This window comes from Phocoena phocoena, chromosome 18 (assembly GCF_963924675.1).
Source record: "Phocoena phocoena chromosome 18, mPhoPho1.1, whole genome shotgun sequence".
In the NCBI taxonomy this organism is placed as follows: domain Eukaryota; kingdom Metazoa; phylum Chordata; class Mammalia; order Artiodactyla; family Phocoenidae; genus Phocoena; species Phocoena phocoena.
In genome coordinates this window covers 51,657,399-51,729,487 of record NC_089236.1, presented here as the reverse complement: position 1 = coordinate 51,729,487, position 72,089 = coordinate 51,657,399, and positions in this window count along the sequence as shown.

Here is a 72,089-nt window from a genome sequence, read left to right as displayed (position 1 = left end):
GAAAGTTATGGGAATTTGGAATTATAAGAACTAGGTTGGAATCTGTTTCTTCCACTTCTTAGCTGTGTGTGACCTTAGGAAAATTGTTTAATTTTTCTTGGTCATCATCTTTCTCATCATTTTCACAGCCACCTTATGATTTTAGATACTATTAAGCCCATTTGACACTTGAAAAGCCAGAAGTTCGGCAAGGTAAGGTAATTTTCTCAAGAACTAGGGTTCAAATACAGGGAGCTTGACTTTAGTGTCCATACTTAAGGACTCATTTATGTCGATTATTAAGAGCTGAACACAGTATTTGGTTCATAGAGAATCCACAATAAAGTACAATAACTATGATTACGGTTGTTGTGACTCAGAACCAGGATAATGGGAGTATTTACCAAGGTGGAAGCAAAATCTCAATGGCAGACCTGTGCTAGAGTTATTTTGGAGTAGAGAATGATTCTCATTCAACCTCTGACCCCAACCACATGTAAGGCTAACCTTGATTAGAGTGGTAAATGTCATCTGTAACGGAAAGATGTAATTTTTATAATTCTACTTCTGCTGTAAAGAAAAATTACACTTTTGACATTTTAAATTAATGCTTTAGATAGCCCTGGATTGACATATGTGGTACGAGGGGCCTTAAACCAAGATCTAAAATATAGAGATGAATCCTTAATTAATGAGTTATGGGTCCTGAGAAGAGGTTAAAGTTAAATAAAATATCTGAAACTAGTGCTGTTTTGAGGTGTTTTAAAATGTTCCTATTTCACATCCATTTTTAAAAATAGGGCAAAATGTATGTAGATTTTCATATATGGCAACACATATAAAAGTTTTGGCTAATGGTACACTGTTACCTCTTTGGCTCAGTATGGAGAAATGCAGTCTAATTTTCTTATCATTTCCTCCCTATCTTATTAGCATTTCAGAGGTTAATCCTCTGTTAACACATCTTCTCAGAGTGCTCTTGTTTTACACTCACAGGTTTTATTTTTTATCCACCGTAGAGAGCTATTGTCCTCATCTTTTGTTGCATTTAGGTAGGGGGATTGATGTTGTTCAAGCATCATGTTTAAGGATGTCCTTCCCGTTCTTTCCCATTCCATTCTTTTTTTCAAGTTTTCTGTTGCATCTGAAATAGTCTCTTAAGTTTCTGGAGAGGATTAAAAAAGCATTTTATAGCAAAATTTAGAGCAAAAACTATTGCAATTATTTTTCCTTCTTTGAAACAGTATCAAGTCTCATTTTTCTGCGTAATGGTGACCCAGATTATCTGGTTTGGGTAGACAAACAGGGCAATGACTTGACCATGAACATGTCCGCCCTCACAAGTCCTTGGGGAGGGTGAAGAGCTTGTGATATGGCCACCAAAACATGTGTGCTGCTTGATTTTCCACAGAACTATGAAAGTTCAATTCAAATAATATTCATTAATGGACCAATTTTTTTTAAACCTACACCAAGTAAAAATGAACTTATTCAGAAGCTGCTGGCAACACCTGACTGTGGCTTTGAAGATCTGCACCAGCAAATCTAACCCAAAATATTCCTGTTTTTGAAGGAAGTGAAAAAGAAAACTCATTGCTTCACACTTACATAAACACTTATAAACATGCAAGAAAACCAGTTTTGTTTCTAGAGTGTATGTCAGTTCTTTTGAGAGGGAAAAATTCAGACTTCAGGCCTGGGACCTAACTGGAATTATTTATTGTTAATGATTTAGTGTTTTATTTTTTTCAGAGTTCATTACTCTTCAAGGTCCAATAACAATAATAAATGAAACGAACACAATATTGTAAATCAACTATATTTCAATTAAAAAAATAACAATAATAAGAACTTTTTCTTTAATTTTACTTCACTGCCAATGAGACTGTACTGTGGATTTTGTCAAAAAAGAAGTAAGTAAATTTGAAAACTCAAGACATCCTACTCATCTGGAAGGGTCCATTCCATCATCATCCTTTAAATATTTTGTTCTAAATAAATTTAGACAAATGAACATATCTGAAATATTTTGTTTGGGAACTCATCAAGAAACCCCAAAGTTGTGAGTCTTAGTGTGTATTTACTGAAAATTGTTAAGAGCGAAGAAAGGGAGAGTCAATTTTAGGATCCTAAGAATATATAATTAAATCACCCTGCTTTGTTCCATAAAAGTGACTGAAGATTAATGAAATCCATTTTCATCTCTAGTGTGATGCTGTTCGTGACAGGGACAATTTGTATGAAATAGAAGCTAACCTGCCTCGTGAAAAAACTGTAACAAAGGTTTCTGTTTCTGTCACTGAATCACAATCCTTTCAAACTCTTCTCCTCAGTGCATTTATCCCTCCTAGAGAACTCTGTCGGAACCCCCTATAATGTTTGTGTGTAGAAAGGCGTAAAAGTCCAGTGGAGTTACTAATGACAGGGGAGATGGAAGATTAACTTCTTTCTTAAAAACTGAAAGTATCTCAGAACATATCCTTTTATTCTACACTGGTATGAGGGTCTGGAAAATGTCTTCTTTAAATATACAGGTATTTTTATGGGGCTCTTAAATCTTTGTCTGATACTGTAGTTTCCTCCCATATGTTTACTGTCAACTAACAGCTGAGAACTGATGAGCTGGGTGGAAATGTTTCGGAAAGCAGCAGTTCTTCCTTTCTGACAACTGCTTCTTTTGTTTAACTCAAACTTCTTCTGAAAAAAAGAATAAGATTTATTTGCATATTTTTTGTCGATAGAACATGGCCAATAAGGGTAGTTTTTGCATGATGTGAAAGGGGGTTTTGTTAGATACAGTTTCTTTTATTGTGATTAGAATGGATGTGACACAAACATGCTGTGTTTTGGGAAGATCACTCTGGCCATAGTGAGGGAAATAAGGTGAGACTGGAACCAAGGAGACCAGATTGAAGGGTAGTAGGAGAGGTATGGAGAAGAGGGAACAGAATTCAAGGATTTTCTAGGAAGTAGAGTTACTGGAAGGGAAATTTATTGAGGGGGGAAAGAGGATTTATTATGACACAAAATGTCTTCCTTGGGTGATGGTAAATAGCATTGATCGAGATTGGGAATGCAGAGGAAAGACGCTGCTGTGACATTTTGCGATTGAGATGCCTTTGGTGCCTGTATATGGTTCAGGTAGGAGTTGAGCTCAAAAGAGAAATCTGTATTGGAGATTCAGAATTGGTTATCTTCATCCATATGACAGTTGGGAGTGTGTAGTTTGAGAAGACAAGGGGAAGGAAAATGAGAAAACCGAAACATGAAAGGGTGGGTAGAGAAGACGAGATTGTGAAGGAGTGTCAGAGAAAGGAGGCAAGGATGCTTGAGTCTCCTCACCATCACATGAGGAATGCTTGAATGAACAGCCATGTTTGGCTCTCGGGAGAGCAGATCCTTCCAAGGGTGGACTGGTGTGCCTTTTGGTCTTTTAAAGAGGGACTAGATTTAGTCTGTGTTGCTCCTCCTGAGGGTACTGAAGAACTTTATGGAAGTAAATTCTGCTTTTGTTTATGGAAGCACTTTCAAAGCATGGAAACACACAACAGGGGATGTAACTACCCCAAAGCATCCTTAGCTGCCTCCCCATTAAAGAGAGCCTTACTGCCAATCAATGAAGAAGTAAGTCCTGATTGGAGGGGCTGGTGGGGACACTAGATGACTTCTAAGATTCTCTGAAGTCTAGGAGTCGATACAAAGACTAAAAAAAGTCATACTTTTTTATGAAAGTGCTTTGCAAAATTTAAGCTCAGCTTCAAGGGGACGGTGCAATGCTATAGTGACAAACGCACACTCACACAGTGAAGAGAAATGACATTTCCCCTTCATGTTGGCATTCCCCCAAATTGTGATACCTTAGTCCCCCTTATCCTACGGTGTAATATTCAGGCTTAGAAATTATATAAATTAACCCTTTTGAGGAAAGATCAGACAGCTTTTCTTGCCTTGTTGTCTATTTGTATTTGAAAATAAGGAGGTACCTTTATAGAGGTTTGTAGTCTGATAGCCAAATGATCAATATTGTTTCTCCTGCAAAGATATGATCTTTCATAATACAGATTTGTCACTGTGCTAATTCCACGTCAGAACCTGAACATGTCTTAGGTTCACTCTTATTGTGGCACCATAATGCTGTAACTGCTGTACCAAAGAAGACTCGGAAACATATATTGTTCATGGGGAACCCTTGAGAATACATTAAATGAAAATAGCCCATAATAACCAATAATTTGATCCTATTAAGCCAGGCAGATGTGTCAGGGTTAGGAAGGCTATTATTTATTTTACAGAAACACATTTCTGATGGAACATGTAGATTGAAGTTAGCATGTTGGGATTAGAAGTAGGAGAGGACTTGAATGGAATTCTGGTTGTTCATATAATTTCCCCTGCTCAGTCACATAGACTTTATTATACCAAATTACAATTTGCATCATTCAAATGCAAATGAATGTTCAAAGCCCTGTGTGGGCTTCATGTAATTCTTTTTGGGCAAGAGCTGCTCAACGCTTCACTTATTTGAAAGAATTCAGTGATGCAACTAATTCCAAGAGAAAAAAAAGATGTGAATTTGGAAGTGTTCTTCTTATTGGAAGGGATGATATAATCATATCAAATTCGCATCTGGTTTTATTTTGCTGTCTCTCCTCTTGGTTTCTCTAAGTGTATGTGACTTACGGGATACATTATATCCCTTTACCCGACTTTCCTTTGTTTCCCAGTCTGAATCTTCCCAGAATCATGATCCCACTTAAGTATTGACTATAAAAGTAAGGAACAGAGAGGAAAGTTTTGAAAAGCATAGCAAGCTAACAATGTTATTATGGAAATGTGGAAATGCATTCAATGGTAACACTTCATTTTTGGCCTTTATGAACCAATCTCGCAGTCAGCCAGACTGCTCATAACGCGGGACACTTCATAAGTCACCAAACCTGCCTTGCCAGTTTATTTTAGCATCTCCTGTTCTCAAATGTAAGAAAATATTCACACAGCTTTTAATACTCTCCAGCTGTTCATTGGTACAGACCCCAACATGAAGCTTGTAGGGAGAAAATTGTGCTTGATTTAAGTTCTAAAAGCGACTCTACAAAAAGCCTGACTCCCTTTAGCCTCTTCTCTCAGAAAATACATCTTCTCTCATCAGCCCCCTGACACTTGTCGTGCTTCTCAAGGCTTTTCAGTGGTGATTCTGTGGTCACCAGTTCAGGTTACTCAGTGAACAACTAACTGGTGTGAGCTTCTCTTCAGATCTTTCTCTGACCAGGTCCTGCCAGGTGCAGAACATGGTTTGGTTCCAAAGAGGTCCTGTGGAGATCTGATCATGCAGGATGCTTCATGGTGAAAAGGATGCATGGCACAAATCAGTTTGGGAAATGAGTTTAGAGCTTATAAATAGAAGTAGTATATTAAAGGGTCTAAGAAATTCTGCAGTAAAGAATTTCTACTTAACTGTTTAACCCAGTAGTAGATCACAATTTTGAGAGCACTGATTTGAACACAGATAGACTTGTACTGAAATCCCAGGCTCACTGTTAGCCATGAAACTTGGGCAAGTTACTTCCCTGTACAATGGGAAAAACGAGTCCCAACTCAGGCTGTTGTGGAAAGGAAAAATATAATGTATATAAAACATTCCGCAGAGTGCAGGATCATAGTCTACACTCAGTTACTCATTTGTAGTATAATGTTATTATCTTATGTGGTTGTATGACTCTGTTCCAGGCAACATACAAGGAACTACTCTTCTAAGGAAAAGTGATGGGAAATGCTGATCTGACAGATTGTGATGTGTATCAATACTTTTAAAGAACTGAGAGGGTTAGTACCCTTTATATCATGAGAATTCTCTGTTAAGTTGGCAGATACCTCTGTCCCAGTGTTGTATCATAGACAAAACATATAGACTTTGGGGTGAATAATGCGAAATTGACTTTGAAATATAATACACAAAGGTTGTTGTAAATGAGGCCTATTTTCTGTCTTGAATATCAAAAGCTAAATTCCAAGACCTAAAAGTCCAGAAAGAAGCCCCAAGTGGTGAGGAAAAAAAGAAGGGAAATTTGTTTCCTTGTGCAAAGAAGTTAATGGAAAATTTGAACACCTGTGGGAACAGGAGTAGAGCCAAGTCATCTTTTAGAACAGAGATGAGGGTGTAACAAGGCTGATTATTAATTAGGTTCTAGTAGGTAATTGGTTTTTAAGCCCAAGTGAAATGTAGGGAGAGGTTTGTGTTCAACTCTGGTAACTGCCCTTTTTAGTTTTCTTCTTTCCCTCTGAGGTCTCTGCTGCCTTTTTCTTAATTCCTCCTCACCCAAGGCACTTTTCTCGATGAGATATAACTGTACAGAAACCTGCTGTTAGTTAGCTAAATTTATGAAAGGATCTGATCATTAATTCATGTGAAGGTATAAAGCGGAGTTTCTCAATCCCCTCACTCTTGACATTTGGACTGGATAATTCTCTATTGTAGGGGGCTGTCCTCCACAATAGAGGACCTTTAACCAAATCTCTGGCCTCTACCCACCATATGCCAATAGCCCCCTTCACCTTAGTTGTGACACCAACAGTGTCTCCAGACATTGCCAGATGATTGCTGGAAGGTAATATCCCTCTCTCCCCTCACTGAAAACCCCTGAGTACAAAGGTTTTACAGCAGATAAATCTGTACCATTTTCTGAGTTAGATTCCCTTTTTATCGTGTGTAATTTCTTAATTTCCCAAGACAGAACTTGGAAAATAAAATTCATTTATAAGCCACAGGTCAGGGAAGAGTGGTTTTGTACCATCACATCGAAGAGGTGGATGCCTCATTTATTTAAACCAAATAGTCCAAATCTGTTACAGCAAGTAAACTCTCCTCCTCAGCGGATGGTTTGGGATAGGTTTGAGGCTTCATCCACATCTGTATTAAATTTGAAACCTACTTCCCACCCTTCACTAGAAATATTTTTAATGGTTGAGCATTAAGCAAGTAAAAGGATCTCCGATAGTCTGTCTGACTTGCTAATAAATAAAGCAAGATAGCAAAATAGATTGACTGATAGTTTTTTGTCCTTTGGTGACTGAATTAGGTTTACTGTTCAACCAACCCTATGGCAGAACAGCACTTCCAACAAAGGCAAAAAGTAAATTCTAAACGGGGTATTACTTTAAATACGCATTTGGCAACAAATGCAAAAGAATATGGGCCGAAGTCCAAAGACTGCTGTTTTTTTCCTTAATTTGCATTTGGCTTTTTGAGTCTGATCTTTCAGGTGCCTGTTTCCCTTTCTCCCTCCTCAATTGCCATTCTTCTCTGTGAACTTTTTGTTTAGCAAAGAGGAACACTTACTGTGCAATGAAAACATCGGCTGTAAATCATCTCAGCTATAAAATGTAGCCGTTTGGAGCCCAGTAATTGGGACTGTGTTTCTGAAAACAAGAAGGACAGCCAGCATCTGAGTGTGTCAGTTAATTGATCCACAGGGAGAGACTCTGGGAGTGTCCAAAAGACTGTTTTTTTCTACACTTTTTATTGTTCTAATTTTTCCATGGGACCCACAGTTTTCCCTTGCTAATCATTTACCACAGCTAACTTTATTTTGTGTGTCGAAATTCCATTGATACTACAGAATTCAGAGCTCTGACACAGAGTGAGCCTTTCAAAAGCCTGAATACTTGGCAGGCATAAATATGTGTGCTCTATAGATTTGGTGCAAAGTGAGTGGCAACATTTCTTCATGGCCACAGTGCAGTTTGGGACACCAGCTACAGTGTTATCTGTGAAACCCAGGTTGGGAGCAAAGCACAATCCTTGCTTTGGTCACAGAGCAAATAATTAACTAATTTATGTTAGATATATTAAATGTGCTCAGAATTCTTATTGCTTCATGAAATCCATAGTTTAAGAATATGGATATATGCTATATAAATGTGAAGATTTGGAGTAAAAATAGTCAACGCATGGAGTGAGCTGATATGTGTGTCAATGATTTGTTCTCTGAAAGTCAGGTATCAAGGAGATAATCTATTTTGTGAAGTTTGAGAATATGCGTTCCCTGCACTGAAGTAAGAAGAGGGTTTAGTCTTCTCTCCTTTTTTGCCAAACCTGAGAGAACGTATTTAATTATATATAATTACACTTCTCTCTTTTAATCAGTAAATGTTAATCCTGAGACCCAGAAGGGTGGTTCCAGGAATGTTGGGAGCTTACATTCTAGAAACGAAAGGAGATTCTGGGGAAGGTCAAAGTTGAGGTGATCTGAGCGAATGGCTGAATGTCAACTCCTTCTTTAGAGTGTGGTCTAATGTTTCTTTCCTCTCCTGGGCTTTAGGGTCTGATATCTCTAGCACCCAGCATCACATGGTCACAGGGCACGCAGTAAATGAGAACTGAACTAGTTAATAGTAGTCATCCCTGTCATAGCATGCGCTTTTTTTTTTTTTTTTTCTGGTACGCGGGCCTCTCCCGTTGCGGAGCACAGGCTCCGGACGCGCAGGCTCAGCGGCCATGGCTCACGGGCCCAGCCGCTCCACAGCATGTGGGATCTTCCCGGACCGGGGCACGAACCCGTGTCCCCTGCATCGGCAGGCGGACTCTCAACCACTGCGCCACCAGGGAAGCCCAGCATGCTTTCTTGACTGGCAGGCGAGAGAGGACTCAGGAAGGTGGACAGGGGTGAGCAGGGTCAGCTTCATGGAGAATGGATCATAAAGAAGATTGATTCTTTGCATGAAAGTAAAAGAAACTCCATTTAAAGTAGCAAAACTGAAAGGGAAGAATTTGTTAAATACTGAGGGGTCTCACTAACCCAAGAAAAGGGATTCAGTCAAGACTCAGGAACTAGCCAGAAACATGCACTCAACCACTACCAGAACTTTCTCTCCAGTCCTTGATTCTGCTTGTTTCTGTTCAACTGCTCCTTCTTTTCTCTATTGGAACATTAGCCCTCTCTGCCTCTCTTTTACCCATAGCAGAACACATGGCAGATATTAAGACATCGGCATCCAACTGTTACCTTTTGCTGCTTCAAATCTTTGGGCACTGAGTAAAAATCCTGGGGAAGGACCTCCTTGGCCTGGTTTGGATTAGAGAGTCATTCCTATTCCATTGACTCGGATCAGTGGTGGGATGTCATTCTGTCAGCAGCGTGGCCCAGGCATTAGCTGGGGAACAAAAGGAGATAGACATTTCCTAGAAGGAATCGCCAAAGTGATGGTACTGTTAGTGTCCACTGGTTTCAGTGTAATCCAAATCATAAGTGGATGAAGAGGAAGAAAAAAAAAGTAGCCACACAGAGGTCCACTATGAGTAAAGAGAAATGAGGAAATGTGTCTGTCGCTTCACAGGAATCCATTGCGGGCTACTATGTGCTGGTAAAGTCAGAAATGGCTTATATGAGCAGGACAGCTTTGATTCTGGCCTGGGGCTGGCCTGGATCTGGGGCTGGATCTGGAGAGACAGAGGAGAGGGAAGAAGCTTTTCCAGACAAGGACTGCACAGAAACTAGGCTGGGGGCTCTAATGAGCTCCACATTTGGTGGCAGCGAGAGGCAGCCTGATTGTATTGACATATGCCTGTGGAGAATGTGCAAGATAAATCTGCACAATTAGGGTGGCACTGGATTGTAGAGGGCCTTGAAAGGTGGGCAGGGGATTTAGATTTGGCCAGCAAAAGTGAACCAGTAAAGATTCCTGAAGGAAGAGTAATATGGAAACAGAAAAGTTTCAGAGAGTGAATGTGGTAGCAACGTATAGGACGCAGTCAGTCACCAAGACACTGAAGTCAAACTTCCTAGGAGCTGCTTTGGAGTTCAACATAAAATATAGATTCTCAGATCTTATTGCCGCTGTAGAATCAGAATCTCTGGGGTTAGGGCTGGGAACTATGTTTGGAAAATTCCTTAGGTAGCAAATGCTGAGGATACACCTAAATGATTCTTTTTTTTTTTTTTTTTTGTGGTACGTGGGCCTCTCACTGCTGTGGCCTCTCCCGTTGCGGAGCAACAGGCTCCAGACGCGCAGGCTCAGTGGCCATGGCTCACGGGCCCAGCCGCTCAGGGGCACGTGGGATCTTCCCGGACCGGGGCACGAACCCGTGTCCCCTGTATCGGCAGGCAGACTCTCAACCACTGCACCTCCAGGGAAGCCCACCTAAATAATTCTTGATCTGCTATTTTTCAGCTTGGGTGGTGACAAACTAAAATGTTTAGGTAGGAAAACCTTTAAAATATACAGTTCATTCTTCATTAACTGGAGGAGTGGGAGAGGAGAGGAAAGTAATAAGTAACCCTGACTCTTAGCTAATTAAGACTGAGGTCAACTCTTAACAACCTAGTTTCCCGCCACTTTTGTTTATTTAATTGACTGTTCTGTTATTTTAAATAATGTAATGATCTCCTTTGATCCACCATCCAAAACAAAAGCTGGGACCCTGGCTGTTACTAAATCTAACCTGTTCCATGCCTCCATCCCCACCTCATTGTATGGATGTTTACTGCCAGAGGTAACCACCATCCTGGATCCTATATTCATCATTTTCTTGCTTTTCTTTTTATATAGTTTGTTGTATTTATCACTGTTAATTATATGTGTCATTGTAGTGTTCTTACAAAGTATATGCAGTTTTGTTTTAATTGTTCTCACTTTATAAAAAGGGTAACACGTTGTAAGCAGTGTTTTGAAACTTACTTTTAAATTTTAATATTAAATTGCTAAGATTCTTCCATGTCATTGGGTGTCGCTGTAGTTCAGGTGACCGAGCTTTTGGAAGAACAGTGGAAATGGGCACTAGGACCTGGACTGAGCTTGCAAATTACCCCAACAAGCAGTTAAGAGACATTGACTGTCTCTAGCAGCTTCCCCTTCCCAGGTCAGGAGGCGAGAAGCCATGCCCTGGTGTCTTTTCAGGAAAAGGGGAGGATGAGACCATGGATTTCCTATTCCTCAACCAGAGTGGCTCAGAGGGGGCAATAGCTTCTTCCTCTGCATACCTTTGGCAGTTATAATCCACGCCTGCCGTGATATTAAGAACATCCAGAGAAGCAAGAACTACAGTCCTGCAGCCTGTGGAACAAAAACCACATTCACAGAAAGATAGACAAGATGAAATGGCAGAGGGCTATGTACCGGATGAAGGAACAAGATAAAACCCCAGAAAAACAACTAAATGAAGTGGAGATAGGCAACCTTCCAGAAAAAGAATTCAGAATAATGATAATGAAGATGATCCAGGACCTCAGAAAAAGAATGGAGGCAAAGATCAAGAAGATGCAAGAAATGTTTAACAAAGACCAAGGAGAATTAAAGAACAAACAAACAGAGAAGAACAATACAATAACTGAAATGAAAACTACACTAGAAGGAATCAATAGGAGAATAACTGAGGCAGAAGAACGGATAAGTGACCTGGAAGACAGAATGGTGGAATTCACTGCTGCGGAACAGAATAAAGAAAAAAGAAGGAAAAGAAATGAAGACAGCCTAAGAGACCTCTGGGACAACATTAAACGCAACAGCATTTGCATTCTAGAGGTCCCAGAAGAAGAAGAGAGAGAGAAGGGACCCGAGAAAATATTTGAAGAGATTGTAGTCGAAAACTTCCCTAAAATGGGAAAGGAAATAGCCATCCAAGTCCAGGAAGCACAGAGAGTCCTACACAGGGTAAACACAAATAGAAACATGATGAGACACACAGTAATCAAACTGGCAAAAATTAAAGACAAAGAAAAATTATTGAAAGCAGCAAGGGAAAAACGACAAATAACATACAAGGGAACTCCCATAAGGTTAACAGCTGATTTCTCAGCAGAAACTCTACAAGCCAGAAGGGAGTGGCATGATATACTTAAAGTGATGAAAGGGAAGGACCTACAACCAAGATTACTCTACCCGGCAAAGATCTCATTCAGATTCAATGGAGAAATCAAAAGCTTTACAGACAAGCAAAAGGTAAGAGAATTCAGCACCACCAAACCAGCTCTACAACAAATGCTAAAGGAACTTCTCTAAGTGGGAAACACAAGAGAAGAAAAGGACCTACAAAAACAAACGCAAAAAAATTAAGAAAATGGGAATAGGAGCATACAATCAATAATTACCTTAAACGTGAATGGATTAAATGCTCCAACCAAAAGACACAGGCTTGCTGAATGGATACAAAAACAAGACCCATATATATGCTGTCTACAAGAGACCCACTTCAGACCTAGAGACACATACAGAATGAAAGTGAGGAGATGGAAAAAGATATTCCATGCAAATGGAAATCAAAAGAAAGCTGGAGTAGCAATACTCATATCAGATAAAATAGACTTTAAAATGAAGAATGTTACAAGAGACAAGGAAAGACACTACATAATGATCAAGGGATCAATCCAAGAAGAAGATATAACAATTATAAATATATATGCACCCAACATAGGAGCACCTCAATACATAAGGCAACTGCTAACAGCTATAAAAGAGGAAATGGACAGTAACAAAATAATAGTGGGGGGCTTTAATACCTCACTTACACCAATGGACAGATCATCCAAAATGAAAATAAATAAGGAAACAGAAGCTTTAAATGACACAATAGGCCAGATTTAATTGATATTTATAGGACATTCCATCCTAAAACAGCCGATTACACTTTCTTCTCAAATGTGCATGGAAAAAAAATTTTTTTAAATTGTGCATGGAACATTCTCCAGGATAGATCACATCTTGGGTCACAAATGAAGCCGCAGTAATTTTAAGAATATTGAAATCGTATCAAGCATCTTTTCTGACCACAATGCTATGAGACTAGAAATGAATTACAGGGAAGAAAATGTAAAAAACACGAACACATGGAGGCTAAACAATGCGTTACTAAATAACCAAGAGATCACTGAAGATATCAAAGTGGAAATCAAAAAATAACTAGAGAAAAATGACAATGAAAACACGATGATCCAAAACCTATGGGACGCAGCAAAAGCAGTTCTAAGAGAGAAGTTTATAGCTATACAAGCCTACCTCAAGAAACAAGAAAAATCTCAAATAAACAATCTAACCTTACACCTAAAGGAACTAGAGAAAGAAGCACAAAGAAAACCCAAAGTTAGCAGAAGGAAAGAAATCATAAAGATCAGAGCAGAAATAAATGGAATAGAAACAAAGAAAACAATAGCAAGGATCAATAAAACTAATCTCTGGTTCTTTGAGAAGATAAACAAAATTGATAAACCATTAGCCAGACTCATCAAGAAAAAGAGGGAGTGGACTCTAATCAATAAAATCAGAAATGAAAAAATAGAAGTTACAACAGACACCGTAGAAATACAAAGCATCCTAAGAGACTACTACAAGCAGCTCTATGCCAATGAAATGGACAACCTGGAAGAAATGGACAAATTCTTAGAAAGGTATAACCTTCCAAGACTGAACCAGGAAGAAATAAAAAATACACACAGACCAATCACAAGTAATGAAATTGCAACTGTGATTAAAAATCTTCCAACAGGGCTTACCTGGTGGCGCAGTGGTTGGGAGTCTGCCTGCCGATGCAGGGGACATGGGTTCGTGCCCCAGTCATGGAAGATCCCACATGCCACGGAGCAGCTGGGCCCATGAGCCATGGCCACTGAGCCTGCGCGTCCGGAGCCTGTGCTCCGCAATGGGAGAGGCCGCAACAGTGAGAGGCGCATGTACAGCAAAAAAAAAAAAAAAAATCTTCCAACAAACAGAAGTCCAGGACCAGATGGCTTCACAGGTGAATTCTATCAAACATTTAGAGAAGAGCTAACACCCATCCTTCTCAAACGCTTCCAAAAAATTGCAGAGGAAGGAACACTCCCAAACTCATTCTATGAGGCCACCATCACCCTGATACCACAACCAGACAAAGATACTACAAAAAAAGAAAACTACAGACCAATATCACTGATGAATATAGATGCAAATATCCTCAACAAAATACTAGCAAACAGAATCCAACAACACATTAAAAGGATCATAAACCATGATCAAGTGAGATTTATCCCAGGGATGCAAGGATTCTTCAATATATGCAAATCAATCAATGTGATGCACCATATTAACAAATTGAAGAATAAAAACTATATGATCATCTCAATAGATGCAGGAAAAGCTTTTGACAAAATTCAACACTCATTTATGATAAAAACTCTTAAGAAAGTGGGCATAGAGGGAACCTACCTCGACATAATAAAGGCCATATATGACAAAGCCACAGCAAACATCATTCTCAATGGTGAAAAACTGAAAACATTTCCTCTAAGATCAGGAAAAAGACAAGGATGTCCACTCTTGCCACTATTATTCAACATAGTTTTGGAAGTCCTAGCCACGGCAATCAGAGAAGAAAAAGAAATAAAAGGAATCCGGATTGGAAAAGCAGAAGTAAAACTGTCACTGCAGATGACATGATACTATACATAGAGAATCCTAAAAATGCCACCAGAAAACTATTAGAGCTAATCAATGAATTTGGTAAACTTGCCGGATACAAAATTAACGTACAGAAATCTCTTGCATTCCTATACACCAATGATGAAAAATCTGAAAGAGAAATTATGGAAACACTCCCATTTACCATTGCAACAAAAAGAATAAAATACCTAGGAATAAATCTACCAAGGGAGACAAAAGACCTGTATGCAGAAAACTATAAGACACTGATGAAAGAAATTAAAGATGATACCAACAGATGGAGAGATATACCATGTTCTTGGATTGGAAGAATCAATATTGTGAAAATGACTATACTACCCAAAGCAATCTATAGATTCAATGCAATCCCTATCAAATTACCAATGGCATTTTTTATGGAACTAGAACAAAAAATATTAAAATTTGTATGGAGATACAAAATACCCCGTATAGCCAAAGCAGTATCAAGGGAAAAAAACGGAGCTGGAGGAATCAGACTCCCTGACTGCAGACTATACTACAAAGCTACAGTTATCAAGACAATATGGTACTGGCACAAAAACAGAAACATAAATCAATGGAATAAGATAGAAAGCCCAGAGATAAACCCATGCACCTATGGTCAACTAATCTATGACAAAGGAGGCAAGGATATACAATGGAGAAAAGATAGTCTCTTCAATAAGTGGTGCTGGGAAAACTGGACAGCTATATGTGAAAGAATGAAATTAGAACACTCCCTACCACCATACACAATAATAAACTCAAAATGGATTCGAGACCTAAATTTAAGATCAGACACTATAAAACTCTTAGAGGAAAACATAGGAAGAACACTCTTTGCCATAAATCACAGCAAGATCTTTTTTGATCCACCTCCTAGAGTAATGGAAATAAAAATAAAAATAAACAAATGGGACCTAATGAAACTTAAAAGCTTTTGCACAGCAAAGGAAACCATAAACGGGACGGAAAGATAACCCTCAGAATGGGAGAAAATATTTGCAAACGAATCAACAGACAAAGGATTAGTCTCCAAAATATATCAACAGCTCATGCAGCTCAATATTAAAGAAGCAAACGACCCAATCCAAAAATGGGCAGAAGACCTAATTAGACATTTCTCCAAAGAAGACATACAGATGGCCAAGAGGCACATGAAAAGCTGCTCAACATCGCTAATTATTAGAGAAATGCAAATCAAAACTACCATGAGGTATCACCTCACACCAGTTAGAATGGGCATCATCAGAAAATCTACAAACAACAAAATTGGTGAGGGTGTGGAGAAGAGGGAATCCTCTTGCACTATTGGTGGGAATGTAAATTGAAACAGCCACTATGGAGAACAGTATGGAGGTTCCTTACAAAACTAAAAACAGAATTACCATATGATCCACCAATCCCACTACTGGGCATATACCCAGAGAAAACCATAATTCAAAAAGACACATGCACCCCAATGTTCATTGCAGCACTATTTACAATAGCTAGGTCATGGAAGCAACCTAAATGCCCATCGACAGATGAATGGATAAAGAAGATGTGGTACATATATACAATGGAATATTACTCAGCCATAGAAAGGAACGAAATTGGGTCATTTGTTGAGACGTGGATGGATCTAGAGATTGTGATACAGAATGAAGTAAGTCAGAAAGAGAAAAACAAATATTGTATATTAACACATGTATGTGGAACCTAGAAAAATGGTGCATATGAACCGGTTTGCAGCACAGAAATAGAGACACAGATGTAGAGAACAAACGTATGGACACCAAGGGGGGGAAAGCGGCTGGGGGGTGGGGTGGTGGTGTGATGAATTGGGCAATTGGGATTGACATGTATACACTGATGTGTATAAAATTGATGACTAATGAGAACCTGCTGTATAAAAAAATAAGTAAAATAAAATTCAAAAAAAAAAAAGAACATCCAATGTGCGAATTGTGCAAATTGGTCAATTCACCCTGATGCCAAGAGCCAACTGTATATTCAGGCTATTTTTCTCATATTATGTATAACATACATTTATTATATCTTACCTTTATGTAATATACTCGTTTATATACTATATTATTATTTGATACATTGTTATGGGCTAAGTTGTGTCTCCTGCCCCAAATTCATATGCTAAAGTCCCAACCCCCAGTACCTCAGCATGCAACTGTATTTGGAGATGGGGTCTTAAAGAGGTAGTTAAGATGAGGTTTAGGTTCTTGATAGGGGCCCTAATCCAACGTGACTAGCCTTATAAAAAGAGAACATTTGGACACAGACACATCCAGAAGGAAGTCCATGTGAAGACACGTGATAAGGCAGCTATCTGTAAGACAAGCAGAGAGGCCTCAAAAGAAACCTACCCTGCTGACACCTTGATCGTGGACTTCTAGGCTCCAGAATTGTGAGCAAATAAATGTCTGTCACTTAAGGCACCCAGTCTATGGTATTTTCTTATGGCAGCCCTAGCAAACTCATACACATATAAATTTTATTATGAGTAGTGCTAGCTTGACAATTAAAATAATAGTTTCTGTGACTAGACCTCCTGGGTTCAAATTCTGGCCTTACTATTTCTGAGTTTATAAAACCTTGAATAGTTCTTATTTCACTGAGATGGAGTAGCCCCATTTCTCCCAGGTTCCCCCCTTTACAACTGATCATCTCTGGACATGATACAACAAAAAAGCATAGGAAGTCGCTGAGAGGTGAAAGAAGAATGGGCTGCCTGGAACCTTGGGACCTTGAGGAATGACACGGTGGTGCATCCCTGAGTTACCTTATTGTCATCTGTATATTCTGTACAGGCACTGCAGAAGCCTCCAAGCCAGAGCCACCAACGGGCACAGACTAAAAAGCTCCAAGGAAAGCCTGTTCTCCCTGAGCAAAGGATCAGGAACATTTGAAAACACTCTAGCCAAGTGACAGACACCAGTGGAAAGATGCCCGCTCTATCTTTTACCCCCTGGCTGGGTGGAAGCAGGCAGGCAGCCTTCTCCCTTAACCCCACAGGGTGGTGTCAGCAGAGCTGAGCAGGAAGCTAACCTTCTCTCCTGTGCACGGCAGAAGCGGGCTTCACTTCTTCCACCTGATGGTGTTGGCAGGACCAAGTGGGATGCCCTGCCCAGTGGAACCAATTCTGCTGGCGTAGTGTCAGCAGGGCCCAGTGTTGACCTGAGTCTTCGTCTTCACCCGGCAGCAATGAACCTTAAGGAGGTGGTACAGGCCAGAACTAGTCGGCCCTCCACTTTCCCCTGGGCTCAGTGGGACCCAGTGGGGAGCTGAGCCTCCACCGGATCCGATTTGGTAGCAACAAGACAGAATTAGGAGGTTTGAGGCAGGGCTTGCTGGCACTACGCCCCACTCCCTCCCCTCCCCTGGTGGCAGCAGAGCCCAGCAAGGTGGGAGCTGGTGCCCCACTTTCACCAGGAAGACATCAATAGGGCAGAAGGGGGAGCTGACTAGGAACCCCACCTGCAGTGAGGCAGGGTGAGTCAGTGCCCTGCTCTTGCCAAGTTGGTGTTGGCAGGGCCCAGAGGGAACTTGAACATATACGCTCTTGCAGTACACCTCACTAGGGGGGCTGTCTGCTAAAAATAAGATAAAATAAGATCAAGAGTCTCCTACTACTATATCCAAAATGCTCAGAGAGCAATAGAAGTCACTGATACCAAGAACCAGAAAGATCAGAACATGAATTTGAAAAGGCAGTCAACAAATGCCAATACCAAGATTAATCAGATTTTGAAATGATCTGACAGCAATTTTAAAGCAGCCTTCTAAAAGTGCTTCCCAAGGAATTGCAAATACTCTTGAAACAAATGGAAAATTATGAAATTTCAGGAAATAAAATAGAAATTATTAAAAAGGAACTGAAAGGAAATTATAGAACCCAAAAAAATACAATAACCAATGTAAAAACTCATTGGGTGGGCTCAATAGTAGAGTGGAAAAGACAGGATAAAATCTGTGAATTTGAGAACAGATCAATAGAACGTAATCGGTATGAACAGCAGAGAACGTAGACAGAAAAAAAAGACTTTGGACAAGTTACTTAAACCGTCTGGATTTCACTTTCCTCATTTTTAAAATGGAAGTCATGTTTGTAGCTATGTCAAATGCATGTTGTGACAATTAATTGAGATGTATATAAAAGGCTTATTTGTCAGAATGCCAGGCACATAGTAAGTTCTCAATAAAAGTTAACTATTATAATTATTATAATCACCCTGGGAAGATAGCCATGTGATTTCATCTCTTTGTACAGTTAATTCAATTTAATCTGTAATTCAAAATGATAAATGCTATTCTTAAGGGCTGAGGGAGAGCTCAGTGTGAGGGAGCGCTGGACAGGGAGGCTTTCTTGAATGAAAGTGTTTTTAATCAGGGCTTGGAAGGCATCATGGGCAGGGATGAACAGGTGGAGCCTGGCACCTTCCTCGCATAGGAGGCCTAGAAGTGAGAAGGACCTGGTTAGCAGCGAATAAGGGCTACTGCTGGAGTTTGTTTGCCTCTCAAGCTAATGAGGATAAAAAGAGCAGTGAATGGGGCAGTGAGGAAAGCAGGCCTCAGCCTCTAGGGGACCATTTAGGAAATGACTCAGCACTGATGTGGTTCTGGTCTAAGGGATCTCATAAGAAGCAAGTTGCTATGCTACTTAGCCCCTAAATATCTCTACTCTTTTTCTCCTTCTAAGCCATGGAAGCATCTTGGGGTTATTAGAAGTGATCTACTGTTAGTAACAGCTCTTCCTTATGCTTACATGTGCCCATGTGCACACACGCACACTCACATATACACTCATACATGCATACTTACATACGTACAGACACATACACCCGTATACATCCACATTCACACAGAGTTGCGTATATTCACAATTACACCTCCCACAGACACTCATGCATAGAGTCACCTACACTCATATACCCTGTCACACATTCACACACACAGGCCACACACTTACACAGCCATTCATATGCACAACCACACACCACGCACAACCACATACGGGCACACTCAAGTCACGCAGACATAAGTAAATGTACCATACACATACAAGCAGTCACCCACCTGTACTCACACCTCCCGCAGAACATACACACATAAACACAGATGCGCAAGCACCTTTTTTTTTTTTTTTTTTCCTGGTACGCAGGCCTCTCACTGTTGTGGCTCTCCCGTTGCGGAGCACAAGCTCCGGACGCGCAGGCTCAGCAGCCATGGCTCACGGGCCCAGCCGCTCTGCGGCATGTGGGATCCTCCCGGACTGGGGCATGAACCCGTGTCCCCTGCATCGGCAGGCGGACTCTCAACCACTGTGCCACCAGGGAAGCCCCGCAAGCACCTTTTGAAACATCCCAATGTATTTATTTTCTTAATATGATGTAATATTAATGCATAGACAATTTTCATAAAACAAGCTAAAAAAGGACACTCGACTACTTAGTTAAGAATGAATCTCTACAAGGTCATATAGTGAATCACTTTCCTTTGCGTGATTTCTCAAAGTTTATTTTTGAGGGAAAGCCCCCAAGATTCTATCACTTCTCTTAATAGGCAACAGAAATGTAGTGTTACTGGGGTATTTTATTTGCTTTGGGTCACCATAGTATTTAATAATAACATACATTTCTGGCTATCAACCTTCTTAAATAAATAAGTGCTGTTTTGTCTACCATATCCTTTCTACCTTCTCAGCATTTCCAATTTTATTCTATTTTCTGAAACAGCCATCTATTTTTCAACTGGTCTTGTAGGTTGTTTCTCTCAGAATCATCTTTTTGTAGTGGTTAAATTAATCTCCCAAGCATTTGGATTTTTTTTTTTTTAATCTTTGATTTTTGGAATCTCTGAGACTCTTTTCTTACAGTCAATTACTTTCCTTTCATTCTCTTTCACCTTTTTTAATAGAAATATTTATAGAAATATCCTTTTTATAGAAATATCCTTTATCTGCTTTTGGTATTGCCTTTAATGTTACAGCACACTGCTTTCTTCACTCTAGCTGTGACTAGCCTGCGCGAGCAAATAGGGGACTAAAACCCATGATGAAGAAGATATACATTTGTCATGCTGTGTACCTAATTGTCGAATCTATCACCAAAGCAATAAAGGGAGCATATTTAGCAGACATATTGGTGCTGAGGATGGTTGCTTAAGAGAGTATAAATAAGCACAATATTTTTCAAATAGATAAATACCACCTGAGTTTCCATCTTAGCAAAGACAACTGGGAGCCATAATGATAACCAGAAATTGCTTCTTTATTGGTTTCTTGGTTTTTAGTTAGGTAAAGAAGGGTCTGTAATTTAGATCAGGACCATTGGCTCTATAATGGTCAAATAGGGAATAATAATGCCAGTTAAACAAGTAATATACCTCATCTCTGACCCAGGATTATATGATTCAGGATGAGAAAGTACTTAGGCAACGAGGTATATTTAACCTTCTTAAAAAAACCCCAAAACACTGGGTCTCTTAACAATTAGACAGTTTTAGACTAGCGCAGTAAGAAAATTAGGTAAATGTGCAGTGACCCAGAAACCAAATTGTGCTTTCCAGGAGGTTAGCGGAGAGGGCCAGGGTCTGTACTGGTTTTCTTCAGTGCTGTTTTCACTCCCCTACTCTATCTGAAAATGACATGATTTAGGATACTGTCAATTCTTAGGTGCCAGGCTGGCTGGCCTGTTCCATCAACAGAAAGTAGTCCAGGCCTATCATTCTTCAACTCAGTTTTTATTCTTCCCCTTGGTGTTGCTGTCATTGGTGATTGTGGTAGACAGAGCAGTAACAGCCTTTTCTATGGCTCCTTGTGGTGTATAAGTTCTTCACATTAATTCACTAGCCTTGTGAGATAGCGTGAATCACCTTTTCCACTTGATCAATGAGAAAATGGTCTCAGAAAAAGTTGGATAACTTGTTCAATAACCATGCTTTTCCCACTCATAGCAGAACTATTTACTGAATAGTCATGTTCTCCCTGACATTTGCTAGTGCCCTTGTGGGCAGATGGAGCATTTAAGAACCAGTGCATGACTCTGCGATCCCTTGCTCTGAGGGTCTTTGTTGCCACCATGATCTAGAAGCCACATCTTGCGATGTTGGAGCCCCAGGATGCAAGTGGACTGGATTCCTGATTCTCTGCTTGAAGGGAACTGCCCTGGAGAGCTTTCAGACTTGCCAGCGATTTTGCCCGAGTAAGAAATAAACCTTTTATGTATTTAGTTACTGAGATTTTATTTACTACTTATTATTGCAACATAGTCTATCCACTATAGTAAAATGATCCATATTTTTATCTAAGTATGTATCGTTTAAAAATATGTTTTTATATATATCAAACTTAATCTCCACAAGAATTCTGAAAATTAAATATTATATTTATTTCCGCTTGATCAGTATAATCACAATACTGATATGTTCTGATTATTTTCTGCTCTTTTAGGACTAGAAGCCTTTCACACATAGTATTTATCACAGATGGGAGTTTATATGTATTTATATAATTCTTTGATCAATGGCTGTCTGGAATTCAAGCCTGAATTAGGTGGTTAATGCTTATTTGTTGAATTTAGTTAATATATGAGTGCTGGTATCAGCAGATGAGTGCATCTTATCCCTATGGACAAGCCACAGATATTCTATTTAGAACCAGGAGAGTTAGTTGTGTGATTTGACTAATCCATGGCATTTGGCAAAAGGAGCTCTATTAATTCGTCTTCATTGATGGGGATATATCTACGCTTGAGACACAGCGAGCCCTGCCCTTGGGCCAGAACATTCACTCTTCTGGCTGTTTTGATGTGGGAAATACCGACTTCCGGCTCTTTATGTTTTTTGTTAAAAATGGTCTATATTGGTGATCAGCCTTCATGCTCAGTTTACTGATGTAATACATTCTGATGGCATTCTAAACTTTGCCACAATTACTCTGGAGGCAAAGCCAGTTTCATTGCATTTTATGCTTTTAGACCATAGAGAAAATCCATGAAGGCTTTGGTTGTGGTGATGTCCTTAATTGTGTGAACCTTAGACTCTCATCTTTTGACACTGTAGATATTAATTACAGACATTAGGTATTAATACAGGTGCTGGCTTGGAGTTGTGTACATAAACACTGGGTGAATGGCACTCTTAATGGAGCACTTCTATATTCAGTGCAACTGTTTTCACAGGGCAATGACCCATTTCTTTTTGGTGGGATAGATGCTTGAATTGTTTCATCTCTTAGGATGGTGGATTTGTGCTGATCTGGCCACATTTTCATAAGTGGGTCTTCTTGGTAACCTACCACCATTTCTGAGTCAATCGACTAGGACTAGTATAGTCTGTGACATGGAATTGAGTGACAATAACTGACAAATGAATAGATTGATGGCTCTGACCTTATTAAAGTCACGTGCTAATCATCTGAACTGAAGAGCACTGACTTCAAAGAGAATTCTTGGGGCTTCCCTGGTGGCGCAGTGGTTGAGAGTCCGCCTGCCGATGCAGGGGACGCGGGTTCGTGCCCCGGTCCGGGAAGATCCCACATGCCGCGGAGCGGCTGGGCCCGTGAGCCATGGCCGCTGAGCCTGCGCGCCCGGAGCCTGTGCTCCGCAACGGGAGAGGCCACAACAGTGAGAGGCCCGCGTACCGCCAAAAAAAAACAAAAACAAAGAGAATTCCTGGAACCAAGCAAAGCTACAGGGATAAAATGCACAACGAGTGTATGTTTTCCCAGCAACACAAATCCTACTCAACTGTATAAACCTGGCCACCATGGACTTAAGGACACCCATGATTAGGTAACTGAATCCTTCAATCTAATGAAGAAAATACAACAGCACTCTGCTTATTCGGACACAGCTCTTACCTGTGCCCGTGAACAGGCTGTGTGGTAACCAGAAGTCAAAGCAGTGGTTGCACTGTTTGCAGACAGAGGTTACAGTCAAAGGCATGTGTGAGAGCCATTGACAGTGGGGGAGATGTGGCTGCAGACCGACCCCACTGAGTTGTCATTCTAGATGAGGCCCTCAGCCAGGCATGTCTTACCCATGGGGCAGAATCACAGGGCTCCCACCTGTGAATAGCCCAATGTCTTTTATGCCAGACATAAAAATACAGGCCAGACATCTGGAAAGGAAAGCCATGTGGGTACAAAAGCTGATCTTTTAATCAGATTGGTAAAAGAGGGGAGTCACTGTTGGCTAGACATAGATGGTTTGCCTCGGAGGACGGGAGCTCTTGTCCTCAGGCTCACAGGAAGCAGAGTGCCTTATGATAGCCTACTTGGGAAAACACCTTCGTCTCTGACCATGTAGGTGCTTAACCATTTATCTGATTTCTTTCATAATTTCCTGAGCAAATCCTTTCACTTGAAGTTGCAATGTTGCGAGTTACTGCGGTGAATTATTATGGAAGTGTGCATTCAGATGTTTCTGAAGTTGTAGGAAGCAGAATGCATTTCCTGTCTGTGTTTCAGGACTTAGTGCACAAAGTAAGGAAAGAGTTAAGTGTGACTAATTTAAAATTCAGGGATTGGGAAATAATAGATTCTGAATGAGGAAGATGAACAGTACACTGAAGAAGAGGGAGGAAGCGTAGAAGTTTCCATCAGAGGAGGTGAAAATTGTCAGTGGATTGTGCAAAGAAATGGGATAACATTGCTTAGCAGTCTGATTCTGCTAAATGTCCACTGAGGGAGTTAGATAAGGAAAGGATGCTTTTTTTTTATTGTGCTGTTCTCTTTTCTTTTCCTTCTCTTAAATTTCTTTTAAAAGAAGCCTAAGAAGCAGCATGCAAAGCGTTCAGAATAATGCAAATTTACTCTCAAATGCCGATAAATGTAAAAGAGTTTTTTTTTTTTTTTTGCATTTGAACAAAGGGCATTTTCTTGTAACCTGCAAGTTCTTGTTTTGTGGTAGTTTGTGTCATGTTTCTCACAGTAAGCAGACTTTGACCAGCTCAGCCATTTCTGAAAAGGAGGCCCACGACATTTCTTTCACAAATTTCCCATTAAAGAATCTTTCTTTGTTCAGGGTCATGGAAAGAACTGTTGGTTGCGCAGAGGTCTTTCAAGGAAGAAGAACGCTATATAAATAGCAAGTATTATTAAATCAGCCCAAATTCTCCACTTCATGAGGCAGAAAGCAAGTTTTACTTGAAAACCCGTGGCAGAAAGTATTTCTAGATTGAGAGGACTTTGGGAATGAAGAGATAGGGAGCCCATCTCCTCACTCCGTGCCAGGGCAGTGAGCCAGGCATTTAATAATCGTGGTAACAATAGCAAACACTTACACAGCACTTACCTTGTGCCAGGAACTTTTCTAAGCACTGCTATTCTAAGCACTGTATATAGCTCAAGGAATCCTCTCACACCCCACGAGGTAGGTATATTTTTGCACATGGGAAACTGAGGCACAGAGATGATATGACTTGTCAGAGATCACACAACCAGTAGGTGGCCTCCTGTGGTTTGGCCAGCTTTCCTTATAGATCAAGATGACTGCTCAGGGGATATGATTTATGGCCTATCAGGAAGAAACCTTCTTGGTCAAAAATATGTCCATAATGCTCTCTGAGATTCTTACCTTAGTGTCTGAAGCCAGTCCGATAAAAACTTCATTTGAGTTAAGTAGCAGACTTCATTCAAAGGAAAGCCTCAGTGAGACACGAGTCACATTTCCTTTCCTACAGAACTGAGGGAAATGTGTAGGAAGGAGAGGTTAATTTGTGTGTGTGGAGGCTTGCAGTCTGGACAGAGGGCAGTGAGGGTGGGTAGCCAAGAGACAGCAACCTACCCTCCACCAGGGGAACCGCATAGGAAAAGGTAGTAGGGGCTGGAAGAGGCCGCGTAGGTGGATATTAAGAGTCAGGCCGACTTGAGTTTGAAACCCTCGCTGCCACTTCCCAGGCTACTTAGTTCACCTCTCTAAGCTTCAGTTTCCCCCTCTCTTACCGTTTGGTGTGGTTTTAAACACTCAATGAGATAATGAGGGTAACATTTTAGCGGAGACATTAGCACCAAATGGAGACGCAAAGTGAAGAACACAAATTCCAGAGCCAGGCTGCCCAGGTTCAAGTCCAGCGGGCCTCACTCATCGGCTGTGTGTCTTTGGACCCATTAGTAAAACTTTCTGTAATCTGAGGCTCATTATAGTATCTGCCTCCTAGTATTGTCTTAGGCTGGGAGTGTTGATTGAGTTAGTAAACTGTTTAGAATAGTCCTTGGTATGCAATATGTGCTATATAATTGCTGGCTATTTTCAGAGGAAGCACTCAAAAAACTAGCAATTGATATCAGTAAGTATAAATCAGCCTCAGAATTTTTTTCTAGCATGTCCATGCCATGCCTTGCTACCTGTCAGCCTATAAACAGGCTCTTTTCATTGGCTTTGAACTTTCTTGTACCCACTGTGAACTCTTTGTGTTTTGGTTAAATTTTATCTCTTACCAAGTATAAGGTTGGTTCCAAAGTGTAATGCAGTGGGTAATGAGGTGAGATTTTGTTCTTTTAGGCTTTGAGAAGCAGTCATTGAAGGAGTGAAGGATTCCATCTTTGTGTTTGGATCGACAACCAAAGGGTGATGTGAATTGTATGTGTCCTTGTTGTCCAGGTTATCAGGGAATAAACTTCTGATTTGCTGTTCAGCTTCCTGAGCTGTGTGTACCAATGTGACTCTTCAGAACTGGGATAGTTCCAGAGTTTTGTTCTAGTGACACAGAAATGCAAAGACTCTAGCAGGGTGGCCCAGTGCAGTACTGATGAGCCCATTTACAAATATGTATTTGTCATTATTTCCTGGGAACATTTTTAAGTGGTCTTGATGCTTTGTTCTGGCCTCCATTTCAATGTGCTGTGAATGGCATTCCACCCAGGGATGTTGTGTACAAATAAGAAATGCTGGCAATCACATTTTTGTGATTGCCTATCCATCCATTCACTTAAAACCTGTTCGCTGAGCATCTATTATGTGCCGGGAATTATTCTAGACACTGGGAATTCAGCAGTGAACAAAATAGACACAAATCTCTGCCTTCAGGGTGCTTTTGCATTCTAGTGAAGGGTGAGAGGTAATAAGGTAAGTAAAGCATGTGACGTGTTAGGAGGTGATAATGTACTAAGGATAAGAACAAAGCAGGGGAGGAGGTTGGTAGGGAGGTAGGGTGGCTAGGGAAGCCTCCCTGAGAGGGATGTTTGAATAAAGTTCTGAGGAGTCTGGGAATGGGATATGTGGGAAGGCGTTCCAGTCAGAAGGAACTGCAAATGTGAAGTCGACAAGAGTGTAGGGCAGGTCAAGGGAGCTGTTGTCATAGCTGGAGAGGAGTGAATGATAGGGAGAGCAATGGGAAACAGAGTCAGAGTCTAGGCACACTATCTAGGTCATGGTCAGGGATTTGGCTTTTCTCAGGGTGGCATGAGAAGCTATTGTATGGTCTCAGGCAAAAGAGTAACCCAACCCGAATTTCATTTCACCAGGATCACTCTGGTTGCTGGATTGAAAAGTAGATAGAAGGAGTAGGGAGAGAACACCAAGTAGAGGCAGCAGTTACGGTGCTATTAAAGTGATCCAGGGGAGAGAGGACATCAACTCGGATCAGGGTAGTCTCCTAGTAGTGAGAAGTGGTAGGATTCTGGAAAAGTCTTGGAATATAAAATGGTACAGCCACTCGGGAAAATAGTTAGGCAGTTTCTAAAACAAAACGAAAAGAACAAACGAACATAAAACCCTAAACATACATTTACCATATAACCCAGCAATTGCAGTCCTGGGCAATTATCTCTGAAAAATAAATGCTTATGTTCACAAAAAAACCGGTACAGGGTTATTCATAGCAGCTTTATTTGCAATAGTAAAAACAACTGGAAACAACCAAAATATCCTTCAATAAGTGAGTGGTTAAACAACTGTGGAACATCCATACCACAAAATACTACTTAGCAATAAAAAAGGAACAAATTGTTGATACACACAATAACTTCTAAGGACCTCAAGGGTATTACGCTGAGTGAAAAAAAGCCAGTCTCAAAGGGTCACATACGATATGGCTCCATTTATATGACATTAAAGAAATGACAAAAATCAGAGAGATGGAAAACAGATTAGTGATTTGCAGGGGTTAAGGGTGAGGGGAAGTAGATAGTATAAAGGGGTAGCATGAGAAATTTCTTTTTCATGATGGAATAGTTCTGTCTCTTGATTGCAGTGGTGGTTACAGGAATCTATATATATGATTAAATGACATGGAGCAATACATACACACGGATGTCAATTTCCTGGTTTTGATAATGTGCGATAGTTACGTAAGATGTAACATTGATGGAAAGTGGATAAAAAAATACGTGGGATCTCTGTACTTTCTTTGCAACTTCCTGTGAATCTGTAAATATTTCAAAACAAAAAATTAAGCAATGTTATTAGCTAACAAGGGGGTAGGGCAGAAGTGTCAGGGGAGGCAAGGAGTGAGGAGGGCTCTGAGGGTCAGGCAGAGTTGTGGCTTTTTCTTGGGGTCGTCTGTGTTCTCTGGCATTCTTAACAGCATCTGTGGTTCCTTTTGAATTTCTGTAGTTGTGTAAGGCTTAGAGCTTTTTAATAATAATAGAAGATGCTGAGGAAGGCAGAACATGAGCGGAGTCAACAGGATTTGCCGACAGAGCTGCTGTAGGGTAAAGAGAAAAAGGAGCTGAAGATGACTCCAAGAGTTTCTGACGGAGCATCTGAAAGAACTGAGTTGCAGTTAGCGTCAAATGAGCTAATTTGGGGGTATGTATCAAGAGTTCTTTAAAAAACTACAAATAGAACTACCATATGACCCAGCAATCCCACTACTGGACATATACCCTGAGAAAACCATAATTCAAAAAGAGTCATGTTCCACAATGTTCATTGCAGCTCTATTTACAATAGCCAGGACATGGAAGCAACCTAATTGTCCATCGACAGATGAATGGATAAAGAAGATGTGGCACATCTATACAATGGAATATTACTCAGCCATAAAAAGAAACGAAATTGAGCTATTTGTAATGAGGTGGATGGACCTAGAGTCTGTCATACAGAGTGAAGTAAGTCAGAAAGAGAAAGACAAATACCGTATGCTAACACATATATATGGAATCTAAGAAAAAAAAATGTCATGAAGAACCTAGGGGTAAGACAGGAATAAAGACACAGACCTACTAGAGAATGGACTTGAGGATATGGGGAGGGGGAAGGGTAAGCTGTGACAAAGTGAGAGAGAGGCATGGACACATATACACTACCAAACGTAGGGTAGATAGCTACTGGGAAGCAGCCGCATAGCACAGGGAGATCAGCTCGGTGCTTTGTGACCACCTGGAGGGATAGGATAGGGAGGGTGGGAGGGAGGGAGACACAAGAGGGAAGAGATATGGGAACATATGCATATGTATAACTGATTCACTTTGTTATAAAGCAGAAACTAACACACCATTGTAAAGCAATTATACTCCAATAAAGATGTAAAAAAAAAAAAGAGTTCAGGTTTAGACATGATAAGCTGAAGATGCTAATTAGACATCTTTGGAAATGGCCAACATGAAAACGGTATTTCAAGCTATAAATCTAAATAAGATTTTCAAGGGAGTGAGTGTAGATAGAGAATTTGGGGTCTGAGCTTGGGATATGCCAACATTTAGAGATTTGAGAGATGAAGAGGAACCAGAAAAGAAGATCAGGATGGTATGTCCACACAGGTAGGAGAAAATCCAGGAGAGTGAGGGGTCCTTAAAGTCAGAGAGGGAGGTGACAGAAAAATAGAGTTATCACCTGCCTCGAACGCTGCTGAAATATCAGTAAGATGAAGACAGAGTTTGGACAATAGCTTTAGCAATGTGGAGGGGGCTTGGGATCTTGATGGAGTTTTGAGGGTAAAAGTATGACTGGAGTAGATTCAAGTCACAACAGAGAGCATTAAGTTGAAAACACTTCTCATGAAAGTTCCTGGGGAGCATTGCTATAAAGGGAAGGAGAAAATGTGGAAGTAGCTAGGGAGAGAGGCTTTTGTTTTCTTTCTTTTTTTTTTTTTTTTGTCAGGTGAGTGGGAGAGAGCATGTTTTCTGATGGATGTACTCAGCGTAAGAAGAAAAAATTGATGCTGCATGAGATTGGGGAGAAGAGCTGAAGAAATGTCCTAGAAGAGGCAAGAAGGGTTGGGATCTAGTGCACAGGTGGAAGCGTTAGCCTTTTCCAGGATAGAGGAGGAGAGTCCAAAGGCGCAGGTGTGGATGCGTGAGGTATGTGTGCCGAGGTTCGAGCTTGTGGGAGTTCCCTTTGGGTGGATTCTCTTTCCAGTGAAAGGGCAAGCAAGGTCACAGCAGCTGAGGGTGAGAATAAGGAGGCGGGGCTGGAGGTTTGAGGAGAAAAGGGTTAAGTAGGAAATTGAGAAGAAGGAATGCACCAGGGGCACCTCGTAAGCTTCTTGGGTGGCATGAAGTGAGTAAGTGACCCTGAGCGTGGAGGTGTGGTTTTCCAGGGCACCTTCCTTCAGCTATAGCATGTGTATTGAATGCAGTGAGACCTCTCTACCATTAGTTTGGTGTGTCTGTCATTGCAAGAACTGTATTTCCTGTTTAGTCAAGGATTCCACAATTTGTGCAACCCCTGTGACATCAAGTCCGTTTTAACCTCTTAAGTTGAGAGGTTAATTTTGAAATTGTAGATTTTGGAAGAGAGAAAAAGAAGTGAGGGGACGTCTCATGAAAGGAGGTATGAAAATCAGAATCAGAACAGAAAATAACACCACTGCTTATTTCATCAGTTAAGGAACTCGTGAAAGGGTTTTAAGTCACTGACATGCAAACAGGGGCAGTTCTACCTAATGGCATAGCTGGGAGAGCTTTACTTGTGTTACATTCATTCAAACCAATACTTATTAAGAACCTAGTATTGGATCAGGCACTATGCTATGTCCCAGGAATGTGAAAGCAGATGGTCACTGCCCTCAAAGGGCTCTAGGTACCAGGGAAGCAAACTGTAAAAAGTGTGGTAAGTGCAAGGATGCAAAGATAGAAATACACATGTGGGAACCAGGAAGGGTGGCTCTTGAATCCCATCTGACAGTGGGTGGGAGCGATTCAGAAAGATGCTGAGCTAGGGAGGCCGCAGTTGAGATTTACAGGAGGGGGGGGATAGCCAGGTGGCTGGATGGAAGGGCAAAGAAAGGCATTTCCTGCAGTGTGTGAGAGTAGAAGGGAAGGGAAGCAGGGACAGAAGGGCTCCAAGGGAGAGTCTATAGGGCTAGTGGTCACAGGGCCTAGATGGAAAGGACGAGAACACAGAGGAAGTGTGGGGGAGTAAGGAAGACAGGAGAGGGGCCGGAGAAGGGCTTTGACCCTGGGAACCTGCATTTTATTGCTTTAGCCATGTTCATGCTGTATCTTCTTGCAAGCCTGGCTGGGACCTGGGAGAGGAAGAGGAACTGACCAATAAGGAAGTAAGGACCGGACAGGAAGAAGGTCTACTTGCTGGTAGATGCAGCTGGGATGGTCCTCAATGAGTGAGGCTCCAGCCCTGAGCCTACCTTTCCCTCCCTCTCAACCTGGGGTCAGAGTTTGTACAACTTGTCAGTACAAGGGAGAGTCATGGAAGTCATGGAAGAGTGCTGGACTAGATGTCAGGAGACCTGGGTTCTAGCGTCTGTTGTGAACTTCTGGGCAACTCATTTAGTCCAGGGCCCTACTTTTCTCATCTGTGAAACCAGGCGGTAGCCCTGAAGCACAGATGAGTCATTCCTAAAGAATGTAACCTTGTACTAGATATTAAACCTTAGTGACTTCAAGGATATCCTATTTCATTCCCCCCGCTCAACTCTCCACGCAGGGCTTGCCGTCTTTCATGATGGTGAACTATTCTAATTCAGACCGCTGGTAATGCATTTGTGGCCCCTCTACATTTGTCCTCTTAGTCTCCTCTCACTTAGTGTCACCAGTTGCCATAGAAGATGATTTAGTACTTTCACAGAGAGGATGACTGTCAAGCTTGTGGGTGGATGTTCTGAGACGAGTGAGGAATGTGTGCAAGAATGATGATGATGAAGATGGTGATTCTAATAGCTAATGTTTATTGATCACCTATTTTTTACATATGTTATCACATTTAATACTCACAACAAACCTTTGATGTAAGCATTTCCGTTATCTGCATTTAACAGATGAGGAAATTGAGGTACAGAGAGGTAAGGTAACTTTCTCAACGTCACGCATTTGAATCCATGTCGTCTGACCCTGGCTGACATTTCAGCATCACGCTAGGCTGCGTCCCATGTACAGGAATGGCAGCTCTGTGCAGAGATCCAGAGCTCCATTGCAGGGTGTGAGTAGAGGAAGGGAAAGGGAAAAACGGTGAGGGCTGGGGAATGCCTCATTCCTCCCCAGTCGAATGCTGCCAGGAGATACCCTTTCTGTCAGTTGACTCTCAAATGTTTTAAAGTGATAATATTGCGTAGCAAGATGAAAAATGTGGCTGCACGAACAACAGAAGAACTTTCCGGGGGTCCAGGCTCTCCAGCTCCGTTAAAATGAAAGAGGGGGAGGTTGGAACTAGCACCTCTTCCGTCACCTTCCTCCTCAGCTCTGGAGGGCACCTCCCTCTTAACTCGGCCTCTAGCCAGACAGGAAACTCACCATCACAAGACACCTTTTACCATGTGGGTCTGTTTACAGAAAGGAACCATGTTATTTGGAAGCAATTAAAAGATGATTCTGTAACCATTCATGTCATACAAGGTAACTGACATTTGTGTCCTACTCGATGTTTGCAAAGTGCTCTCACATTATAGTTAATATTTTTTGAGTACCTACTGTGCGCCAAGCACCGTGCTAGTTACAGAGTTAGTACAGTTTTACATGTGTTATTTCACTTGATCCTCACAACAACGCTTTCAGATTGGTTTCATTGTCATCTCTGTTTTACAAATGAGGAGACTGACACAGAAGTTGTGAGTTGTTTAAAGTCACATGACTAGTATACCAAGAATTTGACTCAGGCCCACATGACCTACTAGAAAACAGGTATGCACATTTTCCTGTTTGGTACGAGGACATTTTCTCTGTATGCCAGATTCAACTTGTGGCAACAGGGCAACTGTAAATGTTCAGTTTTCCCAGACTGACTACAACTTGAGTGGAGAAGAACTTTGTCATTTTTCAGAAATCAAAACCTCCTCTGTTCAACAAGAAATCTTTAATATTTTTCTGATCTTCTCTCTGGCAGGCTGTGAACCATTTCTGTAAATAATTATCCTTTCGTTGCAAAAGCCCTACCAAAGAGGCCAACGGGTGAAGGAAAGAAATGACACATTTTCAAAAATCTGCTTTCCTCTTTCAAGTTCTTTTCAGGCCACTTCTTTTTCCTGTTGTGTAATCAGGCAACTCTCTGTCCGATGAGGCAAGTCTGCTCCCTCTTGCTATGGATATTTGGTGGTTGGTCTTTTTGACATTTTGGGGCTGAAACCAGGCCAAGGGGCCCACTGAGTAGCTTTAGTCTCTGCCAGACGCTTACGTACCACTGACGCTCAATAAATGTTAACTACCAATGACGATAACAAGGCAGGCTAGATCAGCTGATCACACTGTTCAGCTTGCCTCTTAGGGGAGGGAGCAGACCAGCATGAAGCAGAAGTTGTGGCCACTTCCTCCTTGAATGCAAGGCTTTTTGGGCACTGGCAGCAGCCGTCCATTACTATTTGAATAATCTATTGTACTAAGAATAGAGGAACTAATTTCATTTCTACAATGCTACTAGGATCTGCAGTAACTTATTTTAGGATGTTACAGTTGCTTGAAATTGTCTTGCCAGAAAATGAAGAGGTATTTGGAAAATCTTCTCCCTGGTGGTGATGCCGTGGTTCATATTTTGTTTTTCACTCTGCTGAATGATATTCCTCTCCCTTGGTCTCCAGAATGCTTTACAAAGCCTCTGTGTATAGAAGTGATGCCAACTGTAGGGAAATGAGTGCTCTACAGACTTTCTCCTTGTTTTGTATTCGGTGATCTCTGCCTCCTGACTTACTTTGTGGCTTCAGGGACCAAATTCACATGGCCTCTGAGTCTGGGATGTATCTTCTTTTATGTGTGTTTTCTCACTGCTATCATTTCTGTTACCAAAAACAGTAGGGAATTGGTCTATTTCTGAAATTAAGAGTAAGCTTAGAGATTAAATGAACACATTTCCTGATATGTATAAATGTTGACATACTAAAGATGCCCAATTTTTAAGTAAGATGATACCAGTCTAGAGATCTCTGAGTAATTAAGAATGTAATTTAAGAATAAATACTTAAGAGTGTTCTGTTTGGATGTTCAAGAGACACAGTCTAAAAGTATGTGACAGGTGGATTTTGTGACTCTATCAACTGCCCAGTTCAATTCTTTTGGTGGGGTGACGGGGCTCTGATATGATCTATGCAAGGGTGTAGGGAATGAGAACCCCACTCTCCATGTTCAGACAGCGTGTTGTGCTCTGGAGAGGAGAGACTTGCCCTTGGAATCTGGGGTGACTAAGAAGTCTCTGGGCCTTTGGGATCCTTCACCGATGTTTGGGATAAGACTATGGGGTGTGTGTGTGTGTGTGTGTGTGTGTGTGTGTGTGTGTGTGAGACTTTGTTCTTATGGAGGCTGGATCAGCTCCCAGGCTAAGTGTCCTGGAGAAGAGGGGATAGTGCTTGGAGCTTCCTGGGAAGAGACCAGGCTTCTTGGAACCCATGGTGGTTAATTTTATGTGTCAACTTGGCTAGGCCATGATTGTTTGGTCAAATGCGAATCTAGATGTTGCTGTGCAGGTATTTTTCAAATATGATTAGCATTTAAATCAGTAGACTTTGAATAAGGCAGATTACCCTCCATAATGTGGGTGGGCCTCATCTAATCAGTTGAAGGCCTTCAGAGAAAAGACTGAGATCTCTGGAAGAGGAAGGAATTCAGCTTCCAGTCTGCCTTTGAACTCAAGACTATAACATCAACTCTGCTGGAATTTCCAGCCTGCTACTCTGCCCTGCACAATTTAGACTTACCAGGCCCTACAATCACTTGCACCAATCACTTAAAATAAATCTATGTATATACATCCTATTGGTTCTGTTTCTCTAGAGAGCCCTGACTAATTCAGAAGCCCATTGGATCCTGGGTTGAGACTTCAGCATGTGTTCTTGGGACTGCTGGAGGGAACTTCATCTGGAACTGTGGGTACCCATGGGGATTCCAAGTGTGGCTGCCCTTCCAAGCTGACCTCAAGTCCCCAGTTCACTCAGGCTGCCCTGTGGTTCAGACTTCAATGTCAGCAGATTGTGGTAGCTCATGCGCCTTTGGCTTCTGAGTCTCATGGGTGACTGATGGGTTGTTTATATTTGCAGATTGGGATATATTTAGCCTACTGTGAGTATACGGCAAGGTCTCGGCATTTACGTCTCCTGGCTCTAAAGTATTAGTGGCTTTCCTGACAAAGGTGGAGAGTCTGTTTGGTAGGGAAGATGTGGCAGGAAAAATAGAACATTTCAGGCTCTGAAGGTGTAGTGTACTTTTGGGGGGGACAGGAAGGGATGGGGGTGTTGTTGAAGATGGAAAATGTGAATTGTATTAAGTCAACCAATTAGATTAGAGCAAAAAGGGGCCAATAAGGAGACAGGTGAGGACTGCAAGTCTCAAGAATTTGGAGGAAGGGGAGAGCTTCAAATAATGAGCCAGGAGGGTGATAGGCATAGAGGGCAAATGAAGGCTGGCTCCACTCTACGCCATTTTACCCACCACATGCACTAGAGGATGCCCCGGTAGGCCTGCAGAGCCACAATAGGTGATTGAAATTTATTTAAATGTGGTCGAATCCTGTTCATTTTCCCCTCAGGAGCTGTTTCCTCTTTACTTTTTTACTGTTTTCATTTCGTTGACTTGCTTGCTTGTCTTTAGGTTTGGGCAGAAGTTTCACCTGAAAACAACCTCCATAAATGCAAATTTAGACAGATAGTTTGGAGGTGCTGGGGTATATGTGTGTCGCCTGCTTTTAAAGCCTCATAGCCCCAGGGCCGGAAAGTGAACTGCCCATATACGTGGCAGATTTACTTCCGGCACCACCGGAAATTTATGTCTTGGCTTCAACTCACTTGGGTGCAATTACTCCCATACTCTAGATAAACATTGCAGTCTTATTTTAAAAATTAGTATGACTCTTGTTTGTCCCTCAGACATTTTTATGATATGTAAATGACGGGTACTCCAGGTCATTCTCATTATATTTACACTTGGATTTTTTGTCTAGCTTTCTTTCTAAGAGCAAAGTTATATGAATTATACCAAAGCTATCATCAGTGGTATATAAAGGAAAGAGTGGCGGGGCATCTGGGAGGTTTTTGTGGGACCAGAAAAGATGCTGCTCAAGTCTGTTTGAAAGGACGGTGTTAGGGAGCTGCAAACACTGATGGGTGTGGGATATTTGCCCATGTGGGAGACACATGTGGGTGCTGAGTATAACTGGTGATGGAGACCACCATACCATGTGGTCTCCATTGCTTCGTGAGAAGAGCAGATGCAGGTGTGACAAGCTCATTTGATCTACAGACAACACGTCACCCAGTTATTTTGTCATTTTTGTCTGAGCTGTGTGATGTGTATGAAATTTTCTGGGGTCTGAATTACAAGTATGACTACACACTAGTCATTCTTGTGCCAATTCACAAGCTAGTATAATAAGCTAGTAGGGATGTCCAACCTTTTACCCTGAAATCACAGGGCAACTTGGTCAATGGAAAGAGAGACCTGGACTCACCCTGAAGGGGCAGGCACATTGGGGAGCCCTATTGTGAGCTGATGGATGTTAACTAAGCTTATTGTGGTAATCATTTTGCAGTATAAACATATATCAAATCATTATGTTGTATACATTAAACTAATACAATGTTATATATCAGTTATATCGCAGTAAAACTGGGCGGAAAAGAGGAGTAAATGAGGAGGATAAGCAAGGAATTACTGAATGTCTACCCTGTACTGGGATGGGGTCAGGTCCTATGGGAGAATTAAATATGACTAAGACAGAAATTAAAAATGACTAAAATAGGTCAGAGAAATGGAGATGCCATAGGTTGTAAGGCACAGTGTTATTTTAAGTACCATTAAGGAAGAAAACCACTGCCAGTTTTAATTGAAATAAACTTTACGTTGTCAGATACCCCAGCGATTCCAGAGATATTTAAATGTGAAAAAATATGTCTCTTAGAAATAATGCAATTAAATACTTCAGAGTCTGGATTCTGGTATCAGATTTTTGGAGCAGTTTATTTAATCTCTCTAAACCTCAGCACCTCCATCTGAAAAATGAGCATATTAACAGATCCAAACTCATAGTGTTGCAAAAGGATTTAATGAGATAATTCATGCATAGCTCATAGCCCAGTGTCAGACATATAGTGAATGCTCATTAAATACTGGCTTTATTTAATTAATTAATTAATTAATTTTATTTTAATTGTTTTATTGAAGCATAGTTGATTTACAATATTGTGTTAGTTTCAGGTGTATAGCAATGTGATTCAGTTATAAATATTTTTTTTCAGATTATTTTCTATTATAGGTTATTTTTATTAAGTTTTGTTGGAGTATAGTTGCTTTACAATGTTGTATTAGTTTACACTGTATAGCAAAATGAATATATCCCCTCTTTTTTGGATTTCTTTTCCATTTAGGTCGCCACAGTGCATTAAGTAGATTTTTTTGTGCCATATAGAATGTTCTCATTAGCTGTCTATTTTATACATAGTATCAGTAATGTATATGTGTCAATCCCAGTCTCCCAATTCCTCTCACCCCCTACTACCCCCCTTGCTATCCATACGTTTGTTCTCTATGTCTGTGTCTCTATTTCTGCTTTGCAAATAAGATCATCTATACCATTCTTCTAGGCTCCACATATATGTGTTAATATATGATATTTGTTTTTCTCTTTCTGACTTACTTCACTCTGTATGACACTCTCTAGGTCCATCCACGTCTCTCCAAATGACCCAACTTTGTTCCTTTTTAAGGCTGAGTGATATTCCGTTGCATATATGTACCACATCTCCTTAAGCCAGTTGTCTGTTGATGGACACTTGGATTGTTTCCATGTCTTGGCTATTGTAAGTAGTGCTGCTATGAACATTGGGGTGCATGTACCTTTTCAAATTACGATTTTCATCTTTTCTGGATATATACCCAGGAGTGGGATTGCTAGATCATTAAGATCTTGCCCTCAAAATAGCTTAGTGAGAGACATAGCTAACATAAGAGAGCCAACAAAATGAAGAGATGAATGGGAAAATTCCCCAGCCTATGTGTTCCAAGTGGGAAACTGGTATTTGAGTGTGAGCTGCTTCTCCAACTGCAGAGAGAGGCGTGATTTGTTTAAAAGAGGTCAGTTGGAAGAGTCTTTTTAAAATAGTTCTAGGACAGCTAACATGTGTGGTGAATATTATGCCTATTTAAATGGTCTGAAGAAAAGCTCCCTAAGTAGCAGAGAGAAATATCAACCATTCAGACAATTCCATTACATTATGCCTCAGTTCCCCTCATCTGCCTCGAGTGGACCAATCTGGGAAGACTGCCTCCTGCATAGAAATTTAGTCACTAGAAAGATTTGAATGTGGCTGAGGGCATTAGAGGTTCCTCCCGATGGGAGACTTACAGAACATGTTCTTCTGGAAAGTTCTTACATTTTCACCAATGACTGGAGAGATAAGTTCCTCAGTAAAATTGTCCTTTGGTGACAAATATCCCAAGCAGAGAGAGAGACTCCCATTTGTTTTCAAGGAAATGTTGACAATTGTAAAAGAATGGAATCCTCTCCCCAGAAAAAAGCTGATTATAATAAGTTCTATAGTTCTTAGAAAAATAATCCTTTCCGAACACATTTTCTTTGCTATGCTTGATTTAGAACAGAGAGCCTCTCTTTCAAGTATGTTTATTCAGTGGTACCTATGACATTCATGGTGTAGAAGAGTATAACATATCAATTATGTCTTAAAGAAACTAGCCAACCTAAAATTCACCAAGTTATCTCTGAGACTTTTTGGTTTCTTAAAGTACCTCATATGTTGTATTAGGTAGTTAAGTGTGAGACAAAAGAAGCTGAAAATCCCAGATTTTTAAATATATATCTCAAAATAGTATTTTATTGTATTCAGGGAAATTTTTTAAATGGATTAGTCTTGCTTAATAATGTCTTTTTATTTATTTATTCATTTATTGGCTGAGTTGGGTCTTCGTTGCTGCACGTGGGCTTTCTCTAGTTGCAGCAAGCGAGGGCTACTCTTCGTTGCCGTGCGCGAGCTTCTCATTGTGGTGGCTTCTCTTGTTGTGGAGCACGGGCTCTAAGCGTGCAGGCTTCAGCAGTTGTGGCTTGTGGGCCCAGTAGTTGTGGCTTGCTGGCTCTAGAGTGCAGGCTCAGTAGTTGTAGCGCACAGGCTTAGTTGCTCCGCGGTATGTGGGGTCTTCCCGGACCAGGGCTCGAACCCATGTCCCCTGCATTGGCAGGCGGATTCTTAACCACTGTGCCACCAGGGAAGCCCTTAATAATGTCTTTATTTCTAAGTTTTATATTACTTAAGGGCTGGCCTTGGGATATTGTTACTTAATAATATTCATATAAAATATTTTCATTTGTATCAATAGAAGCTGAATATTTCTTAGATTCCACCAGCTTGTGGAAGTCCCCCGGTAGAGGTGACTTTCACAGTAGTAGTCCTCTCATTTGGTGGGTCAATGGCAACTTCTTCTGAGAGGCAGGCCCTGATTTGTTATGGCTACTGTGTTACTCAGGGAATCCTCCAGAAGACAGAGGAAGAGAGGGCAGAAGCTGGCTGTCTGGGCCCTTCTGGTCCTGTAGGTTGGCTGCTGCCTCTCTGCTTGGCATGCACAACTTGGCCTTGACCTCTAGTGACCTGGCGTGTTTATCCTGGAATTCTGGATTTAGTCTGGAATTCTGCTGCTGCTGACCCAAGCTGTTCATTTCACCCTTTGGTCAACAGGAAAGTGTCCTCTCCTTCTAGAGCCCAGCTCTCTCCTTCTTGGGCATATGGGTATGTGGGAGATAATTAGACTGTCTCATAAACAGACTTCAAGAGATACATCTGTTTCAATTATATTACAAGCTCTCCAGTGGCCAAGTGGCAATTCGCACAGCAGAGTGGCTTAGGATCTTACTGATACAGTTTTGCACATTAAAACAAAGTTTGTGTTTTTTTTTTTAAATATATCTTATCCTTCTTTCTTGACAAATGTCCCTTCATTAAAATGAAATTTCTATTTTTTAAATTTCAGTCTTTTTACTTTTCTGAACTCCATTTTGTATTTCTACCATGATTTTATCTTGTTTTCAACCTTGATGATCTAAAGTATGAAAAAAATAATTTTATTTATAGTGTACTAAATTTGAACACACTTTTTTAAAACAAATTAAGATAAATATAAACATTGAAAAATAAAATCTTTTCATATTTTCCAAATGGTTCTTTTTTCTTCTGAAATATTAAAGATCTATTGAAATTAAGAGGTAAAATTCAAATGGGAATTAATGAATATCATAAATTGTAATCAGTTTAAAAAATAAAGCTGGTATTTTAATTTTCTGAATATAAATTAAATAATTTAAATATACCTATAAAAATAAAGCTATTACTACTTCTAGGGTTCAATGTCCATCTAGTTGCCAATGTAAAAAAAAAAGATATTTTGGGGCTTCCCTGGTGGCGCAGTGGTTGAGAGTCCACCTGCCGATGCAGGGGACATGGGTTCGTGCCCGGGTCCGGGAGGATCCCACATGCCGCGGAGTGGCTGGGCCCGTGAGCCATGGCCACTGAGCTTGCATGTCTGGAGCCTGTGCTCCGCAACGGGAGAGGCCACAACAGTGAGAGGCCCGCGTACTGCAGAGGAAAAAAAAAAAAGATATTTTGCTTAATGCATGTTTTGTCTAGATCTTTATGCATAGTTTTAAAGATAAACTTATGTATGTATAATTTAAGAGTAATGTGAACTATTTAATATTGAAGAACGTTTCTCATCTTGCATATGCAACTGCTGTAAGTGGTGTGCTGATTTGTGAATGCTTCTAGAACCCCAATTTGAAACGTGAAGAGAAGGAAGACAGTGGATGCTCAGTAGTAATGGGAAATGATACTTCATTATGCAAGAATCCATTATATTCATAATACTGGGGATGATTGTGACACATTATTTAATATGTTTTTCCCTTCCTTAAGTACTTTTTGCTACTCACCTCATCCCTGTGCTCTGAAGCGTTGTCAGTCTCTGAAGTTGGCAGGGGCATAGCCCACAAACCTTCATGGCAGGTGGACACAGTTGTCATTTCTTTCAAAGACAGGATGAGAGATGTGAAGAGTTTCCCTGAGGCTTGAACAAACTAGTGATGTAGGATTATGGATTGTGCTTAAATTCTGAGTCTTGGATCGCAAGAGACAAAGATGCCCAGGTGTTGTTTAGTGAATTCCTTTTGCTTGGGTTTAAGGGCTTAGGCACCATCAAGAGACTGAGTTTTAAAAGGTGTCGTGCATCTCCAGTCAGCATTTCAGCTTTGGATACTCAGGTCTTGTGCTACTTCTCATCTACCATCCCAGATACTCTCCTTATTTACAGTGCTTTTCTTTGGGCACTTGGCTGTCCTTTCCTGACATCTAGTTTTCCCTGGACTTTTCCAGAAGACATATTTCTAATGTACCTGAATATCGCTGTTGTCACAGTTTGAGTCCTTTCCATGTCTTGCATGTTCCTGAACATCCTGTGATGCTGAAAGACAATTTTTTAGGGTCTTAGGGAAGATCCTAAGTACTTCCAGGAGTGTTGCCTAAATCCAGATACTGGTCCAACACAAACCCTGGTTTAGCCTACAAAAAAAGATCCTGTTACATTTAAATTATTGTCTTTCTAAATAGTCTTTTCTCAACACTGGTGGTCTAAAAAAATGACAAAATGTTCCAGATAGTGTGCTTTGAAGATAAGCATGATATTGTTGAGAGAGCTTATTCCTCTACTCCTTGGTTCTTCTGTTGATATTATTTCCTCATAAGAAAGTATAAAACTAGAGACCATTTCTCCTTCTTGGGCACCACCTCTGGAGCTTCTAATCTTTGGCTTTTCTGAGAAGGTCACTTTTTTTCATTTTGACTATATCCATGCAGAGCAAAGCCCACACAGATAATTTATGGTAAAAATAGAGAATAAGTCCAGTTAACATCTGTCACCTCATATAGTTACAAATTTTTTTTTCTTATGATAAGAACTTTTAAAAAATATTTATTTATTTACTTTTGGCTGCACTGGGTCTTAGTTGCAGCATGCATGTGGGATCTAGTTCCCTGACCAGGGATCGAACCCAGGCCCCCTGCACTGGGAGCACTGAGTCTTACCCTCTGGACCACCAGGGAAGTTCTATAATGAGAACTTTTAAGATCTATTCTCTTAGCAACTTTCAAATATGCAGTACAGTCACCATGCTTTACATTGTATCCCCATGACTTGATTATTTTTATAATTGTAAGTTTGTACCTTTTGACTCTCTTCACACATTTCTCCTACCCTAGATTGCCTCTGGCATCACCAATGTGTTCTCTGTTTCTATGTGTTCAGGTTTTTTAGATTCCACATATAGGTGAGTTGATAACAGTATTTGTCTTTCTCCATCTGACTTATTTCACTTAGCATAATACCCTCAAGATCCATCCATGTTGTTGTAAATGGCAAGATTTCATTTTTTTTTTATGGCTGAATGATATTCCACTGTATGTATATGGCACATTTTTCTTATTCATTCATCCCTCAGTGGGAACTTGGGTATTTCCATATCTTGGCTATTGTAAATAATGCTGCAATAAACATGCGGGTGCTTATATCTTTTCAAGCTAGTGTTTTCTCTTCCTTTGGATAAATACCCAGGAGTGGAATTGCTAGATTGTAGGGTAGTTATATTTTTAATTTTGTGAGGAAACTCCATACTGTTTTCCATAGTGACTGCACCAATTTACATTCCCGCCAACAGGCTTTCCTTTTCTCCACCTCCTTGCCAACATTTGTTATTTGTTGTCATTTTGATAATAGCCATTATGACAGGTATGAGGTGGTATCTCGTGGGTTGTTTTTTTTTTTATCTCGTGGTTTTGATTTGCATTTTAATGGCTCAGAGTATTTATAGCTGAGACCAAATATTAACTCTCTAGGTATTGCTCATCAGTTCTGTATCTCTCATCAGTTTTAAACTCTTTAATCCTGGTACTTCTTCAGCTACCTTCTTGCTTCAGAATGATAGATCAGTCATTTTGACACCAGTACCATCTTTTCAGTTGTTCTCTTCTGTAGCCCTTCTTCCCTTTCACTTTCTCCACATTCCATATTGAAATTTGCATGGTAGTTAAGGGCAGGCCTAGGCCTTGAATTCTAGCTCTATCACTCACTAGAACGTGACTTTGGGAAACTGCTCAACCTGTCGGTTTCCCTATTTATAAAGTGGGGATTATAATGCCGACCTCCTAGCATGGTGGGAAGGATTAAATGAGATAATGCAGGTAAAGTACTTGGCAGAGATCTGACATATGAAAGATACTAGTAAATGGTACCTATTGTTATTTGTCTTCCCTTTTATTTGTCTTCAGGTTGTTTCACAGCTTTACCTGAACATTGGTCCAATTGAAGGAGGAGAATTAAAGGGATATTTCAAAATTAAACAGCAGAACTCAGAGTTTTACAGGTGTGGCTTTTTAGCACTATTTCCATTTCCAATGGAGTGGAAGTTAAGTAATTAATAGAACATTATCTCTATATAAAATACTAACAGGAAAATCCCACCAAACCCCCTAAACAGAAAAAGTCAAACCCAGCCCATATGGCCCTCATGCTTTCTGAGCCCTTCCCTGCACCCAACTATTACTAGGCTGACAGTAGGGTGGGCAGGTGGTGTGAGGAACATGTGCTGCTAACATGTGGTTTCTGTAGGAAAGAGGTCATACTTTGGTTATGGAGAAGCACTGCTTCAGATCTTGTATTTAGTTTACTACCAAAAAAGTTGTGCATTAAAGGAAATAGAACTTGAGATAAATGGGGAAAAATACCTCATCTAGTCAGAGCATTTGATGCCATAATGAGCAGAAAAATGACCCCTTCTTAGAGTTGAAATAATTGAAACTCCCTTTTAACATGTTAATTGGCTTTCTCTGCTTGCTTCCTCTTAGGCTTACTCAGTGTTCCTGAAAATTCTCAAAGCAACCCTCCCACATGTCTTTAATCTTGCTATTCCCAGGCTGGAGTCCCTTGTCTACCTCTCCACGAATCCAAAGAGTTCAAGGTCTTGCTGGCATTTCTGTTCCTCCTGAGACCTCTCATCCTCTTGCTTGCCTTTTCATGGTTCTCTAAATTGTTTCAGTTAAATTTTAAACTGTGTAGGAGCAAGGACCAAGTCTTGTATTTTAAAAATGCCCTGTCCCTTACGGTGCCTGGGTATAGTTTTAGACACACTATAGATGTAAATTGAATACATTTTGTCTGATGATTTGAACACCTTCCTTTTACTTGACCAGATAATCAGACTAGTTTGTCAAGACATTTATCCCTTCAAAATATGATTAATAAGACTTAAGAAAAACTCTGTATCTCTTATGCTTTAAAATTTCTCTGCTCATATAATTCTATGAGGTTAATGCAGGGCAGCCTTGGATAACAAACATTAGGTGTACTTTCGTAAACAACAGGGGAGGCATACAGATGCAATTGAAACCCATCTGGAAGAGTAAAGGTGATAGAAAGATCAAACTAGAAAATAAATTCATAAACATTGTAGACTTTGTTGTTACTCTGGAGAATCATCCCAAATGTAACAACAATGATAACAACCTCCAATTCCCATGACCTAAACAAGCAGAGCTTCTGGAAAATAATCACTTTTGATTCAACAAGAAAAACAACATGGAAATGGATGGCAGGGTAGTGGCCAAAGGAAAAAGGAAAACCGCAAACCCAGAAGGCCACGAGTGTGAGATGACCTTTTCGTTTACTCTCTCCTTTTTATCTGCTGCTGTTTGGGATTCAGGAAAGACAGCTTTTCATTTTGTCTCTGCTAGATCTGCTGTAGCTCTTCCTTCCATTTTTAAAAGTCTCTCAGCAGATCCTATCATCAAAACAAAACAAAACAAAACAGGACAAATCCACAGATAACTTCCCTTTTCGTGTTAAACCTGCCACATTCTGGCGTCAGGAAAGAACAATTCTTTCTTTTTACTCCTCTATGTCCAATAGTAGCTTTGGGTGTGTGCTTATGTCTCTTAGAATTTTCTTATTTCAGGGTTTTTACATTATGTTCTTTTCTGCAGATCCACATTAGATAATATAGATAAGGAGGGTTTCTGCTAATTACTGCATAAATCATTACAGTAGCTACACTAGAGGTTGTTGTTAGATGGATTATAGAAGATGGAACACTATTAGCGTCCTCTATTCTCTTGGCAGAAATGGTATTTGTAGAGGAAAGTAGGCTTGGTTTGTTCTGTTACTGATTTAATCCTTCCTTCTCTTCCTTCCTTCTGTCCTTGACTTCCATTTCTCCTTCCCTATTCTTAGCCTGCTATGCAGTGATTCTAAGCTATGACCTCCCAGTGTCTTTTTAATATTTACCCACTTCATATAGGAAGCAGGACTGTGCCTGGATTTGCTGCTTTCTTTAATATCTACTTGTTCAGCTGCATTTTAGCTTATGGACGCACAATCAGAATTTTTTAAAAGTTTGGCTCCTGTGTTTAGTTTGACTCAGTGTGATCCTCTTCAGTGTCACATAGATTTTCCACGTTTTTTTTTTTTCGGTATGTGGGCCTCTCCCTGTGTGGCCTCTCCCGTCGCAGAGCGCAGGCTCCGGACGCGCAGGCTCAGCGGCCATGGCTCACGGGCCCAGCCGCTCTGCGGCATGTGGGATCTTCCCGGACCGGGGCACGAACCCGTGTCCCCTGCATCGGCAGGCGGACTCTCAACCACTGCGCCACCAGGGAGGCCCTTCCACACATTTTAACATGCATTTTCTTCTAGTCCTTGTTGAATTAAGTCTCACAAGGACTAGAGGGAGGGGAAGGACTCAGGGAAGGGGAAGGGGAAGCTGGGACAAAGTGAGAGAGTGGCATGGACATATATACACTACCAAACGTAAAATAGATAGCTAGTGGAAAGCAGCCGCATAGCACAGGGAGATCAGCTCGGTGCTTTGTGACCACCTAGAGGGGTGGGATAGGGACGTTGGGAGGGAGACGCAAAAGGGAGGGGATATGGGGATATACATATGCATATAGATGATTCACTTGGCTGTACAGCAGGAATTAACACAGCACTGTAAAGCAGTTATACTCCAATAAAGATGTTAAAAAAAAAACAGAGGGCTTCCCTGGTGGCGCAGTGGTTGAGAGTCCGCCTGCCGATGCAGGGGAGGGGACACGGGTTCGTGCCCCGGTCTGGGAAGATCCCACATGCCGCGGAGCGGCTGGGCCCGTGAGCCATGGCCGCTGAGCCTGTGCGTCTGGAGCCTGTGCTCCACAACGGGAGAGGCCACAACAGCGAGAGGCCTGCATACCGCAAAAAAAAAAAAAAAAAACCAAAAAAAACAGAGCAAAAAATTCTTAGTGCATCCAAAATTTCACATTGGTTAAACTCAGAAAGCTTAAGAAGTCCAATGAAAAGAGAGAATTTTTTTTTTCACTTAACAATATTTGATTGGAGACACAAGAACCTGGAGGTGGTTCTTATGAACTAATAATGACAATAGTAAAACACGTGTGAATGATATACTGAGTGGACCAGTATAGGTCCCGGTTTCCTGGGGAGGAAGATGGATGCTCATATTTGTGGAAGGGGAACGGGAAATCATGCTTGTGGGGTGCCAGGCCCTGGGCTAAGCATTCTGCATCTTCAGTCTCATTTATTCATCACAACCCTGCAATTCAGTATTACTTTTACTATTTTGCAAATGAGGAAACTATGGTTCTGTCACTTAGGGACAAAAATATATGGACCATAAGTAATTTTTTAAACAATATCTTCCATTCATTGGGTATCTGGGGTTTGGATTCAAATGTAAGTCTATAGCTTGACTTTTAAGGCCGTGAGATTTCTTTTGAGAAATTGCTAGCTCCTGTCTTCTGTGAGAGTATATTGAGATCCTACACTTCCTACCACTGCCACTACTTGGATACTACTCATCTCAACTGAGCTGGTAAGAAGAGCTGGAGACCTCCAAGCCGTGATGCCCTGCCATTCTGAAGCTTTGCCTGCAGCCCTGATGGTAACACCAGTTGAAACTTGTTAAGCCTGTAGCCAGACAGTGGGACAACTTACCTATCCTTCTGTTGACTCAGGTTAAGCACCTTTCACATTTGTGATGGAGAGTCCCTGGGGAAGAAAAGTGGAACTGATGTCTCCCTCCTGGAAATGTCGTTATAGACTGAATTGTGTCTTCCCCTTCCCCCAATTCATATGTTGAAGCTTAAGCTCCCGATATGACTGTATTTGGAAACAGGGCCTGTGAGAAGGTCATAAAGATTAAATGAATCATAAGGGTAAGGGCCTTAATCCAATAGGACTGGTGTCCTTATAAGAAGAGGAAGAGATATCAGATCTTTCTCCCTCTCTCTGTGCCTGTACACAGAGAAGAGGTAATGTGAGGATACAGCAAGAAGGTGTCCATCTACAAGCCGGGAAGAGAGGCTTCACTAGAAACCAACCCTCACAACACCATGATCTTGGACTTCTAGCCTCCAGGACTGTGAGAAAATTAATTTCTGTTGTTTAAGCCACCCAGTCTGTGGTATTTTGTTACAGCAGTCTGAGCTGACTAATATAGGTGGCTTCTGCCAAAAACTGAACCTAAGATAAATGTTTGAGTACCAGTAATTTCTTTGGGATGTGGTCCCAGAAAGCACTGTGAGATGGTGGGGATGTGAGACAAAGAAAGGAGGAAAACCAATGAAAAGTTCAGTAATGAGTGGACTGGGGCTATGAGGAATTGGGTCTCAATCCTTCTGGGGGGCTTCTGAAGGACTGTGGAACACATCTCAGAACCCTCCTACTGCAGAGTATTTATTCACTGACTCATACCACTCATTCATTGAGGGTCCCTCCTGGGGCAACTTCTAGCCTGCAAAGATTCTCCCACAGTCAGAGACTGCCAACACAGGCAGAGAGATGCAGAAAGCCATTTAAGCATGAAGAGTCAATTACTTATCTCTTGAATGGGCAGAGGGTTACCTTTAAAAAAATGTTAAACTTCCATCTTAAAAAGAAATCACTATACAATATGTGTAATAGATATCCCATTCCATCTCTATGCCAGACTGTATCCTGGATCCTTTTCCAGTCACGGGCTTATCCCATTCCTGCAGCTCATCCTCTCCTGAACTGCTCAGGTGTGGAGTAATATCTCAGGATGGAGGGAAAGTCACAAATGTCCTCACGTCAGAACCACGCCATCAAAAATTCCCACATTGAAATAAAGAGTTTTGTTTCTGGTAGGATGGTCTGGACAAACAATTGACAAGTACTAGCCTGAGGAACTTAATTCAGCTGAAATTCCCTTGACAAGAAAGTCCCTGCCACTGCCTAGCAATGGTTTGAGAAATTCTCACCTTTATGATTTCCTCTTTATATTAAGGCACGGTGTCCACCAAAAAGCTAACCAAATGCATATTTCAAGGGAAGGAGTGAGCAACACAACCATACATTGTTTCCCATTGGCACCCCTTATCAGAGCAAAAGGAAGGAGAAGTAGAATTGGCTGTATTTTGTTGGGAAAGAGAGAGATAAGTGCACAAGCACTCCTGGGCTCTTTGCCGGTGAGAGCATAGCAGCAGGACTCTGGGCCAAACTCACTTCCTGCCCATCACTATTGCTGTTCTGCCTAGGATTCCATCCCAAATGAAGTTTTCCTTTAGTGAATCTCCAGGGCAGTTCTTATTGGCAGCAGCATGTTCAGCACTTCCTCACTAATTGTTTAATGTGTGTTAGTCTTGTTTCCCTCAAAGGCCACACATGGCTTGAGTGTATGCAGTGAAAATTTCCTCTTTTCACAACTCCCTCCCTTCTTTTTTCTCCTCCTCCTGTTTCCTTCTCTCTGTACCTGATCATATAAAGAATATTGACATTATCTCTAAAAAAAGAAATTCTTGCTCACCGTTAAAAATTCAAACAATGCTGAAAAGTACAAAACTGAAATTAAATATCTCCTTCAATTTCTCCACCCAGAAATAAATGGTTATTTTAGACACCTTTCTTTGTATATTAGAAAGATAGATACACAGAGATATAAATACTTATAGAAAAACAGGGCTATTTTCCTAGCTAAGGAGACAAAAGATCTGTACTTAGAAAACTATAAGATACCGACGAAAGAAATCAAAGATGACACAAACAGATGGAGAGATATACCATGTTCTTGGATTGGAAGAATCAATATTGTGAAAATGACTATACTACCCAAAGCAATCTACAGATTCAATGCAATCCCTATCAAACTACCAATGGCATTTTTCACAGAACTAGAACAAAAAATTTTACAGTCTGTATGGAAACACAAAAGACCACAAATAGCCAAAGCAATCTTGAGAAAGAAAAATGGAGCTGGAGGAATCAGGCACCCAGACTTCAGACTATACTACAAAGCTACAGTAATCAAGGCAGTACGGTACTAGCACAAAAACTGAAATATAGATCAATGGAACAGGATAGAAAGCCCAGAGATAAACCCATGCACCTATGGTCACCTAATCTATGACAAACGAAGCAAGAATATAAAATGGAGAAAAGACAACCTCTTCAATAAGTGGTGCTGGGAAAACTGGACAGCTGCATGTAAAACAATGAAATTAGAACACTCCCTAGCACCATACACAAAAATAAACTCAAAATGGATCAAAGACTTAAATGTAAGGCCAGACACTATAAAACTCTTAGAAGAAAACATAGGCAGAACATTCCTTAGCATAAATCACAAGATCGTTTTTAACCCCCTCCTAGAGTAATGAAAATAAAAACAAAAATAAACAAATGGGACCTAATTAAACTTAAAAGCTTTGGCACAGCAAAGGAAACCATAAACAAGACGAAAAGACAACCCTCAGAATGGGAGAAAATATTTGCAAACAAAGCAACTGACAAGGGATTAATCTCCAAAATATACAAAAAGCTCATGCAGCTCAATATCAAGAAAACAAAGAACCCAATCGAAAAACGGGCAGAAAACCTAAATAGACATTTCTCCAAAGAAGACATACAGATGGCCAAGAGGCACTTGAAAAGATGCTCAGCATCACTAATTATTAGAGAAATGTAGATCAATACTACAATGAGATGTCACCTCACACAGGACAGAATGGCCATCATCAAAAAATCTACAAACAATAAATGCTGGAGAGGGTGTGGAGAAAAGAGAACCCTCTTACACTTTTGGTGGGAATGTGAATTGATACAGCTGCTATGGAGAACAGTATGTAGGTTCCTTAAAAAACTAAAAGTAACTTATGACCCAGCAATCCCACTACCAGGCATATACCCAGAGAAAACCATAATTCAAAAAACATGCACCCCAATATTCACTGCAGCACTATTTCTATTTACAGTAGCCAACATGGAGGCAACCTAAATGTCCATCAACAGAGGAATGGATAAAGAAGATGTGGTTCATATGTACAATGGAATGTTACCCATGAGAAGGAACAAAATTGTGCCATTTGTACAGACGTGTATGGACCTAGAAAGTGTCATACAGAGTGAAGTAAGTCAGAAAGAGAAAAATTAATACTATATATTAATGCATATATGTGGAATCTAGAAAAATAGTACAGATGAACCTATTTGCAAAGCAGAAATAGAGACACAGACATAGAGAACAATCGTATGGACACCAAGGTGGGGGAAGGGGGGGTGGGATGAACTGGGAGATTGGGATTGACATATATACAGTACTATGTATAAAATAGATAACTAATGAGAGCCCTGCTCTATAGCACAGGGACCTCTACTCAGTACTCTGTGGTGACCTAAATGGGAAGGAAATCCAAAAAGGAGGGGATATATGTATATGTATAGCTGATTCACTTTGCTGTACACCTGAAACTAACACAACATTGTAAAGCAACTATACTCCAAGAAAAAAAAAAAAGGAAAATGGGGTTATTCTAGGTGTGCTACTTGAACGTGATATGCATTTTCATTTTAATTTAATAAAAAAGAAGAAACTGAATTAAAATGAAGTATTGCTGAAATTAAGATAATTTTTCACTGTAAGGCAAAGTGGCTCTCAAGGAATCCTGCTAAGAGGATAGAGAGAATGTAGTGATTTTTTTAAACTACAGATTTAAATTTTAGACAGTATCTGTTGACTCCTTGCTCTGAAGATTACAAAGTTAGCACACTTCCTCCCTCCAACTTTCACCTCTATGGCAGTTTTTTAAATTATTCATATTATAATTTTTTTATTTTCAAGACTTTGGGGATACATATTTTGTTTAAGCATAGTTCTATGTACACATTGATTCAGTGTTTACCACCTGTCATTTCCAAAGTAATTTATTTTGGTTCACTTTTGTGTTGACTGAATTTTACCTTCTAGTAGTTTTTTAATTTTTTAAATTAAATTAAATTTTTTTTGGTTGCGCCATATGGCTTGCGGGATCTTAGTTCCCGACCAGGGATCAAACCTGAAAATGCCAAGTCCTAACCACTGGACTGCCAGGGAATTCCCAGTTTTTCATTCTTCTTTCCTTTTTTAGGTCTTAATGGGTTATGGAGTTTCCAAGTTCTTGCCCACTTGAAGATAGGTCTCTTTTGCTTTTGTTTTAGCTCTTGAAGAAAAAATTGGCTGTATATAAAGTTCTTGGCTCAAACTTATTCTCAAGACTATAAATATTTCATCACTGTTTTCTAGAATTAAGAAATTCTGTGGAGAAATCTGGGGTCTACCTGATTAGTTACTTGGTTTTTATACCCAGATTTAAATAATGTTTGTTATTTTTTAACGGCAATCAGTAACTTTGCCAGGGTATATACTGCCATTGATCATACTGGTACTGTTTATACAGCTACATGTTGTAGTCTTATAATTTGTACGTGGAAGGATCTAGTTCAAGAAAATTTATTTATTTTTCTAGGATATCTTTGTATGTTTTCCTCTGTTCCATTTATTCTGTTCTTTCTTCAAGAAGTAGTATGTGTATGTTAATTTTTTGGTCTGTCTTCCATATCTATCACTTTTTCTAGACATTTTAATTATATTATTTCTTTCCATCTCATTTTGTTTAATTTTCTCAATTGTGTCCCTCATTTTGTTTAATTTCCTATTTATTATGTCCCTGAGGATATTTTCAGTTCTGCTTATTCCATTTTCTTAATTTCTTCTTGTGTAGCATCTATCTCTGAGATGTTTTTATTTTTCTCTTCCGTTTATTTCCTGAGCTCTGCTTACTTGCATATGATATTCTTCTGTAATTGAACAAGCTCTTCTTTGAACTGTTTTTTTCTTTGGGCTTATACTCTCCCCTCTCCTTCAGATAATTTTGCCTACCTTTTCTATGAAACCAAGGAGAGCTATTTGTCTCTTACCTTTCTCTTCTTTCTTTTCCCTATTCATTTTTCATTTTTGAATAGAACCAATTGTTTACTGACAAACTGATACATTTGTGTGTCAGAACTGGGATTAGGGTGAGGCAAGCAAGGTGCCTGGGGTGCAAAATTTAAAAACAACAGACTTTCAGGGTTTCCCTGGTCTCCTTGCTTGCCTCACCTTACTCCTGGTCCTGGTGTGTGTGTGTGTGTGTGTGTGTGTGTGTGTGTGTGTGTGTGTGTGTGTAGAGAAGGGGTATTGGGGGTAACATTGAAGGGATAGCAGTGGTGGAGTAAGTCATGGATACCCACTGCCCCCTTAGGGTTTCTTGTCTTGAAAACTTTCTCCCTCCCCAAAGTGACCTTCCCCTTTTGCCTAGGGACACAATTTCCCTATGTTTTTCGGTATATAGAGGATAGTATAGCTAACAGCAAAGCCATTTGGATCACAGGCTCACAGTTCTCTGCCCATCACTGTTTCCTCTCTTCCCTCCACTCTGCTTCATGTCTGGCTATTTCCCTTGGATAAGAGGCTGGATCATCCCATTGAAAAGGCAAGATGACATGTTTTCACTCTGAGCTCCTTCTCCTTTCTCCAGTTTTGTAATATTGCACTATGACGGTTCAGGAACATTCCCTGCATCTCTCATCATCTGTCCTCATGACAAGAGCACATGGTTTCAGTTCAAAGATCATTGGCTATGACCTTCACTTCTAGTAGGGGATGTCTTTATCCGACCTGATGTCTGAGAAACTGTGCACCTAGGCAGTTACCTTAGTCCAGATTGCACAGTGCCTGACAGGTTGGCCCTCAGGGTGTGTGGTTTGGGGTTGTGCCACTGCCCATGTTTTGTAGAAGTGGGAGATTTTTCTCTGTATTTTTAGATATTTTTGGTTGTCTTTGTGGGTTTTTTAGGGTGGCAAGCTGAGCAAAAATGCTTTTATGCTATATTCAACAACAGATAGCATATTTCCAGGCCCATAGGAGGTACATGGTAATTACTGATTAATTGTGGATGTGAAGATCTGAGGTAGAACTTTAAGAGAGTCAGAGTGTGAGAGGAGATGGGGAGGATTCAGAAGGGATCACTTTTGCTGTTGAGTCTGTGACTTCCACAAGGCACCAACTTTTCCCTTTTTTACATCCTCCAAGCTGAAATTAGGGGCATTGATTTAGAAGGGAGGATAATTTCTCTTAGCTTTTTATCTTTGTTACAAGGAAGCTGGGCTGTGGAGGGCCTTTTCCAAGTCTAGGGCTGAAGATCCCAACTATAGATAGTGCACAGCAGTGTTAATTACACCTGCATTGTCATATCCAGACATAGATAGGCTGTTGTGATTCACCCAGTGAGTCAGTCACTTCGTAGTTTGCCTACAGCAGACATGGGGTCTCCTTGGAACCAGACTGGTGCTTGTCTGGGTCTTTCTCAGGCTCTTCCTTGGACCAGCTGGCCTCTTTACTTAATCTAAATAATTTTATCAAAATAGGCTAAAAATAATTTAGTTTATACATTTTAATCAGAAGAAGAAAGCAACACATTAATATAATTCCAAAAGATAATCATATTTAGGAAAAATGTCTTTTCTGAAAGTTGATTGTTTTATTTTTATTGGTCTCATGATAGAGTTAAAAACGATCTTTCAAGGTTGTTGGGCATTTTCAGGACTGATTGTAGCATCTCCTTTTCTGAGCCTTGTAAGAAAAGGTTAAATAGGAATAAGTTTTGCCTGGTTTGAAATCATTACCATTTGGAAGAATGTGGATTTTTAGACAACTGCTTGAGATTCTTTCCAGATCTATGATTCAATGGTAAATCCTTCCCAAGTTTTCCAATGTAAAACTACTATTTATAGAAAAACCAGGAAAGAAGGAGTTATGGTAAATAATTTCTTGTAATATCTTTGGTGATCCTAGACCAAGTCCTTTAAAAAATTTTTTTAACAACTCATTTGACATAACGAGTGCAAAAATCTTTTATTTTTCTGTTAAAGACATTTGTCTCACTTGTAAAACATGGTAAACGGTATTCATAAGCTCTCAGATAGTTCTGTCATGTAAACAAATAACTTTTCTTTTAAGTTTGGGTATTCTTGAATAATTTGCCTTTAAGTGTTCATCTAGACTTACAACATTTTGAGGGTCAGTACATTTATTGAGATTATCTGTTGCTTTATTTGATATTTTCCATTTCCTCTTTTTTTTGAATGCATTTAGTTTCAGTGTGTATTATATCTATTTAATTTATAGTTTTGAATAGCTGTAGTAACAACATCTTTGAGGTTTACTATTTGTTTCCTTTTTCTTAAACTACTTCAATTGTTTTATCTGCTCTTAGCAACTTAAATATAAAATTTAAACATACATTTTGTTCCATAAGGAATAATTTCTTGTGCTTGTGAGTGATTCCTTCCCCCTTCCTCCCCCCACTGCCCCCTGCCTTTTTTATTCTCATCCTTTACTTCTGTGTATACTCCTCCTCTGAATCAACACTTGATTATTTTGGAGTAGTCATATATAATTAATTGCTTTGCTGCTGATGGGATTGACCATATGGCTCCCAAATTTGATACTACAGTGGGCCAACACTTTTGATATAATCCAGACAGTACTATGAAACTGAGAATATTAGGTCAAATAATGTTGGAAAAAAATTAAAGAATCAGTACTTGTAAAAAAAAAATCAGTTTTTTCATGCTCTAATCATGTTGCTTTTATATACTTTTAGCACCTTACTTCTTTCTCTTTCTTTTCCCACATGTTGCTTTGATCATGGTATTTTTTATGGTTCCTCTTTCCCATAATCCCTTCTCAACTAGGATGACTGCTTATTCCAGCATAGGAGTTTCTCTCCTGTGAGCCTTCCCTCTCATCAAGCTGAACCTTCATTCTTCTCAAGAGATGGATTACGGAAGGAGCAGATTTAAAATTCACTGCCTGCTCATGAATAAAGATGGTAAAGAGAGCTGTTGTGGTAAAGTTACATTACAAAATATTTGTTTAAAAAACTCATCATTTTGCTCTCATGGGAATTTCTCTCTTAAGTTTACTTTAGCAAATAATGACATCCATAAAAAAAAGTTCTACCCAAGGGCCTTAATGAAAAGGGAGAACCAAAGCACAGCATTTTATGTGATGAAAATAATAGCTCTGAGAAGTTAACAGGAAAGCCCACTGCTTTAGGCTGACTCTGGCTATTCGGTTTTCCAGCGCTTCCCCTCAAGTTCTGTGCGTGTTGGGAGAGCATGAGTGCACACAAGTTCACGTGTGCCTAAAGCACACGCGCTGATTAGAAGTTGGTTTACTTAGGTTTCGTGATTGTTTTTGTTCATCAAAGTGCTTATTTAAAATAAACGAGGTTAATGGCAGTCCACTTCCCTCTCTCATTCTGTCCTCCTTCCCGGTCTTTATTTCCAGTGTGATAAGAACTTGTTCTTCCCAAATAGTTCGGCTGCAATTGGGAACATTTTTTTCCTGAGTTGGTAGATTCTCACTGTAGCTCTGAGTAAAAGACAACTGTCTGCTATAATGGCCTGTACAGCCCTATGAAAATCACTGTTTTCCTGATTAAAACAAAAAAAATAAGAAAAACAAACAAACCCTGCTGCTCTCTTTCTAGCTTCTTTTGAACTCTCTCTAGCCAACTACTTTGAAGGGCAGAATAGCGGACTATTTAAAAGCTGGGTTTTGGAGTTAGATCCGGGCTTAAATTCTTTTTTTTTTTTCTTATTGAAGTATAGTTTATTCACAATATTGTGTTAGTTTCAGGTGTATAGCAAAGTCATTCGGTTATACATTATCTATCTATATTCTTTTTAAAAATTCTTTTCCATTATAGTTTATTACTAAATATTATATTTAGTAATAAATATAAATTAAAATATATATAAAATATATTTATATATAAAATATATATATAAATATATATAATATACATAAAATATATTTAAATATATTACTAAATATTACAATATTTATTACTAAATATTGAATACAGTATAGTTCCCTGTGCTATACAGTGAATTCTTGTTGTTTATTTTATATAGAGAGAGCAAGGGAAGCCCTTGCTTCCTTTGTGCATCCTGTATGCATCTGTTAATCTCATACTCCCAATTTATCCCTCTCCCCTTCTGCTCTGGTAACCATAATTTGTTTTCTATGTCTGTGAGTCTGTTTCAGTTTTTTAAATAAGTCCATTTGTACTGTTTTTAGATTCCAGATACAAGTGATATCACATAATATTTATCTTTCTCTGTCTGACTTACTTCACTTAGTATGATAATCTCTAGGTCCATCCAATGTTGCTGCAAATGGCATTATTTCATTCTTTTCTGTGGCTGAGTAGCTGAGTAGTATTCAATTATATATATATAATCTCACATCTTCTTTATCCATTCATCTGTCGATGGACATTTAAGTTTCTTCCATGTCTTGGCTATTGTAAATAGTGCTGCTGCGAACACTGGGGTACGTGTATCTTTTTGAATTAGAGTATTCATTTTTTCTGGATATATGCTCAAGAGTGGGATTGCTGGATCATATGGTAGTTCTATTTTTAGTTTTTTAAGGAATCTCCATACTGTCCTCCATAGTGGCTACACCAATTTACATTCCTACTAACAGGGTCGGAGGGTTCCCTTGGGGCTTAAATTCTGACTCCGCCATTTACTACATGGCATCGAGCAAATTATTTAACTTCTCTGTTTTTTCATCTATCAAATAGATATTTGTAAAGACAAAATGAAATCATTCATGGAATAACTGCTATCACAGAATAAAACCTCAGTAAAATGTATCTCTTATTATTGCTGTCTTATAATACTGATGTGTGCTTGGAAGCCATTTTCTTATTTTTAAAGTGTTTTTATACCCTTTTTATTCCCACTAGATTCCTACCTTTGAAGGAGTCTTAAAGACCATTGCCATTATTTACATTTAGCAATCACTGGGATTTTTTTGAGCATTTGTGATTAGAACACTGGACCGGGCTCTTTGGTTGTTACTAAAAAATAGTGGAAGTATTCATTCATTTTCTTAATGTGCTAAATATCTGGTTCAAACTAAATATCATAGCTGGGGAATTCATTAAGGGAGGAAGTCTTCCTGGAGAGACGAGGGCACATTTAGAATTCTGAGAAGCAGCTAAGTTCCTCTCCCTTGCACAGAATGGACCAGAGTCCAAAGACCTGCATTTTAGTTCCACTGACTAGGTGTCTTCTTACCACTTAACCTTTGGGGGATCTTAGTCTCTTTGTTGATTAGGTTAGTTTTCCAGGAGAACTGCTTCTATCATGTTGTTCTACTGCTTGAACGTCTCTCCTTTGCTCACTGAATTAAAGTCCAACTCTGTGCTTGGCATCCACAGCCTGCTTTCCGGACCTGGTCTGCTGTGAAGCTGCTTCACGTACCCCGCACTCTGTCGTGGGTGGCATTGTTCCCTAGGGCTTCTCTTGCTCTCTTGTCTTGGCCTGGCCTGAATGCCCGTCTCCATCCCTGCCATGGTCTCCTACAGTGAACATACTACTTCCCACCCAGCTGCCGAAGGCAGAGGTCTCGCTGTTCCTTTTTACATTCCCTCTGCATCCCTCATCAGTTGATCATTTGCCACCCCATCTTATTAATTTCGTCTGATTAAAATCTTCTCATGCATTCCCTCTGTAGTCCACGCACTAGGTTGGGCCTGCTTTGTATTTTGCCTCGATTGTTGCCGTAACCTCCTAATGCTTTTTGCTTCACTTCGTCCCTTTAAATCTGTTCTCCACCCTGCTGGCCCAGTGATCTTTCTAAAGTTACAATTGTGTCACTCTCCTGCATACAGTCCTTCAATGCTTTTCCATTAGTCTACGGAAAACAATCGAAAGCGTTTCATAGCCCACTTTGTACTGTAGTTACATGTGTCTTTGCTTTGTCGTTCCTCTTGATTATAAGCTGTTAGAGAGCAGGGACTATGTGTTACTCAGCTTTGCATTTCCCAAAGCATTTAGCAGAACAGCTCACACTCTAGTAGGTGTTCACTATATGCCTATTACGTGAGTCTATCAAATAGAAATGATGTTATTGACTTTATCTTTCTCAAATTAGATGTGATGATTCCATGAAGTATTATATAGAAGACCATTGGTAAAATTAAATCGATCCATCCTCAACAGTATTAAAAAAAAAAAAGCCTGGGTGAGTCACATATTCATAAGTCCATCTGAAAACTTCATTCTTTGTATGGACTACTCAGTAAAAACTCATCTTTAGGGCTTCCCTGGTGGTGCAGTGGTTGAGAGTCCTCCTGCCGATTCAGGGGACACGGGTTCGTGCCCCGGTCCGGGAAGATCCCACATGCCGCAGAGCGGCTGGGCCCGTGAGCCATGGCCGCTGAGCCTGCACGTCCGGAGCCTGTGCTCCGCAACAGGAGAGGCCACAACAGTGAGAGGCCCACGTACAGCAAAAAAAAAAAACAAACAAAAAAAACCCTCATCTTTACATGATTGATGATGGAGCCATGCTGAACTGTTGCAAATCTCAAAAACAATGGCCGAGCTCTATAGATAGAGTCCAAAGAAGGTCGAGCTGGGATGCAGTCTATCTGTAGAGCTCTCAGCAAGCAGCACATAGGGCAGCAGGACTTGAGGAGGTCTAGGGCTCCCTCCAGACGGCCAACAAGTATTTAATGGGCATCCCAGAGTGGCTTAATGTTCCATACCGTCACCCAAGGACCTTTTTACGGAGCCAGCATTACTTGGTAAATCAACAAAGCTGAGTGGCCCGTTGCCAGAGTTCAAATATTCTCTTTCTCTCTCATCAGTTCTTCCTTTCCTCTCCTAGCTGCCAAGCATGGAAAAGAGGATATGAGCTGAGACGGCTCTCGGCTCTCGTCCTGGTCCACTTTAAGCATTATTTCACCATAAAAAAACAACTCACCGCTGCCCCTCTTAAAGAGATGAAAACTTCTCTGCTTAGAATTCAGTGACTCATTCCACTCCGAACACACCACATTCTTTCTAGGGCGGAAACCCTGAATTCAAGTGCAGCAGGCCAAGTTGGGGAAAGAACTTTAAGCTGTTTCTGGGAAAGAACTTGTCTTCTCACTCATGGTGAGAAACAATTTTTACTCTTTGCAAAGAGTTAGAAGCATAAGTATGCTAGTGAATAATAATCTTAGACCCAGACAAAGAATGTTTTGAGGGGTGTTTTGATTACTGTTAAATTTTTTTTTTTTAAGTTAAACATCTAAGTTCCTGAATTCTTGTCATAAATGTAATTCTGGAGAAGCATCGCGGGGGAAGGAGTACATACTGGAGTGAAAATAGGGATGGGTTATCAGATATTTGTAATAGCAAAGCGTCTTTTCTCTAAACTCTTCTGTAGCTAAAGCCACAATTTTCAGTGCTATATGTAATTGTGGCTAGCCGCCATATGTGCTTTCTCATTACATGCTGGGATCTAAGCTAGGCACTCACCCCACAAGATTTCATTTAATCCTCACAGAGACCCTGTATGATGGACAAACGGTAACTGCCATACTGGATCATACGTTTGCCTGAGAGACCAATGAGTATTTATTTCAGCACTCCTGGTAGAATGATTTAGGGACTAAAGTAAAGCTGTGACAAAGCAGGGAAGGTACAGCACTGAGAAATTCAGTGTCTAATAGAATCCCAATAAGGGAAGGGATGTTCAAGTAACAGGACTGATGCTAAACTCCCTTGGGCAGGTAATCATCTCTTTGGGCCTTTATAAATCACAAAAGTGTGTTGTAAGTTTTTCTGGTCTGCATATTTCTATAGTCTTCTGAGTCCCTGAGGATCGCTTAGCACCGTGCTCTCATCCAGGTTAAAGAGAAGCTAAAAAGAATGTAATTAGCCTCATTATCTAAACTAAAACCTTGTGCAGTGGACCTAGAGTCTCCTGAGCGCCTGCTATGCTTTAAGGTCCCAGGGGGCTGTGTTTCAGTAACTAACCAAGGCGTTCTTTTGTGTGTATCTTGCCAAAATCCCTTAAGAGCATCTTAACAGCTTGGCAATTTTCAGGACGAATCCTTTTCAAGTGTAAAATAAACAGGGATTTAAAAATCTTTCCTTCTGTTTTGGACAGAATTCCAGCTGTCTGCTTCTTCCTTCTCTCCAGCAGAAACAAAACCAGTGACTTGTATCCATTTACAATCCACAAAGTTTAATCTTGGTGCTCTCTTACAGGATTTATTCCTTTTGCTGTGCTTCCTACATTAGTGAGCTTTTCATCTTCTGCATAATCTCGGTGTCTCTCAGTGCTTCCCCTACTCATTGTAACTCTGTTCAAGCCTTTATTAGTTTTCCTATTGCTATCGCTTACTAATTTTTTTTTGTTCATTTTTCCAGTCTTACCCTTTTCCTGCCAATCCACCGTGCTGCTGTAGTTACCTTTACGAAGCACATCACAGGTTTTATCTGCCTTAAACCTGTTTAAAACTGGTGATAAGTCCCTACTGTTCCCCAATGCCTACAGGAGAAAGTACCAACTCCCCAGTGTTGGGGTTTGAGGCAGAGCTTAATTATTTACCTTTCTTCCTTTGATTCCAGATTTGGAATTAATTGTGTGTTAGACACACAAGCCAGATGGGCCTGAAAATGCAGTATCCGGTTTACTGCTGATCACGCTGCATTGGGGCTTGGGCCAGAGGCAGGTTAAAATATGGCTTCCTGCAGTCCTTTCCTTGAACCTAACCATAAAGTTCAGGAAGAGGTGCTGGAGAACTGTAGCCCATTTCCTTTTGGTGCAGGTTTCCGGCGGTCTGGGGACTGCCTCAAGGGTTGAGCAATCAATCACAAAGCCTGTTTACAGGGCTTGCAGAGTCTCTGAAATAGCACTTCCTTAAAATCTCAGAGGGAGGCCAGCCTGTACAATTTCTGGAAACCCAATAGGCTAGCAATTAAGATGCAATCATACCACATCATGGTCCTTGAATCCAACTTGGTTTCAGAGTTTCTGTCTCTCAGCAATGTCTTTACCTTTTTGTCTCTTGGTCCCTGTCCTTGGAACAGGCTGGGATAATGAGATGGGGTTCATCCTTGGGGATGTCCCTTTAAAATGGTGAAATTACAGTGTTTTTGAGGTTGGAAGCGTATAGCCTGAAGTGTTTGGTAAGCACTGGGGAAATTAGGTTTCCCCAATATTATCTCCTTTCAATATAGAAAAATAAGTTTTTGTGCCTTCATAAAGATTGCTCGAGAAAGAAATGATCTCTTTGGTGAGGCTATCTGGACCCTTCCTGTCTCCTGTCAGAAGGCGAGCTTGGCTTGAAACTTTAAGGACCACACTGAAGGTTGACTAAAACACAGTCAACCCATTTTAACTTTGTCATAGTTGGTTCCCCACACACACAGAAATGAACTGGATTGAGTCCCCAGGATACAGATAGGAAAAATCTTCCCAGCTGCTTTGTTATCACTTACAAATTACTGTCGCATTCCCAGGTAATGAAAGGTCACTTTCACCGCCCAGCATACCACTTGTTTTCAATCGAATTCACATTGTAATGCCTGTCAATTGCAACACCCGACTTCCGACTACTGATCTCTGCATTAGGCAGAAGTCTTGTGGGTGCAAGTGAGAGAAACCCAACTCAAACTAGATTATAGCCAGAAGTATGGAAACCCAAGAGGTGTCCCTGACCTCAGGCTTGGCTGCATCCAGGAGCTTAAACTACCTTACGATGATTTTTTTTCTCTCCATATCTTGGCTCTTCCCTCGGGTAGTCTTTAGCTTCAGACAGTCTTTTTTTTTTTTTTTTTTTTTTTTGCAGTACGCGGGCCTCTCACTGTCGTGGCCTCTCCCGTTGCGGAGCACAGGCTCCGGACGCGCAGGCTCAGCGGCCATGGCTCACGGGCCCAGCCGCTCCGTGGCATGTGGGATCTTCCCAGACTGGGGCATGAACCCGTGTCCCCTGCATCGACAGGCGGACTCTCAACCACTGCGCCACCAGGGAAGCCCCAGACAGTCTATTTTTATAACGCGTCTAGTACCAGAGAAAGAAGACTCTTCTTTTTCCAGAGACCTTATCTCAGATGTGATGGAGAAGGTCTGATTAGCCCACTTGGAGCATGTACCTCTCCCTTAACCATACAGTGCCCAGAGGGATGGGATGCTCTGAGCAACCGGGTCTGGGTCCCATGTCATATGCCTGCCTCTGGAGCACACAGGGGTGGGGGAGATACCCCATCTTAACCACCCTGGAAGGAAGTTGGCATTTCCTGAAGGATGAGAGCAGAACAGACAAGAAACCTATGCCCACTTCCTGGAACTTATTGCGTTGTACCATAATTGTGTGTTTCTGTGTCTCATTTCGCCTCCACGTTAGACTCAGAGATACAGCATGGCGAAGAAGATCACAGTTTGACCCTCTCACAAAGTCAGAAGACGATGGTTCAGTCTGGATTTCACTTGTTTAAAAAGGGAAGAAAAGAGACTCTCCAAGCACTGCAGCCTTGTGGCTGTGTGCCTTGTGCTCTAAGCACCAGGCCCAGCTGGGTCAACACCCCATTATGCGCACTGAGAAAGGATCCTGGCACAAACACTTGCCCTGCTGGGCCTGGCGCCTGCCCTGCCGAAGCCTGAGGCTCAGTGTAGCTGTCACCTGGGAGGTCTGCAGAGACGTGGCCCTGGCCAAGCCACCTGCTCTGGCCGTTCAGTGCCCCCCATGCTGTCAAACTTTCCCAGGCCAGTAGGGTTTCTGCATACAGGATAGAGCAGTCTCCGTGAGCCAGGAATGCTCCCAGTTAAGGGTGCTGCACACCGACATGGCCTACACTCCGGGTTCTTTTTATAATGTCCCCCCTTAAATAAACTTCTTATGTTGAATTAATTTTAATTTTACAGAAAAGTTGCAAAGACAGTACAGTTCCCATATGTTCTTCACCTGGCTTCTCCTCTTGCTGACATCTTATAACCAAGATGAATTTTTCAGAACTAGGAAATTAATATTACTCTAAACTAAAATACAGACTTCATTCAGATTTCAGCAGTTTTCTCACTAATATGTTTTTTTTTTTTTCTTCCAGGATATCACATTGCCTTTAACCAAGTTCTTTTGATTTACTCACAGAACTAATTCTCTTATGTCAAATGCTGGTGTGGTAGATTAATTGTCCTAATGGCCTCCATTGATTACCCGTCCCTGTGACTGTGCTCCTTGTGATGTGAAATTTTAGCACCTCCTAGAAAGAAGTGCTCTACCTCCCCACGCTTCAATCTGGGCTGACCTTGTGACTTGCTTTGGCCAATACAATGCAGCAGATATAAAGATGTGCTCATTCTAAGCCTAGGCCCCAAGAGGCCTCAGGTACTATTGCTCCCTCTCTTGGACCCCAGCCTCCCTCATAAGAACAAGGCTGGGCTAGCCTGCTGAATCGAGGAACTACATGAATGAGACAGGAGATATCCCAGATGTATACTGAGGCCACTGTAGACAGCCAGGCCCCAGATCCATGCAGATCCATGAGTGAGTCCAGCCAAGATCAGCTAAGCCTATCCCAGAGCACCAGGATTACCCAAATGGCCTATAGACTAGTGATAAAAATAAATGTTTATGATTGTGAGTCACTTAGAGTTTGTGGTTGTATTTATGTAACAGTGTTATAGCAAGAGGTAACTCGTACAGCTGGGTCTGGATGGTGACCCAAGTTTCACTGTTGCCGACAAGTTAAGTTTGTTGAATTTTTCAAATTGTTGGTCTTCTTGGGACTGCTCTTAGACCTTTGTAACCAGGTATAGTGAACACTTCTTAATAGGTTCCCCTTCTCTTGATCCAAGTGGATTTGAATCGAAATCTCATACGTGAAAAAATATTTCTCTTGTAACACAGGGTGGTTCTGGGTGCTTGCCTAACCCCTGGTGTCTTTGGCTTGTGCATACTGAATGAAGTTGTGGGTCACCACAATATGTCCCCGGATTTCTTTCTATCTAATTCCAAGGACAGGAAATCTCATACTTGCTCTAGGTTTTTGCTGCTTTGGGTATTTCCCAAATAAGCTATCTATGTTGGCAGAGTTTTCTGCTGACTGTAGTGGGTACAAGTCTGGAATTTAAATTTGATGTCTTCAGCCACCTTAGATTAAACATTTCTTTTTTCCGTCTCCCAGGGTAGACAATGGTTATTTTTTTTAAAGTGCTCTCAGAACAGTGGGGTACTGCTTTGAGGCAAAACCAATTACAAAGGGACATTCTATCATTTCATATAATGCTGATCAAACAGCTTTACTTTTTCAGACTTGAAGTTAAATTCTGGTTCTTCTGGAGAAGGCTCTGGTTTTCTCCTTTACAAAGACTCAAGCTTTTCCTCTGCCTTTTCCACCCTCTTGGGTTCCTCCTCCTTCTTACTGGGGTGGTGGCAGTTTTCCCAGGATTACAAAGATGCAGGTGGCAGTCCCAATCTTTTTGCTATTCTCCCTCCAGAGACTCTCTTAGCCCCGACTCCCATGCAGGAGTTTCAATGTCTTGTGGATGGGAAAGCAAGAGAGCCGCATGTTTCTGAGGTCCGGTCAGCAGCCATTGCCTGGATATGTCAGATGAGAAAGGGGATCTGGACGTCTCGCTCCCTATCCCAGGCTTTCAGACCCCCCTCCTGTTTGTGGTCCTTAGCCCAACTTTTGAGGCAACTGTGCCCCCAGTACCTGAGTCTTTCTGGGCTTTGTGTAATGAGGTGACTTGCTTCATTCACTTGCTCCTCCCTTTCCCCACCCCCTAATTGGGGCACTTGTTCAGCTTTTGGTTCCTTGAACATTTTTCCATCTTCCAAAATTGTGTTGACACCTATTTTTTACTACTATATCCTCTTACATTCTCTTAGTCCTTGTGAATCTTCTTTTTGAATGCGTTATTCACTTTTATTAAGCTTCGAAAGTACAAAAATGCTTAACGTTAATTTTCATGCCTTTTATGCCTAAGCTATTTAATAATATATAAAAACAATTAAAACATTATTTACTATCACAGCCATAAAGATAATGATAAAAATGACATACATCAATATGAAGAAATATTGAATAAATATAATAAATCTTATTAACAGTAAAATGAAAATAAATACACCCTCAGATGTAACATATAAACCTTGATGCAAGGGGGGGTTTATATCTTGATTTGATTCTTTCACTCTTATTTTAGTGGGGTTTTGCAAGAAAGGTACAGTCACGGTCCATCTGCCATGTTAGCCTGAAGTCTTCAGACTTTTTAGATTTTTATGAACATATATAAATTTGTTCTGCTGTAGCTCAATAATTGTCTTCTTCAGGAATCTTGTCTTGCTTTTTAAAAAGGCACATAATAAATTATTTTAAAAGGAAAAGGAGTTGGAACTGTAGAGTTTAGAATTTTAAAGCAAAATTATCTTTTACCTCTGAGGATTTGAGTAACTCATAAGAATAGCAACAAAATGTAAACATCACTAGGCACATCTAGCATTTGATTATATACAATTTTTGTTCAAGAGAATAGATTTCCTTTTCTTATCACTATTAGCAATCTCATTAACACAGAGCTTATATTCATTCCTATCATCTTAATCACCCATTTTACCATTATTATGATAAACAAAAGAGTTTATCTGAACCATAGAGGAAGTAGCTCTAGTGCTACAGCTTCTCTTCCATGACCTTGATGTTGGCCATGATAGGGACAACATAATGCACTGTTCCAAAACATATTAAGGATATGACATTATAATGAAATCCTACCTAAGTTTTCACAGATGCAAATATTATTTTAAAAATATATAAACTGGATCATAACACATCCACTGTTCTGCAAATTGCTAATTTCTCTTCATAGATTGTGAGCACCTTCCATGTCAGTACATAAAGAACTAACTCTTTTTCTTTCTAAAATAGCTTCTCAGATGGTTTCCAATTCAAAACAATGTTGTAACATATGCTTTAACATACCTTTTTGCTCATTTGCTTATGTATTTCTGTAAGATATTTTTTCCCGGAAGTATCATTATGAGTCACATGGCAAGCACCTGTTGTATTTTGATAAGACCAGATCGCCTTTCAACAATGATCAATTTACCAAAAAAAAAAAAAAAGATCAATTTATACATTCCAAGCAATCGTCAGAATGTTCATTTTTTCATCCCCTCTTCAAAATTACATTTATTTTCTCCTTTGTGTCTTTGCTTATCTGATAAGCGAGACAGTAGTGTCTTAGTTCACACTCTTGAGCATCAGTGTGGAGGTGTTGTGCTTTACTCCAACTCCAGTCCCCAGACACAAGCAAATACTTTTCTCCCATTTCTGATAAATGGTAGAAGAGTGAAGTCAGCCCTAAGGTTTTCAACAAATCCAGATACTTATTCATCAAAGGGCAGTTGTCCTTGAGAACATGAATGACCTAAAAAGCTTATCTTATTTACCTCCTGATTTTGTCACTTTGGTAGCATTTTAGAAGAATGCCAGGTTAGGACTCAAATGCTCTCTCCCTGGTGCTCTCTGAGAAGAGTTTGAACTCTTGGTAATAATTGTCTCTAGCCAGAGGGAGAAACATTTTTTTTTATTTCCTTTCTTGGTGCTTTAGTCCAATCTTTGGGAGCTTCTTTCTGTATCAGTTTCTGGTGGTGGTCACTGGAGATATATTTTGATTCTTTCATTTTAGGCTTTTGAAGTTTTTGTACCCTGGTCCTTCTTTCTCCCCCATGAGATGTGGCCATGGGATGCTTCCTCTTCACCTGAAGCCTTGTGAGAAGGGTTCTATGGAAGAAAGAGTGGCCTGATGCCTGAGAAAGAGAAACAAACTGGCTAAAATTTCCTGTGTCTTCAGATTAGAGCAAGGAAGTCAACTGGGTGCCTATTATTAATCCCTTTAGGTTCTTTAGGTTTCACCTCTTACTCTAGCCATCAAGGCTTCAATCTATTTGGGGAAGCAAAAATTGACTATATCTTACCTAGAACCTCTTGTTTCCTGTGCTGGGGCTTCTCTAAGGCTGTGACATGGGATGCCGTAGGACCCCACTTGGCACTAATGCACTGACTCCTGGACTTATGGGGGAGTTAACACCCATGGGACAACCTTGATCAATAAGGGATGGGTGCTGCCAGAGAACTTTGTCTCCCTCTCTTCCCCTAGGTGGGTGGTCCTGAGATGGATTGCATAAGACTACTTAGAAGGTTCCTCAGGAATGATTTGTCCACAGCAGTGGCCAGTGCATCTGTGTTAGGTTGAAAAATGACACCCAAAGATGACCATGTTCTTACCCTGGAATCTGTAAATATGTTATCTTTTATGGCATAAGGGACTTTTCAGACATTATTAAGTTAAGGATTTTGAGATGGGTAGATTATCCCGAGTTATCTGGATGGGCCAAAATGTAATCACAAGAGTCTTTTTAAGAAGGAGGCAGTAGAAGGTATGATGATGGAAGCAAGAGGTTGGAGTTTTGTGGAAAAGGAGTCATGAGCTAAGGAATACTGGCAGCATCTAGAATGTGAAAAAAACCGAGGGAACGGATTCTACTTTCAGAGGCTCCAAAAGAAACCAGCACTGCCAGCACCTTGATTTTAGCCTGTAAAATCCACTTCAGACTTCTGACTTCAGGACTATAAGATAATAAATTTGTATTGTTCTTAAGACGCAGAAGTAATAGGAAACTAATAGAGCATCCACGTTTCATTCCCTCATCCCTTACTCCTATCTCTTGGGATCATATTCCCATATGAAATTGCTTATACAGACACCTTTGGCTCAGAGACTGCTTTTAGGGGAACCCAGGCTAAAACAGGAAGTAATTAGACTTCCACTGACAGTTTCTAACAGTGTGTTTTTCTTGAGGATCAGATTTAGGACACGTGTAGTTGGTTTGACTTAGATTCCATCTAAGATGGCCATTGGCAGGGAAAAGAGGTCTCAACTGAAAGATACTCAAGTATCCCCAAGGACCAGGGAAGGAGGGAGAAGCGGCAAATGGTTAGCCAGAGTACATGCCCATGTCCGGGAACTGAAGATGAGATCCCCAGTATTGGGGGAGACAGTGTGTATGTGTGTTGGAGTGTATCATCAGGGTCTAACTAGGAAAACAGCACCTTCAAGTGTTTACAGTGAAGGAAACTTACTGCAGGGAACAGTTTTCGCAGGTAACAGAGGAGCTGAGAACCAGAAAGGGGTTGGAGAGGTAACCCAGAGATTGGAAAGAGCAGGAAACCATTACATCCTCAGGTTGGAGAGCAAAGTGAGGGGCGGTGATATTGGACCCCATGGGCTGGGACCACCAGAAAGAAGCTGGAATCAGAGCGGGGCTTTTCAGCAGGACTGACTCTGAGGAAGTGCAGCCATTTGCTGCTGGAGAGGCCACAGGAGGGAAAGTGATGGGGAGAAGTTCCCTGGCTTCTCCCCCCAGCCCACCTTCCAATCCCCATTCAGCACCTCCAGTTGGTGAAACCCAAAGAAGCCAGCTCTGTTGAAATACAGGGCAGGTAGAGTAAGAGTGGATCTGACAGCAAACAGACCCGGGGCCGGCATAGAACATCCTTCCAAGTCTATGAAGAGACGCCCACAAGAGAAAGAATCTATTTTACATACCCGCTAATCTCTGTGGAGACCAATTCCAGATTGGTGCCAACTGAGCAAAACTTTTTCTTGCCTTATCTCTTCTCCCTTTCCACGCTCCAAGCCCTGAGGGATCAGAAACTGTAGCTGGTAAATACGGCAGATTCCTGGAGATGCTGACAGAATAAAGAAGGAAGAATCTGCCTTCTCCTTTTCCACTGCCGGCTTCCCATCTATCATGGGCTTGAGCTAAGGGAAGTGGAAACTTTAACTCTGAATGAAATTTAAGTTTTTGATTGTTACATAAAGCACACGTTAATTACTAAAACAAGTCTGTTTGAGGCAGCACTGACATGACTAGAGGGAGTCATCTGAGGAAAGTCAGATAACCTAAGGGGCCTGCCCTAGAGTTCGTCTAAAGTAGTAAGAATAAATTAGCCTTTTCTCTCCATGCTGAACAATTATGCAAAGAAAATTGTGAGAGAAGAACACAGTTGAATGCTTCTCATCCCATCTGTGCGTGGGAAGCTTTGTGACTGGGCCCGTTGAACTTTTTCTCACTTGGTTAGAAGTTGCAGGAAAGATTCCACATTACTCCCTTTATACTCACGAGTGGGTTAGGAGCCAATGATTACATAATTGTTTTTGTTTTTGTTTTAATTACCTCCACTGTAGGAAGTCAAATGTGGGAATGGTTGGCATCGATTATTTTGGAGCTTCAGCCACAGCTCAGACTGTAGCATTCTATTTTAATATTCTTAAATGATTGTGATTTAAAATCAATTCATAAATGATTACGTGTTTAGCATCAGCAGAAAAAAAGGAGTGTCTGAGGTGTGTTTAGTTATGAAGGTATAAAGAAAACTCTATCTCTGTATACTCAACTTTTGTGATTGTTGAAACTCATATCCGTTACACATGGACACTTGTCTGAAATGATGAAGAATCCTGGTATACAGCACCTCCGCTCCACAAACTAATATATTCTTAGATGAGCATTGCAACAAGTCAGCTTGAAATCAGAGTTGTGAGCCTATGAGAAAAATGGTTTGCAGCAAGGAAGAAAATTTTCTGAAGTCCCAGCTGATTTTGGAACAGACTATCATAGGCCCGTGATTGAAAGTGTATCACAGAAAATGATGGGCTTGGAAAGACCCCAACTGCAGACATATAGGTGCTGAAACTATTGACTCTTCCTGAAGAGAGAACGCTGTACAATCTTAGGTGAAAAGTACGGAGACCGGGGATATATTAAGAAGGTCTTTGCTTTGAAACAGGAGGATGCACCCCATAATTAGGCAAGGAAGAGATTTTAAAGCTAGGAATTGGGATACTAGAGCAGGCTTGGGAGATCTGAAGGAGGGGTGGGAGTGGGCATGAGACAGGGTCCAGAAAGTGGAGAGAAAAACTACTCTAACTAGGTGACCACACCTCAGAGACTCAGTGACCCTGGGGAGGAAGAAGGAATGCCAGGAGATTGTGTTGGTGTTTCACGCGATACTTCTCCCTGCCTTTAAGCAAGAGCAGCTGCCCACCTTCATTGAGCAAGTGCTGCCCGAGCTTGTGGCTCTCAAGGGAAGCCGTGGCTATATCTGAGGTTGAGCAATCTGGGTTGGGTGGGGTGGGTGTGGTCAGTGATGCTGGGAGAAAGGAGAGTGTCTAGAGAAAGAAGTAGTGATTCTCTGCTGGAAAGATGTGAGCACTTCACTAGGATTTGGGTTCCACCTACACGCTCTTGGGTAGCTTACTGCTCCGAAGAAACAGATTCCAGTTTTTAACTCTGTCCCACCTTCTGGGAAGGGCAGGTTGTGTGGAGTGCACTCAGAGGCCAGCAGCTGTCACTTGTAGGAATGCAAAGCTAGTAAAGCTAGTCAAGGGGAGAAATGAAGCAGGATGACACACATGTACACAATTACCAGTGAAGAAGACAGATGAAGAGCCCTCAGCAGACTGGAGTAGGGTGGCCAGCAGTGGTGGGTAGCACAAGAGGAGTATGCATGGACCGTGACATGTGGGGAGGTCATGCAATGAGAGGAAAAGATTTGGAGGGACCACATGAGGAAGAGCAGAGGAACCTTGAGCCTCTGCTGGCTCCTGCCATGTGACCACTATTGAGGGCATGGCGGTGCATCAGTGCCCATGCATTCCCATCCATGTAGCCTGTGCCTGCAGAGGAGCTACAGCAGCTGTCCTTCTAGTGGATATTTGGTGAGCTGATGTGATGGGAAAAACTGATGCCTGTTCAGCTCCATCTGAAACCCTCAGTATGGATCTTCCCCTTGTAGTGACCCAGAACACTTACAGGTTGGAATATCACTCCCAAGACCCTCTACAGAATACACACAAACCCAGAAATTTAGGCCCTTGACAAACAGGGGGATGTGGGACATGGGAGAGAAAACCCTACTGCCTTTACTTGGTGTGACTGAAGAGAGACAACTTGAGATCCTTTCTCAGAGCTGGGGCACGTGGAAACATGGCCGTGTGTGCCATCTCTGCTATGTGAGCCACAGAACCACACTTTCTGAAGCCATCTCCCCACCCCATAACTCACATTGCTATTTTTTAAAAATCCCAGTTAATATTCCACTTCAATTTTGATTTCTCAAGAGGACCCAAAATATGGGTGTCACCCAGACTTTTATCATTTGCATGTCTCTTTGACATTATAGCATACACCATCTCTATAATCTCAATATCAGCAAATGTTATCTAGAAGTGTATAGGTGGTGCTGAAACCATAGCTTTCCGCTCCCATACCCTGCCTTGAACTAGGGTTAGTAAGTCATCTCTAAAAGATCAGATACACTGTTTCTTGAGAGAGCATGTCCTAATTTGAGAGATTCAGAAGCACAGGCAGAAAAAGTCAAAGGTTATTTTGTAATTATCAGCAATTTATGAATGTTTAATGCAATACAACATTGGACATAGATTTCTTTGCTGTTTTAAAAGCACTTTCAGGGGCTTCCCTGGTGGCGTAGTGGTTAAGAATCCGCCTGCCAATGCAGGGGACACAGGTTTGAGCCCTGGTCCGGGAAGATGACACATGCCGCAGAGCAACTAAGCCCGTGTGCCACAAATACTGAGCCTGCGCTCTAGAGCCCATGAGCCACAACTACTGAAGCCTGTGCACCTAGAGCCCGTGCTCTGCAATAAGAGAAGCCATGGCAATGAGAAGCCTGCGCACCGCAACAAAGAGTAGCTCCCACTCGCCGCAACTAGAGAAAGCCTGAGCGCAGCAATGAGGACCAAAATATAAATAAATAAATAAATAAATAAATAAATAAATAAAAAGCACTTTCATACACAAGCCTAGAAATACATTTGGCCCAACTCTGAGAAATATACGTTGAAGATACTACAGCAGGGAGCTCTGCAGTTGTTGAATTTAAGTCCTGTCTTGATCAGGGAAGAGGAAAGGCCTGTCTCCAGCATATCTGATATAGAAAGCTAGGTAAGTGGAGGTCTTCTGAGTAATTCCACAGAGGGCTCACTTTCTCTGTGTATATTTGAGAGTCTTGTGATTCATTAGGCTGGTAGTGAAAATATCAGGAAAATGCTATGCTTGGAAAATTCTCTATATCTATACTCCTTTTTGTTGTTTAAATA